Source organism: Salvelinus namaycush, chromosome 9 (genome assembly GCF_016432855.1).
Source record: "Salvelinus namaycush isolate Seneca chromosome 9, SaNama_1.0, whole genome shotgun sequence".
In the NCBI taxonomy this organism is placed as follows: Eukaryota; Metazoa; Chordata; class Actinopteri; order Salmoniformes; family Salmonidae; genus Salvelinus; species Salvelinus namaycush.
This window is the reverse complement of record NC_052315.1, coordinates 29,238,801-29,310,889: the sequence shown is the minus strand read 5'-3', so window position 1 is coordinate 29,310,889 and position 72,089 is coordinate 29,238,801. Positions and strand designations below refer to the sequence as shown.

General features: G+C 41.3%; 2 protein-coding genes across 6 annotated transcripts; one reads left to right on the top strand and one right to left on the bottom strand.

The window, feature by feature from the left end:
* Window positions 1-13,471: 13,471 nt before the first annotated feature.
* Window positions 13,472-46,122, top strand: chd2 (chromodomain helicase DNA binding protein 2). 5 transcript variants are annotated; one of them, XM_039001254.1, is made up of 42 exons: window positions 13,472-13,653; window positions 15,181-15,244; window positions 15,411-15,470; window positions 16,775-16,835; window positions 19,757-21,534; window positions 21,858-21,969; window positions 25,966-26,191; window positions 26,747-26,833; window positions 27,085-27,146; window positions 27,833-27,952; window positions 29,960-30,142; window positions 30,228-30,361; window positions 30,792-31,017; window positions 31,117-31,217; window positions 31,418-31,459; window positions 32,721-32,902; window positions 33,063-33,187; window positions 33,373-33,589; window positions 35,264-35,353; window positions 35,549-35,739; window positions 35,874-36,062; window positions 36,194-36,353; window positions 36,594-36,746; window positions 37,245-37,316; window positions 38,080-38,229; window positions 38,464-38,612; window positions 38,721-38,817; window positions 38,958-39,050; window positions 39,180-39,353; window positions 39,948-40,117; window positions 40,207-40,388; window positions 40,517-40,655; window positions 40,833-40,983; window positions 41,100-41,216; window positions 41,340-41,456; window positions 41,645-41,785; window positions 42,053-42,166; window positions 42,407-42,585; window positions 43,114-43,213; window positions 43,336-43,540; window positions 43,667-43,928; window positions 44,072-46,122. In XM_039001254.1, the coding sequence occupies exons 6-42, from the start codon at window positions 21,908-21,910 to the stop codon at window positions 44,370-44,372; spliced, it is 5,463 nt and encodes a 1,820-aa protein (XP_038857182.1). In that variant the 5' UTR covers window positions 13,472-13,653; window positions 15,181-15,244; window positions 15,411-15,470; window positions 16,775-16,835; window positions 19,757-21,534; window positions 21,858-21,907; the 3' UTR covers window positions 44,373-46,122. The 5 variants fall into 5 exon arrangements, with proteins under 5 accessions (XP_038857182.1, XP_038857181.1, XP_038857179.1 ...); XM_039001253.1 differs by having other exon boundaries at window positions 13,474-13,649; window positions 41,340-41,462; XM_039001251.1 differs by having other exon boundaries at window positions 13,474-13,653; window positions 41,340-41,462.
* Window positions 46,123-50,543: 4,421 nt separating this feature from the next.
* Window positions 50,544-63,885, bottom strand: rgma (repulsive guidance molecule BMP co-receptor a). Its single transcript, XM_039001250.1, has 3 exons — window positions 63,581-63,885; window positions 55,300-55,811; window positions 50,544-52,817 (listed from the first exon to the last, which is right to left on the bottom strand). The coding sequence occupies exons 1-3, from the start codon at window positions 63,663-63,665 to the stop codon at window positions 52,107-52,109; spliced, it is 1,308 nt and encodes a 435-aa protein (XP_038857178.1). The 5' UTR covers window positions 63,666-63,885; the 3' UTR covers window positions 50,544-52,106.
* Between the last annotated feature and the right edge of the window lie 8,204 nt (window positions 63,886-72,089).

Sequence of the window (72,089 nt, the reverse complement as noted above, 5' to 3'; positions counted from 1 at the left end):
TTTGATTACCTGTTCAGGAGTCTTGTGGCTTGTGGGTAAAAACTGTTGAGAAGCCTTTTTGTCCTAGACTTGGCACTCCAGAACCGCTTGCCATGCGGTAGGAGAGACAACAGTCTATGACTGGGGTGGCTGGGGTCTTTGACAATTTTTAGGGCCTTCTGACACCGTCTGGTGTAGAGGTCCTAGATGGCAGGCAGCTTAGCCCCAGTGATGTACTGAGCCGTACGCACTACCCTCTGTAGTGCCTTGCGGTCAGAGGCTGAGCAATTGCCGTACCAGGCAGTGATGCAACCAGTCAGGATGCTCTCGATGTTGCAGCTGTAGAACCTGTTGAGGATCTCAGGACCCATGACAAATCTTTTTAGTTTCCTGAGGGGGAATAGGCTTTGTCATGCCCTCTTCACGACTGTCTTGGTGTGTTTGGACCATTCTAGTTTGTTGTTGATGTGGACACCAAGGAACTTGAAGCTCTCAACCTGCTCCACTACAGCCCCGTCGATGAGAATGGGGTCGTGCTCAGTCCTCCTTTTACTGTAGTCCACAATCATCTCCTTTGTCTTGGTTATGTTGAGGGATAGGTTGTTATTCTGGCACCACCCAGCCAGGTCTCTGATCTCCCTATAGGCTGTCTCGTCGTTGTCGGTGAGCAGGCCTACCACTGTTTTGTCGTCTGCAAACTTAATGATGGTGTTGGAGTCGTGCCTGGCCATGCAGTCATGGGTGAACAGGGATTACAGGAGATCTGTATAATTACCATGATCATCTTGTTTACGTGTTGCTGTGCATTTTGTTGCCAACCTTACTTTGCTACCTGACAACTTTACGGTTTTTACTTTTTAATTACCGTTTATATTTTTTGTTTTTCCCTCACAACTTTTTTTAAAATTCAACCTTTTCACTCCGGACGCTTTATCTGGATATGGTTCATCAGGACCTCCACCATCCGAAGCTAAGTAGTAACATTAACATGATGCCTTCTAATTGCAGTCGCTGTACTCATAATATACAGGAGAACGATCGCCTTACGGCGAGGATAGCTGTGCTGCAAGCCCAGCTTCAGACGCAATTGTTAGGCAAGGGTAATTTCAGTGTAGGAAAGGATGAAACAGCGTCTATGCCACCAGTAAGTACAGATAGTAGTATAAATCCCCTCGCACAGTCCCCGCAGCCGGACAACTTTCTCATGGCTTCTGGAGGGAAATGCTGTAGGAATGCTCATTCAGCCGACAGAAACTTTCAACCGGTTTTCCCCATTAAGCAGCGAGTCGGAGTCTGAGGCCGAGCCTTCTCTAGTCTCTACTCCTCCCGTTACGGGGTTTGAGCCGCCGACGCTTCCCACCATTAGCTCTGACAAATTGAAAACCCTAGTCATTGGCGACTCCATTACCCGCAGTATTAGACTTAAAACGAATCATCCAGCGATCATACACTGTTTACCAGGGGGCAGGTCTACTGACTAAGGCTAATCTGAAGATGGTGCTGGCTAAAGCTAAAACTGGCGAGTGTAGAGAGTATAGGGATATTGTTATCCATGTCGGCACCAACAATGTTAGGATGAAACAGTCAGAGGTCACCAAGCGCAACATAGCTTCAGCGTGTAAATCAGCTAGAAAGATGTGTCGGCATCGAGTAATTGTCTCTGGCCCCCTCCCAGTTAGCGGGAGTGATGAGCTCTACAGCAGAGTCTCACAACTCAATCGTAGATAATTGGCCCTCTTTCTGGGACTCACCCACAAACAGGACCAAGCCTGGCCTGCTGAGGAGTGACGGACTCCATCATAGCTGGAGGGGTGCTCTCATCTTATCTACCAACATAGACAGGGCTCTAACTCCTCTAGCTCCACAATGAAATAGGGTGCAGGCCAGGCAGCAGGCTGATAGCCAGCCTGCCAGCTTAGTGGAGTCTGCCACTAGCACAGTCAGTGTAGTCAGCTCAGCTATCCCCATTGAGACCGTGTCTGTGCCTCGACCTAGGTTGGGCAAAACTAAACATGGCGGTGTTCGCCTTAGCAATCTCACTAGGATAAAGACCTCCTCCATTCCTGCCATTATTGAAAGAGATCGTGATACCTCACATCTCAAAATAGGGCTACTTAATGTTAGATCCCTCACTTCAAAGGCAGTTATAGTCAATGAACTAATCACTGATCATAATCTTGATGTGATTGGCCTGACTGAAACATGGCTTAAACCTGATGAATTTACTGTGTTAAATGAGGCCTCACCTCCTGGTTACACTAGTGACCATATCCCCCGTGCATCCCGCAAAGTCGGAGGTGTTGCTCACATTTACGATAGCAAATTTCAATTTACAAAAAAAAAAGACGTTTTCGTCTTTTGAGCTTCTAGTCATGAAATCTATGTAGTCTACTCAATCACTTTTTATAGCTACTGTGTACAGGCCTCCTGGGCCATATACAGCGTTCCTCACTGAGTTCCCTGAATTCCTATCGGACCTTGTAGTCATAGCAGATAATATTCTAATTTTTGGTGATTTTAATATTCACATGGAAAAGTCCACAGACCCACTCCAAAAGGCTTTCGGAGCCATCATCAACTCAGTGGGTTTTGTCCAACATGTCTCTGGACCTACTCACTGCCACAGTCATACTCTGGACCTAGTTTTGTCCCATGGAATAAATGTTGTAGATCTTAATGTTTTTCCTCATAATCCTGGACTATCGGACCACCATTTTATTACGTTTGCAATCGCAACAAATAATCTGCTCAGACCCCAACCAAGGAGCATCAAAAGTCGTGCTATAAATTCTCAGACAACACAAAATTTCCTTGATGCCCTTCCAGACTCCCTCTGCCTACCCAAGGACGTCAGAGGACAAAAATCAGTTAACCACCTAACTGAGGAACTCAATTTAACCTTGCGCAATACCCTAGATGCATTTGCACCCCTAAAAACGAAAAACATTTTTCATAAGAAACTAGCTCCCTGGTATACAGAAAATACCCGAGCTCTGAAGCAAGCTTCCAGAAAATTGGAACGGAAATGGCGCCACACCAAACTGGAAGTCTTCCAACTAGCTTGGAAAGACAGTACCATGCAGTATCGAAGAGCCCTCACTGCTGCTCGATTATCCTATTTTTCCGAAATGTATATTTGATACTGTCACAAAGCTAATTAAAAAGCAGCATTCCCCAAGTGACGATGGCTTTCACTTCAGCAGTAATAAATTCATGAACTTCTTTGAGGAAAAGATCATGATCATTAGAAAGCAAATTACGGACTCTTCTTTAAATCTGCGTATTCCTCCAAAGCTCAGCTGCCAGGACCTAGGATCAAGAGAGACACTTAAGTGTTTTAGTATACTATATCTCTTGACACAATGATGAAAATAATCATGGCCTCTAAACCTTCAAGCTGCATACTGGACCCTATTCCAACTAAACTACTGAAAGAGCTGCTTCCTGTGCTCGGCCCTCCTATGTTGAACATAATAAACGGCTCTCTACCCACCGGATTTGTACCAAACTCACTAAAAGTGGCAGTAATAAAGCCTCTCTTGAAAAAGCCAAACCTTGACCCAGAAAATATAAAAAACTATCGGCCTATATCGAATCTTCCATTCCTCTCAATTTTTTTTGAAAAAGCTGTTGCACAGCAACTCACTGCCTTCCTGAAGACAAACAATGTATACGAAATGCTTCAGTCTGGTTTTAGACCCCATCATAGCACTGAGACTGCACTTGTGAAGGTGGTAAATTACCTTTTAATGGCATCAGACCGAGGCTCTGCATCTGTCCTCGTGCTCCTAGACCTTAGTGCTGCCTTTGATACCATCGATCACCACATTCTTTTGGAGAGATTGGAAACCCAAATTGGTCTACACGGACAAGTTCTGGCCTGGTTTAGATCTTATCTTCTACTTGGTCACAATCCCGGATCCGGGAGCACCCTCATCAGTAAAAAAGCTGACTAGCATAGCCTAGCATAGCGCCACAAGTAAATACTAGCATCTAAATATCATTAAATCACAAGTCCAAGACACCAGATGAAAGATACACATCTTGTGAATCCAGCCATCATTTCTGATTTTTAAAATGTTTTACAGGGAAGACACAATATGTATTTCTATTAGCTAACCACGATAGCAAAAGACACAACTTTTTTTTCCCACCATTTTTTTCCTGCATAGGTAGCTATCACAATTTCGACCAAATAAAGATATAAATAGTCACTAACCAAGAAACAACTTCATCAGATGACAGTCTGATAACATATTTATTGTATAGCATATGTTTTGTTAGAAAAATGTGCATATTTCAGGTATAAATCATAGTTTTACATTGCAGCCACCATCACAACTCTCACCAAAGCAACTAGAATAACTACAGAGACCAACGTGAATTACCTAAATACTCATCATAAAACATTTATGAAAAATACACAGCGTACAGCAAATGAAAGACAAAGATCTTGTGAATCCAGCCAATATTTCAGATTTTTTAAGTGTTTTACAGCGAAAACACAATATAGCATTATATTAGCTTACTACAATAGCCAACCACACAACAGCATTGATTCAAGCCAACAATAGCGATAACGAATAAACCAGCAAAAGATATTAATTTTTTCACTAACCTTCTCAAACTTCTTCAGATGACAGTCCTATAACATCATATTACACAATACATATAGAGTTTGTTCGAAAATGTGCATATTTAGCGGCACAAATCGTGGTTATACAATGAGAATAGTAGCCAAGCTGCCAACAAAATGTCGGGAGAAATCTTGGGAGAGGCACCTAATCTAATCAGTAACTAATCATAAACTTGACTAAAAAATACAGGTTGGACAGCAAATGAAAGATACATTAGTTCTTAATGCAACCGCTGTGTTAGATTTTTAAAATTAACGTTACTACGACATACAGCGTGCGTTAAAGCGAGACCGCACCGAAATTAATGGCGGAATAGTAGTTTCACATTTTTCAACAGAACAACGAATTAACATCATAAATAGTTCTTACTTTTTGATGAGCTTCCATCAGAATCTTGGGCAAGTTGTCCTTTGTCCAGAAGAATCGTTGCTCGGTTGTAGATTGTCGCCTTCAACTTTGGAATTAGCAGTAAACATTAGCCATGTGGCGAAGACGTGCCCAACTCACTATAACGCAGCACTAAGAAAATTCCGAAAATCGCAATATACTGATATAAAATGATATAACTCGGTTTAAAATAACTACATTATGACGTTTTTAACACCTATATCGAATAAAATCAGAGCCGGATATATCTAAGGCCTATAACGGGAGCTTTCCAGAACGCCATCCTGAGGTCTGTCTTGCGTCATGGCGAATGTTGAAAAGAGTGTACCCCACGTACCCAGACCCTTTATATGGCCTCAGATCTGCCTAGCAACTCCATTCCAATTCTCACTACTTGCTGACATCTAGGGGAAGGCGTATGCAGTGCATGTCGACCAATAGAATACATGCAAATTAATAAACTGACCCTAGAACAGACTGCCTGATTTCAGATTTCTCACTTCCTGACAGGAAGTTTGCTCCAACTTGAGTTCTGTTTTACTCACAGATATAATTCAAACGGTTTTAGAAACTAGAGAGTGTTTTCTATCCAATAGTAATAATAATATGCATATTGTACGAGCAAGAATTGAGTACGAGGCAGTTTAATTTGGGAACGAAATTTTTACAAAGTGAAAACAGCACCCCCTATTGAGAAAAGGTTAACTGTCGGAAAGATATCAGTTTGTCTCTGTGAATGGTTTGTCCTCTGACAAATCAACTGTACATTTCGGTGTTCCTCAAGGTTCCGTTTTGGGACCACTATTGTTTTCACTATATATTTTACCTCTTGGGGATGTCATTCGAAAACATAATGTTAACTTTCACTGCTATGCGGATGACACACAGCTGTACATTTCAATGAAACATGGTGAAGCCCCAAAATTGCCCTGGCTAGAAGCCTGTGTTTCAGACATAAGGAAGTGGATGGCTGCAAACTTTCTACTTTTAAACTCGGACAAAACAGAGATGCTTGATCTATGTCCCAAGAAACAAAGAGATCTTCTGTTGAATCTGACAATTAATCTTGATGGTTGTACAGTCGTCTCAAATAAAACTGTGACCATGATCTCTCTTTTGACGAACATATCAAGACTGTTTCAAGGACAGCTTTTTCCATCTACGCAAAAATCTGAAACTTTCTGTCCAAAAATGATGCAGAAAAATTAATCCATGCTTTTTTAATCCACTGCAATGTTCTACTTTCCGGCTACCCGGATAAAACACTAAATAAACTCCAGTTAGTGCTAAATACGGCTGCTAGAATCATGACTAGAACCAAAACATTTGATCATATTACTCCAGTGCTAGCCTCCCTACACTGGCTTCCTGTTAAGGCAAGGGCTGATTTCAAGGTTTTACTGCTAACCTACAAAGCATTACATGGGCTTGCTCCTATCTATCTTTCCGATTTGGTCCTGCCGTACATACCTACACGTATGCTACGGTCACAAGACGCAGGCCTCCTAATTGTCCCTAGAATTTCTAAGCAAACAGCTGGAGGCAGGGCTTTCTCCTATAGAGCTCCATTTTTATGGAATGGTCGCCTACCCATGTGAGAGACGCAGACTCAGTTTCAACTTTTAAGTCTTTACTGAAGACTCATCTCTTCAGTGGGTCATATGATTGAGTGTAGTCTGGCCCAGGAGTGTGAAGGTGAACGGAAAGGCTCTGGAGCAACGAACCGCCCTTGCTGTCTGCCTGGCCGGTTCCCCTCTCTCCACTGGGATTCTCTGCCTCTAACCCTATTACAGAGGCTGAGTCACTGGCTTACTGGTGCTCTTTCATGCCGTCCCTAGGAGGGGAGTGGGTTGAATCACTGACGTCACTGACGTGATCTTCCTGTCTGGGTTGGCGCCCCCCCTTGGGTTGTGCCGTGGCGGAGATCTTTGTGGGCTATACTCGGCCTTGTCTCAGGATGGTAAGTTGGTGGTTGAGGATATCCCTCTAGTGGTGTGGGGGCTGTGCTTTGGCAAAGTGGGTGGGGTTATATCCTTCCTGTTTGGCCCTGTCCGGGGGTATCATCGGATGGGGCCACAGTGTCTCATGACGCCTCCTGTCTCAGCCTCCAGTATTTATGCTGCAGTAGTTTATGTGTCGGGGGGCTAGGGTCAGTTTGTTATATCTGGAGTACTTCTCCTGTCTTGTCCTGTGTGAATTTAAGTATGCTCTCTCTAATTCTCTCTTTCTCTCTTTCTTTCTCTCTCTCGGAGGACCTGAGCCCTAGGATCATGCCTCAGGACTACCTGGCATGATGACTCCTTGCTGTCCCCAGTCCACCTGGCCGTGCTGCTGCTCCAGTTTCAACTGTTCTGCCTGCGGCTATGGAACCCTGACCTGTTCACCGGACGTGCTACCTGTCCCAGACCTGCTGTTTTCAACTCTCTAGAGACAGCAGGAGCGGTAGAGATACTCTTAATGATCGGCTATGAAAAGCCAACTGACATTTACTCCTGAGGTGCTGACTTGCTGCACCCTCGACAACTACTGTGATTATTATTATTTGACCATGCTGGTAATTTATGAACATTTCAACTTCTTGGCCATGTTCTGTTATCTCCACCTGGCACAGCCAGAAGAGGACTGGCCACCCCTCATAGCCTGGTTCCTCTCTAGGTTTCTTCCTAGGTTTTGGCCTTTCTAGGGAGTTTTTCCTAGCCACCGTGCTTCTACACCTGCATTGCTTGCTGTTTGGGGTTTTAGGCTGGGTTTCTGTACAGCACTTTGAGATATCAGCTGATGTAAGAAGGGTTATATAAATAAATTTGATTTGATTTGATCTCAGTGAGTAAGTTGTACACCTGAGCCCAATATTGTTTCTTCCCCTTTTCCCAGAGTACACTCTTAAAATCAAATTGTATTGGTCACATGCACATGGATAACAGATGCTGTTACGAGTGTAGCGAAATGCTTGTGCTTCTAGTTCCGACAGTGCAGCAATATCTAACAAGTAATATCTAACAATTCCACAACAAAAACCTAATACACACACATCTAAGTAAAGGAATAAGAATGTGTATAAATGTATGGACGAGTAATGTCAGAGCGGCATAGGCGAAGATGCAATAGATAGTATAGAATACATTTATACATATGTGATGAGTAATGCAAGATGTGTAAACATTGTTTAAAGCGACATTATTAAAGTGACTAGTTTTCAATTTATTAAAGTGGCCAATGATTTCAAGTCTGCATATAGGCAGCAGCCTCTCTGTGCTAGTGATGGCTTTTTAACAGTCTGATGGCCTTGCGATAGAAGCTGTTTTACAGTCTCTCGGTCCCAGCTTTGATGCACCTGTACTGACCACGCCTTCTGGATGGTAGCGGGGTGAACGGGCAGTGGCTCGGGTGGTTGTTGATCTTTTTGGCTTTCCTGTGACATCGGGTACTGTAGGTGTCTTGGAGGGCAGGTAGTTTGCCCCCTGATGATGCAATGTGCAGACCGCACCACCCTCTGGAGAGTCCTGCGGTTGTGGGCGGTGCATTTGCCATACCAGGATGTGATACAGCCCGACAGCATGCTCTCAATTGTGCATCTGTAAAAGGATGTGAACGTTTTCGGTGACAAGACAAATTTCTTCAGCCTCCTGAGGTTGAAGAGGTGCTGTTTCGCCTTCTTCACCACGCTGTCTGTGTGGGTGGACCATTTCGGTTTGTCTGTGATGTGTACGCCGAGGAACTTAAAACTTTCCACCTTCTCCACTGCTGTCCCGTTGATGTGGATAGGGGGGTGCTCCCTCTGCTGTTTCCTGAAGTCCATGATCATCTCCTTTGTTTTTGACGTTGAGTGAGAGGTTATTTTCCTGACACCACACTCCGAGAGCCCTCACCTCCCTGTAGGCTGTTTCGTTGTTGTTGGTGATCAAGCCTACTACAGTTGTCGTCTGCAAACTTGATGATTGAGTTAGAGGCTTGCATGGCCACGCTGTCATGGGTGAACAGTGAGTACAGGAGGGGGCTGAGCACGCACCCATGTGGGGCCCCAGTGTTAAGGATCAGCGAAGTGGAGATGTTGTTTCCTACCTTCACCATCTGGGGGTGGCCCGTCAGAACGTCCAAGACCCAATTGCACAGGGCGGGGTTGAGACGCAGGGCCTAAAGCTTAATGATGAGCTTGGAGGGTACTATGGCGTTGAATGCTGAGCTGTAGTCGATGAACAGCATTCTTACATAGGTATTCCTCTTGTCCAGATGGGATAGGGCAGTGTGATGATGATTGCATCGTCTGTGGACCTATTGGGGCGGTCAGCAAATTTAAGTGGGTCTAGGGTGACCGGTAAGGTGGAGGTGATATGATCCTTGACTAGTCTCTCAAAGTACTTCATGATGACAGAAGTAGTCATTTAGTTCAGTTACCTTTGCATTCTTGGGTACAGGAACAATGGTGGCCATCTTGAAACATGTGGGGACAGCAGACTGGGATAGGGAGAGATTGAATATGTCCGTAAACACACCAGCTAGCTGGTCTGGGCGTGCTCTGTGGACGTGGCTAGGGATGCTGTCTGGGCCGGCAGCCTTGCGAGGGTTAACACGTTTAAAAGTCTTACTCAAGTCTGCCACGGAGAAGGAGAGCCCACAGTCCTTGGTAGCTGGCCGCGTTGGTGGCACGGTGTTATCCTAAAAGTGGACAAAGATCGTGTTTAGCTTGTCTGGCAGCAAGACGTCGGTGTCCCCGACGTGGCTAGTTTGCCTTTTGTAGTCCATGATTGTCTGTAAACCCTGCCACATACGTCTTGTGTCTGAGCTGTTGAATTGTGATTCCACTTTGTCTCGATATTGACGTTTTGCCTGTTTGATTGCCTTGCTGAGGGAAAGACTGCTCTGTTTGTATTCTGCCATATTCCCCGTCACTTTGCCATGGTTAACATATTCCAGTCTGTGCTAGCAAAATAGTCCTGTAGTTTAGCATCTGCTTCATCTGACCACTTTTTTTATAGACCGAGTCACTGGTGCTTCCTGCTTTAATTTTTGCTTGTAAGCAGGAATCAGCAGGATAGATTTATGGTCAGATTTGCCAAATGGAGGGCGAGCGAGAGCTTTGTAAACGTCTTTGTGTGAGGAGGAAAGGTGGTCTAGAATTTGTTTCCCTCTGGTTGCACGTTTAACATGCTGATAGAAATTAGGTAAAACTAATTTAAGTTTCCCTGCATTTAAGTCCAACTAGGAGCGCCGCCTCTGGATGAGCGTTTTCCTGTTTGGTTATGGCGGAATACAGCTCATTGAGTGTGGTTTTAGTGCCAGCTTCGGTCTCTGGTGGTATGTAGACAGCTACGGAAAATACAGATAAACTCTCTAGGTAGATAGTGTGGTCTACAGCTTATCATGAGATACTCTACCTCAGGTGAGCAAAACCCTGACACTTCCTTAGATATCGTGCACCAGCTATTGTTAACAAATATGCATAGGCCCCCGCCCTGTCTCTTACCAGAGGCTGGTATTCTGTCCTGCCGATAGTGTATAACCTGCCAACTGTATGTTCTTAATGTCGTTGTTCAGCCACAACTTGGTGAAACAAGATATTACAGTTTTAAATGTCCTGTTGGTAGGATATACGTGCTTTCAGTTCGTTCAATTTATTTTCCAGCGATTGAACGTTAGCAAGCAGAACGGATGGCAAGGGCAGATTAGCTACTCGTCGCCTGATCCTCACAAGGCATCCTGATCTCTTTCCGCGAAACCTACGTTTCCTTTTCCAGTGAATCACGGGGATCTGGGCCTGGTCGGGTGTCCGTAGTATATCCCTCGCGTCCGACTCATTGAAGAAGAACTCCTCGTCCAACTTGAAGTAAGTAATCCTAGTAGTGGAGGCTCCTAGGTTTTGTATTGAAGTCAATGTACCAAGAGGACGGAAGCTATCTGTACTCGGGCTACACCATGGTGCTACCCTACAGAATGCTGTTGAAGCTACTTTAGACCTTCATTGCAAAACAGTGTGTTTTAATCAATTATTTGGTGACAAATATATTTTGTATAGTTTTATCTTAAAAGGATAACTTTTTCTGTTTTACAAAAAAAAAGAAAAATGAAATTCACTGAGGAGGATGGTCCTCCCCTTGCTCCTCTGAGGAGCCGCCACTGTTGTAAACAAGCTGATGCATTGTTTTCTACAAAAATATGAAGGTTATTGACCACACATAATTAAATGAGAGCATCTACAACCAATTGCGCTCTAATATACACTAGATGGCGGCATTTAATCACCATGACACTGGGATCAGCATAGCCCTTTGTTTCCCGACTGTTCGTAAGCAGGGTTAGGGTTCCCACACTGCCATATTTCCACGTTACAGCGCTTGTTTACGGAAAACAGACGGAAGACCGAGTGGACTACCTGTGCTAATTAGCTATCTGCGTCTCCGAACACCTGTGTGTAAACGGCAGACAGACGCCACAAAGGTGTTGTCACTGAAAAATACTGTCTGCTGAAACTGTTAAAACAGTGTACGGTAGTGGAGGCTTGTTGATGAGCTATAGGAGGACGGGCTCATTGTAATGGATGGAGTCAAACATGTGGTTTCCTTATATTTGATGTGTTTGATATCGTTCAATTTATTCCATTCCAGCCATTGCAATGAGCCTGACCTCCTGTTGCTCCTCCACCCAGCCTCCTCTGTTGTACAGTGTGTGTATTTTGCATTTGTGAAATTAGTTTTATGTTATATGAAAGTAGAGGGATTTATGTTTCTAGAACCTTACTGCAATTGAGAATCGATTCATGTTTAGCTGCAGTATTTGGCAGCTTTGGCTTCCAGAGCCAAATCACCCTTTAAACAGACGTGTAAGGTCCTTGGACTAAGGAGTAACGTTAGCCCAATATTGGACTAAAGGAGCCTAACTATTGAGTATGAGCTGTCAAATGCTGCTTTTTAATGTATTCATTTTACAACAACAATTACTCTTTGTCTGACACACTACTGGTTTTATCAAAATAATACAACTCTATATTTGTTTAAAAAAAATCAGATCTGTTGTCTGTTCGGCAGGAATTGTAAGTCGGACGCCAACACAGAAAATTAGTAGATCTGGTTACTGTTGCTTGGATACCTGTTATTCAAACCAGTGAATAAGGGCTACAGCAAAATTCTACTGACAGGAAACGGTGGTCTACTCTTTCAGTCTAATACAATACAAACGTTGCAGTTAAAATGACCATGAACTTCATAAATGGGCATATCAACTGGCACTACTTTAGTTCTAGAGCATGTGTAAGCAAGCACGTGTAACCAATTACAACCTTTATGATTTTATGGGCTGTTAAAAAAAGAAAAGCAATATTTAGTCATGTTCAACAATGACAACAAGTTTGATCAATGTTGCATTAATATATCCTCTTTTCGCCCATCACAAATCACAATGTGTCTTTCTGTATTTTAGCAGGAGGTGGAACTTGCCCCTAACTACTGATACAGGATAAGATATTCCCCCCCCCAGTTTGGGTAGGGTAATCTGATCCCAGGTCTATAGTGAAGGGTAACTTCTAGTTCAACTGGCACCATTTTGTTTTTCCTGTGCAAATAAGTTTCTGTGATCTGTCCAATGAGGGAACGAAGGGTGCCGTTTTTCATGGGAATGGGGGTTTACAACTCTTGTTGCTAGGCTGTGGATATTTTTCCAGGAAATCTTCCACTGCAAAACAGCCAAAGCTGTTCCGCTCACATCTTATTGGTCGGTGATGGGGTGGAGTACTGAGAACTGAACAGTACATTCAAAATGGCGTATGTGTTTTTGCTGCTTCCCACAAAGCAACGCCATTATGGTCTCTCACTGACATTCTTCAATTGTATCTGTATACAATTGGTTCTTACATGGTCAATGCATATTATTTGTAATATTAAGACAAATTATTATCAATTCAAGCAATTACATCAACATATTATAGGCAAACAATTACAAATGTGGTAGTCTATATTAGTTTGACCCTGGTAGATTTTGACATATCTACTGTGTTCTATAACTATTTAATTGAATAGCCTTTATCTATGCAACACGTGATGAAATAAGTGTACTGAAATTTAATGAAATACAGGACAGGAGGTAGTAAAACACAACTTCAGCATTGTTTAATGTTCAAAACTAAACTATTTCACCAATGAAGTTGGTTTATACATCTTGCCTCATGAACACAAAACATTTCTTAAGAAGGACAAACATTAAATGCAAAACAGACAGTAAACCTTTGAGCATAGATCTTTGGACAATACAAGGGAAATGTTGCCGCAATGTATCTCCTGGTTTTAACATTTGATACATTTCAGAAAAGTGTATAAAATAAATGTAGAGCCACAATGTTGCATATTTTCCTCAATAAATCGCTTTATAGTAATTATCTAAACCATTAGAGTAGAGGCTCTGCTTGCTACCCAGGATGCTGGTGTGTTTCAGAGGAAGTTGTGTGCGCTTACGTTGAAAAAGAGGGGGCAGAGCTATTGAATAGGATAACAGTTCTTGCAGACCCAGTGAGAAGGACAGACGGAAGAGACCAGCATCCAGCACAGAATGGCAGAGACGCACAACTGTCAGGGTGAAGATCCCGATAAAATGACGAAAATCTGCAAGAAATGCGGCGGTCGCGCGGGTAGAAGACGGGGGATAGCGCCCTTCTCACATGTGGGTAAGAAACTAAAAAACAGAAACAGTTTTCCCCTATAAATGCGCGTTTAGAAGATGTGGCAATATGGTGGAAAGAGCGAGGGTTCTACTGTCTGTTGTAAAAATGGCCATGGTGTGTTCCCGGTTAAGAATTATACAAATAAAATATTCGGACCTAATGTTCGTGTGGTTGAAATTCTAATTCGTGGGATGAATAGGAGAAAGAAAAAATGTGTTGCGTTAATTTAAGTCAAATACAAAGTAACATTATTATTCGGTACACTTTCGAGTTCTAGAACCTACGCATTTAAAATGTGCTTTGTCCTTGAAAGGGCAAATGCCCTTGTCTGAAATTGACAGATAATTAACTAAATTGAGTAACGTTACACCTTAACAATAAATGTTGATTCAAGTGGGTTGAGAGTAAGATGAAAGTATGAAGCTTTATATTGTGATTTCAAGGGATGTTCTATTATATACTGCATTTCGATGTTTTTCCATACAAATAAATATATCTGTTAGAAAAGGCTTTATTGCCAGGTTTAGGTGTTACATGCTGGAAAACATTCCAGACAGGTATAGTTATGGCTAACTTAATATTTCAGCTCATTTTAACAGTAGTTAAAATTATTAAGATTAAATTTGAAGTTAAACAATATGTTCGATAATGTTGCTCTTTCTATACACATAACACAAGTTTTATGTTTAAATTTAACTGCAACGTCTTGAGCATATATAAGCTATTTTTCAAAAAAATGTAAATAGGGTGTTGGCTTTTAACTCTTTGTGTTACAGAATGGAAATAAAAGTCTCTGAAATTATTCCATAAATATTTTTGGGGTTATTATTTTAGTAGTTATGGGAGTAGGTTTTTCACACTTCACAAATAGAGAACGATTCACTTGATCACATTTCATAGAGGAATTATTAAGAAATACACCCTTTTCCAAGACACAAAAGCTACTTAATGCTATCCTGACCAGGTTATTGAAATATGTCCATACAGTGAGGATGAGATTTGTTTCATGGATATTTAATGTAATCAAGTTGATGCTCTGTTATCATCTTTATTAAAGCTTAATATAAAGGTCCCTGATGCTGAGATATTGATTCAGGCAAGTCTCAAGATTTCCATGTTTAGGGACACTATATTTAAATAAGGTATCATTGATCAGCTGCTATATTGTGGTCATAAATTGGTTGCCGGTTTAATCTTTGTGTTCCATGAACAATTCTTACTCATTTTGATACAAAAATCGTTGGATAAATGGCCACAACGCATATTTCAAGTTGAAAGTATAGTATTTTAGGACAAGCATGTATTCGTAAAATGTAAATGGTTATAAGTTGCCTTCTGCAAATGAGTTTAGATCACAAATGAATTATTAGTTGCTCGAGTATATGGTTGCCTCTGTAGTATTTGTAGTAACATTTAGAATATGAAATTCTGTACAGATGTATAGAATCTCTTGTATCAGACAATGTATGGCATTCTGCCAGATTTTGTGACATAATCATTGTAATCTAACATGTATATTTCTTTTTTCAGGAAACATTGAAGTTTGAAAAATGGGGGTTAAGAAGAATACCGAAGTCTTGATACTCGAAAAATGGTAGGTTTGTGTAATAAACTGAGCTTGTGATGGCATTTTATGACTATTAATTATTAACAGTGCGTATGTTTAATTTAGCAAGTACGTTTCTCCTGACTGCTATATTAGACTAACCAATAGGTTGTGCTGTTGGCCTGTTTTCACTTTTGTATTTGTACTTTTGAAGGTTTGTCATCCGGATGGCCCACCAAATCGATGACTAGGGGGATCGGAATGATCAAGACTTGTAAGTATAAAGTGTTCGCTTTTAATTAAAGACTGAGAAGAAGATATAACCTGAAAACAACACATTTCGAATAACATCTCTTCCATGTAAAATATTATATGGGTGTGTTATAGTGTATCCTAACACTACATTGTAACATTTGCATTTTGTACTCACTTGGCATTTATTTAGTCTGTGCCCATTCAATACTTGAAAAGAAGAGGAAATAGGAAAATTTCTTAAAATGGATAAATACGTTAAAAAAATCGCTGAACACACTTGTGAGCAGTGTTATGATTGTTAAGACCACAAGAGGGCAATATTATTCACTATAAAAGTTAGCTCTTATTGCTACCATGACGCTGCTTCAAATCTTCGCAGATGTTACGTTCACATTTTGTGCTTTGACTTATTTTTGGAATTTGATTCTCTGCTAAGGTCTCTGTTAAGTGCTTGTAAAAAATGCTATTTATCCTTTTTGGGAGAACTAACTGACATTCATACATCAGTACGAAAAAAATGGCTAGCTAGCCAATGGGTAAGTAAAGAAATGATCTCAGACAAGTAAAGAACATCGGGAATTAAAGGGCTTTTAATAATATGCCTATTAATTTGGCTCAACTCAATCTAGCCTAGGCCTAAAATGTATGATCGTTATCCTAAAAGTAGTATTATCCTTGTGTTCAAGTGCTCCTTGGAAGCTAGTATTTACCAGTTAAATTGCTATATGGCTTAAGTCTGTTCAGGTTCTTTATCAGTTAGAAGGTTTCTGGTTGAATGAGATGAGTTAATGTAGTAAGTAATACTAATAAGCTAACTAAAGTTGTTATTAAGTTAGCTAGCTAGCTTGCTAAATTGGTCAAATTGGCAATATTACCAATCAAGAAGATGCCATGTTGTATTCTGTTAATATGAAGCATGGTTATCATAATAATTGATAATACACACACATGTTTGATGAAAATCTGTAAATGATTTGTTTGGTTGAAAAGGTGAAAGGTGTAATATAATGTCCCAACTCGTAGACTAGGGTCGCAAAATTTTGTAATGGCATCTTGGGGGGTCATAGATTTTTTTTAAAGTCAGGAACCCATATTTTTTTATAATTCTGCACTACTTGAACTGAGAATAATGCATAGTACTAGGAAACCTGATCACATTTCGGGGAATTTGTATTTTGGTTTGCAAAAATGGTATTCAAGTAAAAGCCTAGATGAGGAACTCCACATTTTCTAATATTTGGTCAGTATGAATGAGTATTCATGAAACAACTCGTGGTCTGGTGTATTTGATGGTCACCTAATTTCTCATCTTATCCCTTACAGAATCAAGACATAGACTGACTGCCTGTTCCATTCCCTCCCCATGAAGTAAGAAGACAGCTATGTAAGTCTAGTCTGTGTTGTGTGCTGTAACAAATGGAATGTTTCTTCAAATGTCTGCCGTATATGTAATGTCAATACTCTGTACTAAATCGATTTCTTAGAAAAACATTAAGTTATGTTTAATAACATTGAAGTAACAACTTTTACATAAAATTCCAAATCCAGGCATGTCATGTTTGCCCAAAACACAGGGCCTTAAACATAGCACTTGATCTTTAACATCCATAACAATCCAAAGCTAGGCCTATTTATTGGTAATGGGGAGTAGGATTCCCAGTGATGTGGTATAATTTGGAAAATTGATTTTAACCAATTGAGATCAACAGAGATCTACCACCATGACATTCTACCTCTTCTTGCAGTGTTATTAAAATATGTATATTCCAGTGAAAGTTTACCCCTTTGTTGTTGTTTTTTGCTGCATGGCGAAAGCTATAATTGTATCACTCATTGTTACATGCCACTGAACAGACACTTCAAATTAAGCTGAATCAGTTTAAAGTTACTAATCTCTTAATTTGGTATATGAAGCCCTGTTACAAGGGCATCCTATTTTATCACAATGATTTAAAGGGATACTGCGAGATTCTGTTTTTCTACTTACCCAGCGTCCAATGAACTTGTGGATACCATTTTTATGTCTCTGTATGAAGGAAGTTGGAGCTAGTTTCGCCAGCCAATGCTAACAAAAGTAAGCTCAATGACGAAGTCTTCAGGTACGCTAGCGTATGATGCGTAAAGGACTCGCCCTTTAAATATTTACTTCAAATATGCTCATACTTCCCCTAGAAGCTGGAGGTTGCCATACATTGTTGATAGCTCCTGATGCTTAAAGAAGCTTTCTTCCAACTTTCAAATATTCCCTGACTCTTCTCTTGCCTGTGGCCTATGCCAGGTCAACATGTACTATAATTATTCACAACTGCCCAAATTTATCCTCCAGTATTTTTTGTTTGTTTGTTTTTTCATTATCAGCTTTAATTTTAAACGTAATAGATTTAAGCTCCTTTTTTCACTTGGTCAGTGTATTCTGACATGATACATAGACTACTGCATTATGCTATTCTACCTATTTCCTATCTGGGATAATAAAGTAACCTACCTACTACTACCATTATGATTCAGTATTTTCTGACTTATTCGGGAGGAATTTCACTTTTCTAAACGTCAAATGATCACACTTAGGCCATGCTGTCTTTTTTTCTTCAGTAAAAAGGTGAGATGTGAAATAATCCTGTATTAATTAGACCCAACCCACCTCTACTAATGGATTTCTTTGCATGTCCACAAAATTAGAACTTCAAACTAAAGGTCCGATGGATATTTCCTTGTACTTTGAATATGAGATGGTTTCTCGTAATAATTCAGTTGTTTTCTTGGCAAGATCCTCCAAAAATCCTCACTTTATTTTCACTTGTTGGTCATGAACTGACATCTTGGGTCGGAACCTGCCTCTATTTTTTCTTGGCTCATGTGAATGCGTAATAGATTGAGAACTCTTTATTATTCTCGTTCTTATTAAAATTATTATTCTCATTTTTGTGATTTCCTCTCTTCCTTGGTGAATCTCTGCTGGTCATGTGTGGAAGTTTGCGGCAGGGTGCATGCAGAGGAAGCACATTTAGCATATTTTGTGCAGTTTAACTCCATGCATGATTACTATTGTTGGAGTTTTGTGTTTCGTTACAAATAAAGCAGCAGTAGTTTAGATACAACTCTAATAGTTCATCAATGTCAATTGGCCAAAAGTGGATTATGAGATTAACTCATGCCAGCGTGTGCTCAATTTGATTCCTGTGAACCCCCTAGTGGGCAGTTTAAGTAGTTTCGCCTAGCTTGACAGTAAAATAATAATAAATCCTATCAAATTAATGTCACCACCTTATTGTATATCTATTCTAATGAACATAGTGTAATCTCAAAAGTAGATCACAAGCCATGGGTTGTATGAACGATTTTAATTTGTCAGATATAAATAACTACTTTACGTTATCCATGCTAAAATTATAAGTTATACTGATCTGTAATATGTTTTGGTTAACAGACATCTTGTAACATTCCATTTGCTTAGCTTTCACCTGTATTTCCTGTTTTTGTCTTGTTTTCAAATTATTCAGCTGTAAAATTTGTTGAATGCTTGCTATTAAATTGCATAATGCTGCGTTCGTGTGCTCTCGGAATCATCGGAAATTTGGGACTGGGATACCTCTGGAAAGCTCCCAGAATTTACGTAATTGCGAGTTTCCGACATCCAAAACCAATCATAACGAGCACCCAAGTATGAAATAGTCGTTCTACTCCTAATGTTTCCCCGTTCGGGTAGTTTTGAGTTTCCTACTTCCTGGGAACAGGTGAACAAAGCATAATAATATTTGACTTTTAGATTTATTGTTAAAACACTCGTGAGAATCATAGATTTCCAAAGGTTTTAAATGATTGCTTTTGTGGAAATTTGAACTGCTGACTTGCATTACTTTTAGTATTCCATCCCCCCCCCCAAAATATTCACTTAATTGTTTAACGTTCATATTTGAAAATCATGGGCACAAGGTCATTTGGGGCGAATAGGGCTGAATCTTCAAATTCACATTTTGTCCAATCTGTCTGCATATTACACATTTGTATGGGTAGTAAGGATTCAGCCCTTAATGCTCTTAGATAAACATTCTGGATTTTGGGGGATTTATTTGAATTGCGATATTTGTCACTGCATACTGCTATGATACAGACATTTTAACTTTGGGTTTTATTACCAACTCGACTTTCAGCTAGCTATTGAGCATTGGAATCGGAATCTTTTGTGGTGGTGTTGAAGCTATTTTCGCAGGCAAATTCCAACTGATGGGTTAGGACAAAAGTGAAGTATTAATTAAATGTAATTGGGGTTTTCGACTCATTTCCTTTTTCTTAATTCCATTAAAGACCCCGTTCTACTGGACATTGAAGTGGAGACAACTGCTTTGTCATCAAGATGGCGGCGTTGATTTGGGAGCTAATTGGATTTTTGAAAAGCTGACTGGATTTTTCAGGATTTTATTTTACTGGATAAGATGCCTCATTTGGAATAACTTTGAAAACTTTGACATGGACTCTTGTGCTTTGGATGGATGTGCTGGCAATTCTTTGGAATCAATTGTTTGAATATTGTAATGGTTTCCTTTACTGAATTCAGTTACACTATTTTTCTACTTCTGTGATTTCCTAATAGGATGTTATTTATGTTAAATAAAACATTGCAATTTTCTCAATTCTGACTTTCTTTCATTGATCAATATGCTACCCAAGAATGTTACAAGACTACTGTCTTTTCGCTAAATGTGAAAATTCTCTCCAACTGAAATCAATTTTACTCAAACGTAATCACGTTTCTGGTATTTTCTGGGGCTTCCGATTTACTCCTGTTTCCTGGAAGGTATGATACGTTTGCCTTGTACATTTGCCTTGTACAATCTAAATGGACATTTAATAGTGCTAGCTAAATTAGGCCTCCTAACTTTAAATAAGATTGGGGGAATTGGAGGGTAAACGCAAATAATAGTTTACACAACTTTTTATTTTGGACTTTTACACCTATTACGCAAAAGTTTTTTTTGCTCAAGCATTTACGCTACTTGTCTCCATTACGAGCAATACTTAACAATGTAGCAATTTTTTTTTTACCATTTATATCCCTGGTTAATTTATTTGACCAGTTTTATTACTTCCTACACTTTTTGTAGGACTGTTCTGTGTTCACAATCCGACTCGTAATTGGCAAACATTATTTTTTTGTAAAATACTTAAGTCAAATGAAAGGGTATGGCTGCTAGTGATCAACACATTCCATTGAGAAGGGGCTGGCTAATCCATACAGTAATACTCTGCATTTCTACATAGCTCTACATAATACACAGTTAAAACAGAGCTTTTGGCAAGAACTGAAATGGTGGCCAAGGCTCTGCCTCTAAAATGGCTCCTGAAGTCATACTTCCTGTCTGAGCAGGAAGTGATGGGTCTTTAGTGTTTAATTATTTTTGTACAAATGTAACTCTTATTGATAAAAATAAATAAATATGGATATGACTTTGGCAAAGGCTATCCTCTTGAAGTGAAGCAACCTTTTATGAAATAAAAATGTAATATAGGTTTGCCGTTTTTATACAAAATAAAGGGGGTGGGACTTTGGGACATCACCTGAGTGTGGGGTAAATGGAAATAACGTCAATCAAAGGCAAAGCTTTCAGAGCTAGGAAGGAGCTCTAGATGGCGGATGAGCCTTGGGAAGGGGAACAATTCATTGGGCTTTCGTCAGCCCTTTTCATGAAATCAAGCTGGAATATGCCGCTCTATTAATATTTTAATTTAAAATAACTAGTACTATAGTGAACAGTAGATTAGGTTTACTGCTTTTATTCGTTTTTCGTCGTGTATATCGGTTTTACTGAGTGTATGCGCGAGTCGTTGTCTTCTCTGCCTCGGTCTGGCAGCCATGGCGCGCCTCCATTTTTCGTGTGCTCTGTGAAGAGCTCTAGCCTTTCGTCTCACGATCACTTGTGTTGAAGCTTCAATATCCTATTAATGTTTTTTCCCCCCTAATGTTTATTTTCATTCAACTTTTTTTTTTAATACCTTTTTTTTGGGTCATGAGTATTATATAGTCTATAGCCTACTTTGCGGATGTGAATCTAATACTTCATTATACCTTACTGTACATGGAATAGGTATGTTTACATTTTTATAATGCCTACAATCGATTGAATTTTTATTTATCACATTTTGGTCGTCCTTTGTCTGATGACGCAGTTAGAATTAGTGCATGTGGCTCGGTCGGTGGATCTAATTGTAATTCTCAACACTTGGGTTTTTAATTACAGGATGTCATCAGTTGTCATTTATCCATCGATAATTTATATATTAATATATATCCAATTTAAACGCCTAACACAACGTTGTCTTATTTCGTAACGTCAAGGATTTTACTGTCTGAGAAAAACTATCTTATGGGACTTTTATGATAGTTCATCACTCTTCTAACTTTTGACAGCAAATACCAGCACATAAGATCATCAAATCCAACGTTTTCAAGATAAAACGATGATGAAGAATAAGAATAAAAAGCAAGAAGATGAAGGTTCGACTCAAAGCAATGCATCAAGGTACGATCATCTATTTAACTTTTTTGACATCTATTTTCATTGTTTACCTTGACAAGCATGGTTGATCGCCTGTGGACACATTTGCTACATAGTTTTAACGATTTGTACCAGTTTCAAACAAATGACCTTGGTCTTGTTTAATAGCCACACCCTAATTTTGCTAGCATTTTGTTACACTAAAGACTGAACTTTCAGGCCCATGTTATTGCATCTTTACCCACATGTATACAACCTAGAATAAGTTTAATTGGCTTTTTCCCCAAGAACAAATGCATGATTTCAATGTTTGTTCCATCGTTACAATGTTATATGACCTTGTCATATTAGTCGATACTGCATTGCACCATTTGAACATGCAACGCGTATTCTTTTTTAAAACGTTTTAGAACTGTAATTTACTCATGTTAACAGCATGTGTGGCTGAAGGGAAGTATTCAAATAAATATCCAGTAGGCGCTATTCAACTTTTTTTTCTGCATTGGCAACAATGTAGTTAAGTTTAAAGACGCATTTGTCATCGTTTGAAACAGTTGACAACATTGGTTTTAGTAAGCTTAAATGTGGGTAGCCTAAATTATAAAGTGTTCTCATTATTTGATTGAGAACTTAAATGTATACTAGGCCATAGTCAATCACGACTGAATGTTCACTAGATTTTAGTTTCTATTTAGGCTGTTGTAGATCTATTTACCTCCTGGATATTTTGTCTCCAGTTACAACTTCATTTGTTACAGGCTTCTGTCCATAAGAAAGGGAGCCTCTATTATTGTATGCCTATTTGAAAACGGCTTCACTGATAGTCAGTCCTCTTGTAAATGTATTTAACTTTTACATGTTTTATGGATAGCCATTTGAAATAGTTATTAGGTAAGGTGTGTGTATATACTGAAAAAGTATGCATTCCGATGTCATTCAGAGAACAATTTCAGAGGGGTTATTGGCATTGATGTGGCTCTTTCTGAAGTGCTCTTCACTGGTACACAAATCAGACTAACCATTGGCATACTACATTTTGCACAGATTTGGTGTTCACTCAAAAGTTTTAGATTAGGCTTTTCTATTAGGCTACATTTTCAGATTTGATAGGACAGCTGATTCAATTGAGTGATGTCCTCAATGCACAGTAGCCCTTTATTCAGCTGTGCCTGTATTTGTGACTAAGAGGGGCTTATATTCTGATACCATGGAATAGGCTAATAGCTAAGTGCCAGGATGGTAAATGTCATGTATTGCAGATGTTTTCATGGTCTCAACAACTTTAGTGATTTAGATTATACTTTTATTTGTAAAATAATACAAAAGTTGGGATTCAAATGATTGAAATGTATTATCTGTTTGTGTTGGAACACGAAACAATGTAATTTATTATAATCAATAAAAAGTTATACATGTGCTCAGGTTATTTTGAGGCATACTTATGTCAAATAACCATTCTTGCTTGCAAAATCATGGTAATCTTGAGTGGAACATAATATCTTCTTATCCATCATAGTGAAATCATTTCATTCTATGGGGGGTGGTAAGTGCACATTGCTTACACCTCTTACATCTCTGATAGTTTTAGAATTCAGTCATGGAAGTAACTGTCTTATGTCGGCCTATGTATAATTGGTGACTGGATATCGTAATTAAAGCCTGATGGGGCCAACATGTTGTCACCTATTACATGGCTTACATTTCTTACCATAGGCCTACATGACTACTACAACTGCAGGCCTGTTTGGGTTTCTCTTCAAGAGAGAAGTATTGCATTGGTTTTAGATTGTTAAACCATGCAAATGTTTCAGCTTAACTGCCCATAGCCCTTAATTAAATTGATAATGGGTCACATACATGACATGAAGACATTGTCACACAATTAAAGGCTGTGTAGTGCATTTGCTATCCTATTGGCAGCCATTTTAATAACCATGCACATTTTATCCAAAGTCTGTCCCTCAAAATATTAATCCTCTACCACACTTTTGACTGCTCGTCCTGATAGGGGACTACTTTTCAAGCACATGTAAGCAAAAGACACAGAGAGCAGATCACTCTAATAAATATTCTTTTGAAATACAGGACATGAAGTGGAGTCCACTTTTAATTCACAAAATGGCTCTTGTTTTGTACTTTCTGTATTAAAAGTGTGCTCAGAACTACAGGAAAGGGGAACAGGAAGTGTTTCAAAGGTCATAGGCTTTTATTTTGAGCTGGGATTGGCTCATTCCTCACCCAGCAACCCACCAGCCTGTAATCATTGACTTCAGTTTTTTGTCCCGCCTATGTCTAACCTCACACTCAATGAAGGGAGTCACTTGCTCATGGGGGTTTGAGCATTTGTCACTGGGTGTGACTGACTTGTCAATAAATTACAATAACTTTATCACAATTCATTAGCTTTTGATATCACAATAAGAAATATATCTTAATTTTTCTTAACTGAATAGTTATATAAACATTTAATCAGTTAGATTTTCTATTTTATTTGAAAATATACATCTATGTACTAATAGAATAGCTGTAGTTATATGCATAAATACTGTCATCAGTGACTACACATAGGTAATAAAGCATGGCTACAAATGAAGGATTGTTTTTGTTCTATTGTAGCAGCCTGCTCCATGTTTTAACCATTTTAAGGTAGGCTGACTGTGGATATGATCTATTTTGAAAATGGAATAATGCTGATGTGGGTACCCCCTGTAGTCTGTTCAAGGTATTGCACATTCCATGTTAGTATGGGGCATAGACAGGTTTACACTCTAATTTGCTGGGTTTATTATGTAAGAATTACAGTTTAATAAATAAATGTTAGTGATTTAATGTGTTCTGGTTTCATTAAATAAAGACATTACATTTAAATTGAATAATGTTGACATTTCTTCTAATCTTTTTTTAGTTGCATGTAACATTTTCACGGTAAAGTACAGTATGAATATGGCATTTTTTGTTCGTTTTTTCTGTCATGATTTACATACATTAGTTAAATGTAGCCTAATGTTTGCATTGACAAAAATATATGATGTGCTCTTGGGGTGAATATTACTTCAGGTCTAGATGTTATAATTGGTTGTTGGATAGAATCTCAGTAGGAGCTTCATGTTTGGTGGAGTCACTGTTGGCCCTATGTATGTACTGATGTGGCACTGGCAACCATAGGACTTATTTGGCGCCCTCTATTGTTTTAAAACAGTGATGGTTATTTGTGAAAGTTTGTAGGCTATGTTAGGAATTGAATGAATGCAAAGATATTTTTAGTGTGGGCAACTTTTTAAATACTGTGAAAAGATTTTTCAACATGACAATAATAGTATGGACATTAAACACATCCCAGATTGAGAAGCACTTGTGTGGCTTTCAGCAATTTCTCCTGCATGTTGTTATGGAAGTATTTTTAAAGATCTGTTTTAAGAGGATTGGATTGGCATGGAGAGTGGTCTTGTTATGACAAAGTTAATCTGAGCACACTATGGGGATGTAATGATGTTTCCTTTCCACCTAAAGGCATTAGCATTTTGTGTGTAGTCTTTTCAGCACTACGGGAACTCCATTCACTTAGAAAACATGTTACACATTCTCCAACTTTTTGTACTTTGTGAAATAAGCCTCTTAAAACTTCCTACACACAAATCCTAGATGACATTGGCTGCTATTGTGCCCTTGAGCAAGGTGTTTAACACCCCACAACAACGGCTCCATGGGTGCCCAGTGTGGCAGCCCCCTGCTCCAACCTGTATGTGTGTCTTTTAGAGGTGTTAGGATAAAGCGGAAGTCAAATTTCCTTTGGCCTTTGTGTACAATTTTGAATAATAAAATGATCTTAATTTGTTGAGCCAAATCAGTGTTTGACAACAGTAGGTGGGAGATTGGAGAAACCGTTCATAAAATGGGCTTGTTATTGAAAAGGGACATCTTTGCATAGCTTACCAAATGAAAGTACAGCACTATAAAAGGATGATATTAAGTAAATGTGGTAATGTTTTAGACTGAAATTCCAAATTTTTGATGCTATAGCAATTCGGCCTCAGAAGAATCGAACCACTCTGGGTTGGAGTCTGGGAGTCAGTCGGAGAGTGAGCAGGGCAGGGAGAGGAGAAGATTGCACCACTCAGGAGAGTCCAACAGCTCTTCTGAATCTGGGAGCCAGTCCGGGTCTGAGAGTGAATCCCAGCAGGCCTCGGCAGAGGTCAAGGACAGACAACCAGTTAAAAAGAAAGACAATCTGTCAGATGTGAAGAAGGTAAACAAGCAAGGCCTGTACTGCAAACTAGTTTGCTTGAGTTATATTATGTAGGTCTGAAAGGCCGTTGCAGCGTTGGAAATAAATTGAAGCCCAATGCCAAGTCTGTGGTCTATGCAAATATATATATATAAGCACCATTTAAGTTGAATGCATATAGTTGAACCACTGACTTGGTATCCTACTTTCCCCATATTTGGTTATACCATTATTTACCTGATGATTATTTGCCTGATGGTTTCTAGATTGTAAATCAGATTTTCTATACCAGGCCAGAAGAAGACATGTATTGTATTTACATTTTAGTCATTTAGCAGACACTTATTCAGAGCGTCTTCATATTCCGTTCAGATTCAGGAGCAATTAGGGTTAAGTGCCCACAAGGGCACATCAACAGATTTTTCACCATGTCGGCTCTGGGATATATCGCGCCATCAGTTACACAACAGCTTTTATGCATGGACACTGCAAATTTAGAAAGGGAGTCCTGTCTCAATTGTGTTGGAGACTGAAAATGGAAAGGATGCAATGATCCAATTTGGTATTTGATTCCAGATGTGGGAAGAGCATCCAGATGTCTATGGGGTCAGGCGATCAAATCGCAGTAGACAAGAACCTGCTCGTCTCAATATTGGAGCTGGGGTAAGAAGTGCAACATGAAATCTACTGAAATACTGCTGAATGGAAATGCCAAAAAAAAAAGACTTCCACGTACTGAAAGTCCGACCCCACTGAAAATGTCAATTTTCCCCAAAGGGGTTTTCATATGCAGAATCTTCACCATCTAGTGTATGTCATGTGGATTTATTGGTGTCTCGGTCAATTTAGCTGCAACCCCTTATGGCAAAGCCTAAACTCTCATTGAGATGTAATCAATTTCAACACACTTGCAGGGTAGCAGTGACTCCGAAGGTGAAAGTCCTAAAAGAAAAGCACCAAGACAGAAGAAGAAAGAGTGAGTATTGAGATTATTAGATTTGTACTTTTCAGTTTTATTTTCTTCTTGATTTTGATTTATTCTTATCCACTTAAATCTATCATGTCATGGGATGAATTTACTATGTTGTGCCAAGTTTTGCTCAAAGTTAGGCTATTTGTAGAATAATTTGAATCATGACTTAGGTCTACTTGTCAAATCAATTGTAAATGGGTTAGTAAAACAGACAAATGCCATAGATGACGTTCGTTATCTGTAGCACATGTTTGCATTACTGGCAATCCATGTTGTTTTTTTGCTTCCAAAATGCACTTTCTGCCATCCAATTAGACTCTCTTCCATAACCTTGGATCACATTCTTGCTTGATATCTTGAACATATAGCCATAGTATCCCATGACAATCTGGATCTAAGTGCAAGACATATATTTGGTTTGATCTTTCAATTCAGTGGCGTTTGTATTTGTCATTATTCTTTCCAATAATTTTCTGGATTCTGTCCTTGCCATTTTCATGCATATGTGGATGTTTGTGCTTGTCTAAAGTGGCTCATTAGGAGATTCAGACAGCAAGACTGAGGTGGTCTTCAGAACTTTACTTTATGTTTAGTTATCTGATCAAATCTGGCTAACCAGAGCACCCTAAGCCCGGTGTAGAGCATTAATAAACCCAAAGGGTGAACTTGTGGTATTTCTGTGTTGTAAGAAATACCTGGAAAAGTGATGAATCGGATGATGATGATGATGATGATGAGGAGGATGCCAGCAGTGCAGACAGTGAGCAGGAAGAGAGAAAAGTTAGATCCAGACGACTTCCTGCTAGAAGGTAAGGGTGTAGTGAAGCCTGGCCTTCAGACAGCTAATCTGTCCACTTTCATGTCCATTGTGTGTGATCAGAAACTGGCTATTGTAGTGCTTTTTTGGCTTTGAAAGTGCTGTATGACCGGGTTTCTTTTTAGCCTTCAGTCACATACAAAATATGAAATCTGTCAATTCCAATCTGATAATTGTTCAAAATGTTCTTCTGTGTATTATTTATTATTGTGCATTTAATGTTGTATCAACTATGATATGCATTGTACTATTCTATATTGTTATATTGCAGTGAATATTTGCATTTAGACTCAGAAGGATGACCAAAAAAAGAACAGTTAAAAATCCTAAAGTCAACCAAAATGACGTTCTGATGAAGGCTCGCTAACATTATCAGCTACAGTGCCTTCGGAAAGTATTCAGACCCCTTTACTTTTTACACATTTTGTTATGCTACTGCTTTATTCTAAAATTGATTAAATAAAACATTTTTCTCAGCAATCTACACACAATACCTAACAATGACAAAGCAAAAACAGGTTTTTAGAAATGTATTAAAAATACATTTAGACCCTTTGCTATGAAACTCGAAATTGAGCTCAGGTGCATCCTGTTCCCATTGATCCATCCTTGAGATGTTTGTACCTGTGGTAAATTCAATTGATTGGACATGATTTGGAAAGGCACACACCTGTCTATATAAGGTCCCACAGTTGACAGTGCATATCAGAGCAAAAACAAAGCCATGAGTTCGAAGGAATTGTCCCTTGAACTCCAAGACAGAACAGTGGCCTCCATCATTCTTAAATGGAAGATGTTTGGAACCACCAAGAGCTGGCCTCCCGGCCAAACTGTGCAATCGGTGGCGAAGGGCCTTGGTCAGGGAGATTACCAGGACCCCGATGGTCACTCTGACAGAGCTCCAGAGTTCCTCTGTGGAGATGGGAGACCCTTCCAGAAGGACAACCATCTCAGCAGCACTCTACCAGTCAGGCCTTTAGTGGCCAGACGGAAGCCCCTCTTCAGTAAAAGGCACATGACAGCTCGCTTGGAGTTTGCCAAAAGGCACCAAAAAACTCTAAGACCATGAGAAACAATATTTTTTGGTCTGATGAAACCAAGATTGAACTCTTTGGCCTGAATGCCAAGCGTCACGTCTAGAGGAAACCTGCCACCATACCTACGACAAAGCATGGTGGTAGCAGTATCATGGTGTGGGGATATTTTTCAGCGGCAGGGACTGGAAGACTAGTCAAGATCGAGGCAAAGATGAACGGAGCAAAGTACAGAGAGATCCTTGATGAAACCCTGCTCCAGAGTGCTCACAACCTCAGACTGGGGTTCGAAGAGAGACTTGAAGATAGATTTGATGCAACGCTCCCCATCCAACCTGATAGAGCTTGAGAGTATCTGCAGAGAAGAAGGGTAGAAACTCCACAAATACATGTGGGCCAAGCTTGTAGTGTCATACCCAAGAAGACTCGATGCTGTAATCGCTGCCAAATGTGCTTCAACAAAGTACTGACTAAAGGGTCTGAATACTTATGTAAATGTAATACATTTGCAAAAATGTCTAAATTTGTTTTTGCTTTGTCACTGAGGTATTGTGTGTAGATTGATTAAATTGTTTTTTCGCCTCAATTTTAGAATAAGGCTGTAACGTAATAAAATGTGGAAAAAGTTGAGGGATCTGACTTTCCGAATGCACTGTACATTAAATATTTTTGTAGTGTCTTGTTTTTTTTTCTTTTGTGGGTTGGCTTTAGGATTCTCCCCCCCATTGATCACTTGGTATTCTAAAGACATTTAATTAAGAAATTCACCTGTAAGCCTATCAACAATAAATTATTAATATTGCTGAGGTCGGAGGGTTGAAAGCTGTCTCAAGGCCATTGGTGTGAGTCAGATTGTTAGGAGTGATTATAGTCAGCTAGAGCTGTTAGCCTACTTACTAGTTTTCCTCTGTCTTGCAGAGAGGTTAGAAGTGGTATATGTGTGTATTTGACTCAATATTTTACAGACCACAGAACAAATCATCTACAGTCAAAAAACAGCAGCCTCCAAAGGGAAGGAAAACCAGGAAACAAGAGTCATCTGTGGAGGAAGATGATGATGAGGAGGAGGAGGAGGATGATGATGATGATGATGATGATGAAGATACCCCAAAGAGACAAACCCGGCGAAGGGTGTCTGCTAAAGTCAGGTATGTCAATGTTTCACTTGTTCAATATAAAATATGAAGGAAATTGTTTACCGTGCATGACATGCATTGTGTTGGTTTGTTCCAGTTACAAGGAGGACCAAAATGACTTTGAGACAGACTCTGACGACCTGATAGAGATGGAGGGAGCTGAGGTGGAGCCGGAAGATGACAGCGAGACCATTGAGAAGATCATGGATACCAGGACAGGCAAAAAAGGAGGTGATGCATCCTCACTTAGTATCTCACCTGTATTGTGTTAACCCATCTAGATAGACATTGCCAGCAGTAGGGTTTACTACAAAGCAGGATCAAGGAGTTAGCCAGATAACTTGACTAAATATTCTGATAGGCTTGAAATGGGCATGGTCTAATTGATTCAACAAATGAAAACTCCTATCTAAGTTTCTCTTTTTTAATAAACCAGAATATACATTTTTTGTGTTTTTTTATCAAAGTTAGCTGGATAACTAATTGATCCTGCTTTATAGTACCCTCTGGTGTTGAAAGAGACAGTAACCGAGGTGCTCATATTACCATGCTAGACAAGGCATCTGTTTATTAGCGGCTGCCTCCTGGTTAGGAATCTAAACTGAATAATATTCAGATATTGAAAATATTAATATCCGAATTTTGTGTGTATCCATTTTAGCCTGTGGGGCTTCCACTACCCAGTATGCTGTGGAGGAAAATGGGGACCCAGGAGCCGACTTTGACCCAGAGAAGGATGAGGGAGAGACCCATTACCTGATCAAGTGGAAAGGCTGGTCCTACATCCACAACACCTGGGAGAGCATCGACTCCCTCACTCAACAGAAGGTCAAGGGACTCAAGAAACTAGACAACTTCAAGAAGAAGAACGATGAGCTCAATGCTTGGTGAGGGCTTGTTTTGTACACATGTAAAGTAGCTACAATTGAAGTTTTACCTTTCAGTGTTGTGTTCTTTTACTTATTGACACTGATTATCTTCCATAGGTTGAGCAAAGCATCCCCTGAGGATTCAGAATATTACAACTGCCAGCAAGAGCTAACCACTGATTTAAATAAGCAGTTCCATATTCTGGAGAGAGTCATTGGTAAGAAACTAAACTCCTTTGAAATGTGCCTTCATTGACTAGCAGCAATGGTTCATCGATGAAAATATATTTGACAAAATTGTGATTATTACAACAGACTTACCTTCTTTCTTCACACTTTATAATATGTTTACAGAATTAGTGTAATCAACAATCATGGCTATTTGGGGAATGTAATTTGAGATGTTTTGTTTTTTCAGCGACTAAAACCGGAAAGACACAGGGACTCTCGGATTTCCCCTGTAAGTCCCTCATGTCATCACCAACATTATCATACACTATATATACTATATGTACTATACATACTATATGTATGTGGACACCCGTTAAAATGAGTGGATTCTGCTATTTCAGCCACACCCATTGCTGACAGGTGTATACATTCGAGCACACAGCTATGCAATCTCCATAGACAAACATTGGCAGTAGAATGGCCTTACTGAAGAGCTCGGTGACTTTCAATGTGGCACCGTCAAAGGAGGCCTCCTTTCCAACAAGTTAATTCATCAAATTTCTGCCCTGCTAGAGCTGTCCCGGTCAATTGTAAGTGCTGTTATTGTGAAGTGGAAACGTCTAGGAGCAACAACGGCTCAGCCGCGAAGTGGTAGGCCACTCAAGTTCACAGAACGGAGGTGCTGAAGCGCATAGCGTGTAAAAATCATCTGTCCTCGGTTGCAACACTCACTACCAAGTTCCAAACTGCCTCTGGAAGCAACGTCAGCACAAGAACTGTTCGTCTGGACCTTCATGAAATGGGTTTCCATGGCCGGGCAGCCGCACACAAGCCTAAGATCACAATGCGCAATGCCAAACGTTGGCTGGAGTGGTGTAAAGCTCACCGCCATTGGACTCTGGAGCAGTGGAAACGCATTCTCTGGAGTGATGAATCACGCTTCACCATCTGTTAGACCGACGGACGAATCTGGGTTTGGCGGATGCCAGGAGAATGCTACGTGCCCGACTGCATAGTGCCAATTTAACGCTACAGCATACAATGACATTCTAGACGATTCTGTGACTCCAACTTTGTGGCAACAGTTTGGGGAAGGCCCTTTCCTGTTTAAGCATGACAATGCCCCTGTCTGTGCACAAAGTGAGGTCCAGAAATGGTTTGTTGAGATCCGACTGGCTAGCACAGAGCCCTGAGCTCAACCCCATTGAACACCTTTGGGATGAATTGGAACGCTGACTGCGAGCCAGGCATAATTGCCCAACATCAGTGCCCGACCTCACTAATGCTCTTGTGGTTGAATGGAAGCAAGTCCCCACAGCAATGTTCCAACATCTAGTGGAAAGCCTTCCCAGAAGAGTGGAGGCTGTTATAGCAACAAAGATGGCGCCAACTCCATATTAATGCCCATGATTTTGGAATGAGATGTTTGACGAGCAGGTGTCCACATACGTTTGGTCATGTAGTGCATCTTCATTATCATACTAAGCACATTTTGATTAAATCGTTCTGAAAATGTTTCCGCTGAAGATGTTGTTTTCACTGTACACCAGCTCACAGCCACAAGAATGGTGCTTCTTCCAATGAGCCAGAGTACCTGTGTAAGTGGATGGGCCTGCCTTATTCAGAGTGCAGCTGGGAGGATGGATCTCTGCTGGGGAAGAAGTTCCAGCACTGTATAGACAGCTTCACCAACAGGAACTCCAGTAAAACAGTCCCCTCCAAAGACTGCAAAGTGAGTGAGGAAAGTGTCCCGACTAGATAGATTGCACATCAATACTCATCACAATTGTTTTATTTAAATGTTTACTAATATCAGCTAGAACACAAAAATGTACAATATATAGCTATGGTAATTTCAGAACAGTGCAGTGATTTTCTATCTCTAATTTCAGGTGTTGAAACAGAGGCCCAGATTTGTTGCACTAAAGAACCAGCCATCGTACATTGGGGATGAGAACCTGCAGCTGAGAGATTACCAGTTAGATGGACTGAACTGGCTGGCTCACTCCTGGTGCAGGTACACATCAAGTCACGAGGGACACTAGAGAAACAGTAGAGATTATTAAGGTTTAAATCATTGTATTTACTGGATGTACTGATACTGTACTGAGGTGTACTGTTAATTACCTGGAATTAGATAGTTAGTAGGTCATTTTAGCATCAATGTAACCCTAATAAGACTCCATGTTCTGTGTTTTTCAGGTGCAATAGTGTGATCCTGGCTGATGAGATGGGTCTGGGGAAAACCATCCAGACCATCTCGTTCCTGTCCTACATGTTCCACCAGCACCAGCTGTATGGGCCCTCCCTGGTGGTGGTACCCCTATCCACCCTCACCTCCTGGCAGAGAGAGTTTGACACCTGGGCCCCCGATATGAACGTGGTGGTCTACTTGGGAGACGTGATGAGCAGGAAATCGGTACGGAAATCCCCTCTTTACAAAACTCGAAAGAAGCGTTGTAGTCTTGTTGCCAACCAAAAATGAATATCCCCCTCTTTAATTTTTTATTTAACCTTTATTTAACTAGGCAAGTCAGTTAACTCTGAACCACCCATCCCGGATCCGGGATCATTGTCATCAGAAACGCTGACTAGCCTAGCATAGCGCCACAGGTAAATAATATAATATCATGAAATCACAAGTCCAATACAGCAAATGAAAGATAAACATCTTGTGAATCCAGCCAACATGTCCGATTTTTAAAATGTTTTACAGCGAAAACACAACATATATTTATGTTAGATCACCACCATATCCAAAAAACACAGCCATTTTTTCACTGCAAAGATAGCTTTCACAAAACCCACAAATAGAGATAAAATTAATCACTAACCTTTGAACATCTTCATCAGATGACAGTCATATGACATCATGTTATACAATACATTTATGTTTTTTTTCCGATAATGTGCATATTTATAGCCACAAATCGTGGTTTTACATTGGCGCCATGTTCAGAAATGGCTCCAAAATAGCCAGAATAATTACAGAGAGCAACGTGAAATACAGAAATACTCATCATAAAACTTTGATGAAAGATACATGTTTTACATATAATTAAAGATACACTGGTTCTTAATGCAACCGCTGTGTTAGATTTAAAAAATAACTTTAGTAAAAAGCATCCCATGCAATAATCTGAGACGGCGCTCAGCCATTCTCCGCCATGTTGGAGTCAACAGAAATACGAAATTACATCATAAATATTCCCTTACCTTTGAACTTTCATCAGAATGCAGTGCCAGGAATCCTAGTTCCACAATAAATCGTTGTTTTGTTTTATAATGTCCATTACTTCTGTCGAATTAGCAACTTTGGCTAGCATGTGTAGTTCACGTGTCCATACAAATTTACGCTAATGAACGAAAACTTCAAAAAGTGATTTTACAAATCGAATAAACTGGTCAAACTCAGTTGAGAATCAATCTTCAGGATGTTTTTCTCATATATATCCAATAACGTCCCAAACTGAGCATTTCTTCATGTCTATATAACCCATGGCAGAGAAGGACATCACATGCCCAGTGTGCGTGACCAAGAACTGGCAATCTGCCTGACCAGTCACTCCAATGGCTCTCATCCGGTCCCACATCAAGCTAGACGCTTCATTCCACGTTCTACTGCCTGTTGACATCTAGTGGAAGGTGTATGAAGTGCATACAGATCCATAAATATAGGAGAATTGAATAGGCGATGACTTTCACAGCGACCCATTTCAGAATTTTCACTTCCTGTTTGGAAGTTTGCCTGCCATATGAGTTCTGTTTTACTCAGATATAATTCAAACCGTTTTAGAAACTTCAGAGTGTTTTCTATCCAATAGTAATAATAATATGCATATCATATGATCTAGGACAGAGTACGAGGCCGTTCAATTTGGGCACCAATTCATCCAAAAGTGAAAATGTCGCCCCCTCTCCTAGAGAAGTTAAAAACAATTATTTGTGGGTTAAGTGCCTTGTTCAGGGGCAGAATGATAGATTTTTACCTTGTCAGCTCGGGGATTCGATCTAGCTACCTTTCGGTTACTGGCCCAACGCTCTAACTACTAGGCTACCTGCCGCCCCTCTGCTTTGCTTTTGTGTTGTACAGATCCGTGACTATGAGTGGGTATGCCATCAGACGAAGAGAATAAAGTTCAATGCACTTATAACCACGTATGAAATTCTACTGAAAGACAAGGTAAGGCATCTGTATTTCTTGGAAGTATTTTCAGACGGATGTATTTCGATAAACTGAATTGGCTTCGATTTGTACTGGCCAAAATAGTACACATTTAGTTGATTATTAAAAAAAAAAAAAAAAAGACAAAGGAAACATTAATTGTTTGATTGAATACAACTCTCCACTCACTCAATGTGTGTGGTCTGTCCATAGGGGGTGTTGGGGAACATAAACTGGGCTTTCTTGGGTGTGGACGAAGCTCACAGGCTAAAGAATGACGACTCCCTGTTGTACAAAACCCTGATCGAGTTCCGGTCCAACCACAGACTTCTTATCACAGGGACACCACTGCAGAACTCTCTCAAAGAGCTGTGGTCCCTTCTGCACTTCCTCATGCCTGACAAGTATGTACTTCTCCTCTCTATAAAATACATCATGTATATTTTGGCAAATGTGGACTTTGAGAAGAGCAACCTGTGCATTTGTATTCATTTACAGTGTTCTTATCCCGATGCAATTGTACTTTCCCCCTCTGAAGGTTTGAAAATTGGGAAGATTTTGAAAGTGAGCATGGTAAAGGGACTGACAATGGCTACCAGAGCCTCCACAAAGTCCTTGAGCCCTTCCTCCTGAGGCGTGTAAAGAAGGATGTGGAGAAATCCCTGCCTGCCAAGGTAGAACAGATCCTCCGTGTGGACATGTCTGCTGTGCAGAAGCAGTACTACAAGTACGTTCCCTCATATGTAGCGCTTCTGTCTATCCATGTCTGCCTGTCTGGACAGATGATTTGAGCAGTATCTAAGGTCTTACTCCTTGTCCCTGAAGTTAACTGGTGGCGTGTTTTGGTGCTTGTTTCAGGTGGATTCTGACCAGGAACTTCAGAGCCCTGCAGAAAGGCACCCGAGGCAGCTCCTCTGGCTTCCTCAACATCGTCATGGAGCTGAAGAAGTGCACTAACCATGGTTTCCTCATCAAACAGCCTGAGGAAGAGTGTGACACTCCACAGGAGCACCTGCAGGTAGGACTAGCAAGAAGAGCTCAGCTCAGTGCATTATGGTAAAAGATGTGTTATGTCCATGTGATAATACAGTGGACTATCTCTACTTTTGCTGTTTTGAACATTTAGAAATACCCTCATTGGTTAAAATGGCAGCAGAGCATGATTACATGTAGCCACACTAATGTATCGGTTTGTTAGAGGGTGGAGAAGAGATGTTAATTTCCATATGTTTGACCGTTGACCTTTTGCGTATCTAAGGCGTTGGTGAGGGGCAGTGGGAAGCTGGTTCTTCTGGACAAGCTACTGACCAGACTTCGGGACAGGGGCAACAGAGTCCTCATCTTCTCCCAGATGGTGCGCATGTTGGACATCCTGGCTGAGTACCTGGCCCTGAAGCGCTACCCATTCCAGGTAGGGTATAACACAGCCCAGGGGATGGCAAGGCAGCAGGTCCAAACCTTCAGTAGTGTACCTGCTGTTCTTTTATTCTGCAAGACTTGTCCTTGTTCTCTTACATCTCCATTAAATGTTAATACATCTTTATTATGGTGACTTAGTGAGGGTGTTTTCAGTAGCTGTTGAGATATTGGAGCAGTGTTGGAGTCCACTCAGATATTAACCGACTCATGTGTCAGTGTTGCCGCAAACATGCTCTGGCATAGTTATTTTTATCCTCAAGTTATTTTTGATGGGGACTGGCCTGTCCCCAGAGCCAGAGTGACTACTGGGTCTTAGCACAGGTAAATAACTAGACATAGTTTTACTGCTGTAATTCTCTTTGACAATATGCTGCTTGCCTGATGGATCATATAATGCCATGTATAGCTGAGCATTCCCAAGTGGGATCTTAGGGGTTGGAGTTCAGGCAAGGTTCCAAGGCCTGAAAACTCTCCTTCCCTCTCTTCTCAGCGCCTGGATGGCTCCATAAAGGGAGAAATACGAAAACAAGCACTTGACCACTTTAATGCTGAAGGCTCTGAGGTATGTCATCTATACTATACTATGTTTTAGCTATTGCAGATGGCAGGTCTGGACATTCGAGGCGTTGATATTTGAAGTGTCTGTCAGCCCTGAATCTGCGTCGGAACTCAGTTGGTATGCATTTCACTTACTCAGCGAATGTTGATGTTTGTGCGTCAGGCGACGTATCTACCGTGAAGATAACCATAGTGATACCATACATTAACATGATTAACATGACAGCCAGTACATTGTTTCATCTAGTGTTAAGATTTATTTTCATCAGAAGTTATCATATTCTTTTGAGGTCAACTTAGCAAGACACATTTACTGATCTGTGATAGCGTAGCTCAACCAAGTAAAAACAAAATGGCCGTGACTGTTACCTGGTGTGTTTTACCACATCAGGTAACACTTTATTTGGATCGTCCCAAGTAGATGATTTGTAGATGTTAAATAACTGTCAACAACATTTCAACTAACCCTAGCTCAAATCTTAACCCTTATCCTAACACTTGTTCTAAACCTAACCCTTACTGTAACCTTAGCAAGCGGTTTCTTATCAATAGGTCGTTTGTTGATATATGACCATCTGTGGATCATCTATATGGGAATATCCAAATAAAGTGTGAACCCACAACATAAAAGCAAAAAGAACGGTTATCACACTTGACATGTTCTCTACTTCAGGCATTTCGTCCCTTCACCTGTGATGTTCAGCAGGTTTGGAATGGTGCACTATGTGATTTGTTTTGAGAATAATAATCTCCCCCTCTCTGTCCAGGACTTCTGTTTCCTGCTATCCACAAGAGCTGGAGGTTTGGGTATCAACCTTGCCTCTGCAGACACTGTGGTCATCTTTGACTCTGACTGGAACCCTCAGAATGACCTGCAGGCTCAGGCCAGGGCTCACAGGATTGGCCAGAAGAAGCAGGTATCTACAACTAGACCCACTGTCCTAAGTATTGAGGGAAGGTTTAGCTAAGCACACGATTGTTGGTCTTATTCTGGTGACTTGATCCTAATGAATAAAACCTGTGAGGTACAGTAGGAAGTTAGTAATCAGTTTGGCATACGTTTTCTTTGGCAGAGCCATCATGGAAAATGTTTGTCTTCCAACTTTGTAAGTGAGACGTTTAAATGTCTCCTTTCTTGTATTTCTGAACAGGTGAATATATATCGCTTGGTCACAAAGGGATCTGTGGAGGAGGACATTATTGAGAGAGCCAAGAAGAAGATGGTTTTGGACCATCTTGTAATTCAGAGAATGGACACCACTGGTCGAACTGTATTGGATAACAACTCCGGAAATTCAAAGTGAGGAAACTTCACCATGCGGTCTACTAGTCTTTGAGTGATATTTTGGTTTGACTTAAAACATGAGGTCCCTCAGGTTCTTAACTTAACATCAACATCTTTTCACAGCTCCAACCCATTCAATAAAGATGAGCTGACTGCCATTCTGAAGTTTGGAGCTGAAGATCTGTTCAAAGAGGCAGAAGGAGAGGAGACTGAACCTACGGTACACAGACACACATTTCTATTGATTATGTACTCTGTTGAAAGTTGTTGTATGAGTGATCGATTTTCAAACTTCCACATTTGCAGAATGTCTGTGTTCCTTGTAATTTACATTGTACCTTTCTCTATTCACCCTTGCAGGAGATGGATATTGATGAGATCTTGCGGTTGGCTGAAACCAGAGAAAGCGACCAGGGATCAAGTGCCACAGATGAGCTTCTCTCTCAGTTCAAGGTACCTAGAAGTTGATACAACTCTCAGCCTGCTTTTCACAATACTTCTCGGAATACCTTTAGCTACTATTCTAACTAAAGATAGAATAGTATTCCCAGTCTCACACAGTACATGTGTGTCTCCCTCCAGGTGGCCAACTTCTCCAACATGGAGGAGAGTGCTCCAGAGATGGTGGAGCGGATGGTGCCTGACTGGGACGACATCATCCCGGAGGACCAGCGGCGGAGGCTGGAGGAGGAGCAGAAGCAGAAGGAGATGGAGGACATCTACATGCTGCCTAGAAGCAGGAGCTCCAATAAGAGGGTATACAGGAGAGAACACACATCTCACGTTAGATCTCTGGAGCATGACAGAGATGTGACTACTCCATGGTGCAGCTCAGGTGGCTGTGTGTGAAGGGGCTCCCCCAGGGAGTGTGTGTGCTGCTGAACTGTTTACTTTCATCCTCTCCTGGTCTCTGTCGGGGGTCTGATGGGGTGGTAATGAGGTGTTTACTGCCTCACGGTGTAGGTGAATCCCTGGTGATTCCACTGCCTGTGTATGTGAATCTACTGCATGAGAAGCTTCCTTAATGAATCATTAGGGCTTATAGCAGCGTTGTCCCTTGTGATGCAGCAGTGGGTATTTATATCACACAGATAATATCCTATGCTGTTGAAGGTTATCTAAATTCATGAAATGCATGGAAGAGTCACCTCAAAATTATTCATTGGTGTGATTCAATTATAATTATTGATTAGATTTTCTCTTGATTTTACTTAATATTATAGTAGAGAAAACAAACATCCTTAAACATTTCAGTATTCATAACTCAAAAGGGCATTGGGCAATTACAATCAGTAGGAAATAGGTTTTGCTTGTTGTGTCTGAAGGTTGTATTGTGTCTATCAATTGCAGGCCCAAGCCAACGACAGTGACAGTGACGTTGGCTCCAAGCTGAAGCACCGCTCCTCGGGCTCTGAGAGCGAGACGGACGACAGCGGCGATGACAAGAAGCCAAAGAGGAGAGGCAGGCCCAGAGCCCGCAAGAACAACGTGGAGGGTTTTACTGATGCAGAGATCCGCAGGTTTGTAGGTCTCTTTGGCCATTTAGACTGAATAGTTTCTCAGTGTTTCATTAAACACTTAGTTCATGTTTTACTCTTTCCTTCACCAGGTTCATCAAGGCTTATAAGAAATTTGGAGCTCCGCTTGAAAGGCTGGAGGGCATTGCCCGGGACTCAGAGCTGGTGGACAAATCCCAGGCAGACCTGAAGAGACTGGGAGAGCTGATCCATAGCAGCTGTGTGACGGCTGTCCAAGAGCATGAAGAGCACCTCAGAGAGAATCCCAGTGAAGGTGAGTGTGTCTGACTGCTGCCGACGGCCTGCCTGTCTGTCTGACGGCCATCTGATTCAGATTTTTAGGAATCAGGGCTTAGAATGTGTGTTCTAATGTTTTGACTCCAGTATACCCGGTTTCTTTAGCCAAAGGTCCTGGGAAGCGCAGAGGTATTAACATCAAGATCTCAGGAGTGCAGGTCAATGCCAAGTCCATCATTCAGCACGAGGAGGAGTTTGAGCCACTGCACAAAGCTGTACCAGCCAATCCTGCTGAGAGAAACCAGTAAGTTACCATTGTAGATATATTTGAGGCCTGTGAAACATTTTATCAGATGACAATAAATATTACTATAACAGATGTGGGTCAAAGCGGTAACAACTGATGCAGACACCAGGGCATTGTCATGATGGGCTGCAGTAGCAGAGGGTTTGACCACCTCTCCTCCTCTTCCCGCCACAGGTTCCAACTGACCTGCAGAGTGAAGGTGCCTCACTTTGACGTGGACTGGGATCTGCAGGATGACACTCAACTGTTGCTGGGGGTCTATGAGCATGGCTACGGCAACTGGGATCTGATGAAGACCGACCCGGATCTCAAACTCGCAGACAAGGTAACCATCAGAATGTCAGAATAAAAAATGTTCTCAGAAAGCTGTGGAACTCGATGAAACTATAAAGCTGTGCGTTAGATTGGCTCCTGGTAACAAATTGTATTCTATATGCACAGATTCTCCCCGATGACCCAGAGAAGAAACCTCAAGGGAAGCAGTTGCAGGCCAGATCAGACTACCTTCTGAAGATGCTGAAGAAAGAAGCGGACTGTAAAGATGTTACTAAGGAGGAGGTTAGAAAAGACATGGCTGCTCTGTTTAACAGGACCTCTCTTAAATAATAAATGTACAGTTTGTCTGGTATTGGTTTCTGCACAGTATATACCCCCTTGGCTCATCATATCTCTCCCCCCCAGGCCAAAGTGAAGAAGAGGAAGCCTCGGGTGAAGAAAGAGAACAAGGCCCCTAAAGATGAACAGGGCAATGACATCTCCTCCCCCCACATGTCAGACAACCCCTCAGAGGAAGGGGAGGTGAGAGTAAGTCATCTCAAAACACCCAGCTCTACCTGCCTATCAACCACCAGTCTTTTCACAGGGGAGTTTCCTGTTGGTTACAGAATACCGGGATAGAGAAAACAAGGGAAATGTGATGCAGTCTTTGTTGGTAGTCCACCAGAACTAGTTTACTTATTACCGTTCTGTGTTCTTTATTTAACCAGGATGACGGGACTGAAAAAACTCCCACAAAGAAGAGGCAGAAGAAAAAGGATAACAAAGAGAACAAAGAAAAACACGGAACTCCTAAAAAAGAGAAGGACACGGACAAAGACAAAAAACGTCCGAAGCCAAAAAAAGAAAAGGTACTTTGGCAGTGGCAAACTTTATGCATTGTGCTGCGGTAGTTTGCAATTTCACACCCACTAACATTTTCTGTTTCCGAACAAATGGGGGAACATTTAGCTTTGTCTGTGTTGTTGGTGGTGGATGTAGGAGGAAGATGGGGTGTACAGATTAGGTTATAGGATTGCTCCTGGATCACTGGGGGGAATAGTGTCACTGTGCAGGTGTTTGTATGGAGATCTGTGTTAACCTGCTTGGTGGTGTGTCTGTTTGTTTGTCTGTGTCAGGCTAAAGGAGCTAAAGGGAAGAAGCCCCAGGGGCCGGTCCACATTACTGCTGGGAGTGACCCTGTTCCCATCGGAGAGGAGGACGATGAGCTGGACCAGGAGAACTTCAGCATAGTGAGTTATTGCACACTGTCACAACTAGAGCATGGCCATGCTAGTTACCCACCGGCATGGACAGGATAAGGAAACATATTAACTACATTGAAGACTAATGTAGGTGTTAATAAGGCATTTAATATGTCAAACATAATAGATGTTCTGTTACAGCTGAGGGTAATTGAAACATGGTTCATCTTTGGCTTGGCGCTCTCTTGTACTTAGCGGAGTAAACTGTGTCTGTGTGTGTCTGTCCAGTGTAAGGAGCGCATGAGGCCAGTGAAGAAGGCCCTAAAACAGCTGGATAAGCCTGACGAGGGCCTGTCTGTTCAGGAGCAGCTCCAACACACACGCACCTGCCTGCTGAAGATAGGAGACCGCATCACTGAGTGCCTTAAAGCCTACAGCGACCCAGAGCATGTCAAAACATGGCGTCGGTAAGCCCTCAGCCAACCATAAGTTATAAACTGAGTGTACAAAACATTAGGAACATCTTTCTAATATTGAGTTGCATCCTTTTTTGTATGGACTCTACAAGGTGTTGAAATCATTCCACAGGGATGTTGGCCCATGTTGACTTCAATGCTTCCCACAGTTGTCAAGTTGGCTTGATGTCATTTGGGTGGTGGACCATTCTTGATACACATGGGAAACAGTTGAGCGTTTTTTTAACCTTTCTCCTCCCTTTCATATACACTGATTTGAAGTGGATTTAACCAGGTGACATCAATAAGGGTTCATAGCTTTCACCTGGTCAGTCTGTCATGGAAAGAACAGGTGTTCCTAATGTTTTGTACACTGTATGCACTGAAGGTTTGATTATGAAACGAACTCCTTGGTCATTTAGGTCAATCTATGTTTTTAATTCTGATGCCATTGAGTTTCATTAAAATAGTTCTCCATATTAAGGGTAACTCTTGTCTGTCACTTAACATGACTTACCAAGATGTCTCTTTGTTTGGCAGGAACCTCTGGATTTTTGTGTCTAAGTTCACAGAATTTGGAGCGAGGAAGCTTCACAAGCTGTACAAGATGGCTCAGAAGAAGCGGTCTCGGGAGGAGGAGGTGAGCTGGTCTCTTCTCCTAGTATGAAAACTCACAGGCTTCTGTAACAAGTACAATCAGACAAACCTTAATATTGCTTGGCCCTCTGCTTAACCCTTCCATTGCCCTTTGCTAATTTTCAGAAGGAGCATAGAAAAAAGGGGGATGACCCGTCAGGCAGGAAGAAGTCTTTCCGAGCAGAGGCGTCTGGTTCCAGTCGAGACTCCACCGGCACCCAGCCATCGTCCAAGTCTCATCCAGGCATGCCCCACCCCTCTCCAACGTCCCCCCATGGTCCCCACAGAGAAAGCTACAACCAGTCCAACAAGCGACACTTTGGAAATGATGGTAAGAGTTGTTTATTTTGTATGAAGTATGCACAATTCTACAACTTTGCAGCACTTGTGTGGATTTCTATCAAATTTTTTATGAGCACGACACCTCATGGGACACTATTTTATCTCATTATAAAAGATCGAGGAGATTGGCAGAGAGATCGTAAATACAACTACCCTGGAAATAGCAACCAGCCCTGGCAAAACGAGCGGCATCATCCATATGACGCCCATCGGTATAAGGACCATCACTATGGCGACCGTCGTCCGCGTGAAGACTCCTACCGCAGCAGCTCTAGTAGTTACCGTAGTGGCGGCAGCAGCAGCTCCCCTCGGAAGAGGCCGTATGACCAGTATGACAGCGACAGAGAACACAGGGACCGTCGTGCCTATTACGACAGGTGAGAATTAGGCCTTTTCAAACACAATAATGTAGAGATTTGTATTTGTCAGTATTGGAATGTAATGCTAAAACCATATGAGTTGTGATAGCTTGTAGCTCTGTAGTAGTAAGCTCTGAAAGACATCATCCCTCTCGCTCCAGACATCCAGACTCAAAGCGGAGACGCGGCGATGACTTCCGTCCTCCCCAAGACTTCAGGGGGAGTGGAGGCCATCCCCAGGACTTCAGGGTGAGGATGCCAGAGCATAGGGGGCCCCCGGGGCCAGCAGGGCCAGAACACTTTACCCGGCCCTATCCAGACAACAAACCCCCCCCCCTGCTGGACCCACGCTCCCCACAGGCGCAGAAGTCCCCCCAGGACTCGCGCTCGCCAACTGTAGAGCGGACTGCAGAGCAGAAAGCAGCTGCGGCTGATTTAAACTGGAACAACAGGAAGACATGAGGACTGCCGCTGAAGGACAATATGAGTGTATTTTGTTCAGGTGATGAACACAGTGTGAACTCCACATGCTGCTGAAAGACAGGTCTGAGCTGGCTAGACTCACTGGTTTGCTTGGCCGGACACACACTCAGTCGCAAATACTCTATTTACTAGCAAACACCAAACTCCAAACCCCTCCTCCAGGTGTGACTGTGGTAGTGAACTGTCTGTGCCCATATTGAAATCTATTACAGATGTTTGTTTTTTTTTAGATGAAATGACAGGTGATCAGTCTGTGTTAGTGATGAGTCTGTAAAATGCCTGTGGATCACTAGTCCCATGGACTATTATCTGGGGAAAGCTTACAATGCCTAAAAGGTTGATGTTGACTGATCTTGGAACATAAAAGTGCCTACAGTATTTGGCCTTTTTGACTGTTAGAGGTATGGGATTATTCCCAAAGGAACCATGACTTTGATTTTCTTTTTTGTGTTTAGCTTTATGCCATTATGATGTCCATAGGAAATGTTTCTGTAAAAATGTCATATTTATCATGTCACCCTCACCTTCAAATGTTTATGACTCTTAATGTTGAGATGGTCGTACAACTATCATTTCATAAAGAGATGCACCTTCTTCCCCAAATCCAAATGGGAGTGCATCCTTATGTTTAAATTGAAGTGGAGAATAGTAAGTTAGTCAGCTTGCCAGTACCTAGTCCTCAGAATGACTATTTAAAAAGGTTTTAATGAGAATTTCTCATTACTGTTGATAATCATTCTTCTGTAAAGACATTCATCATTGCAAGTTTCTTTAAGTTGATAAAAACCACTTACTCGCTGATAAGTTGAGGACCTAATGAAAGGACAACTTTCTAAGCAGTATTTAAGGTAATTCCTTGTGCAAAGGTTCAGAAGAACACTATGACAATGTTTAAGCCTAATATCCCTAATAACATTTATTTGTAGATGTGCAAAGAATGAAGCTATTTCAACCATATTTCTGTGTCTTATGTATGAATGGTACTTTTGCATCTTACATTGCACTAGAAGTACTGCACTCTACTGCTTTATTCCACCCATAAAAGTATTGAACAATGTTTGAGAAGACTGGAAATCATTTTCTCTTTCTCTAAAGTTAAAAGATTGTTTGATTCCCAGCGACAGCAATGTAACTAACTTCTGGTAAATTTTCAAAGGGACATTTGAGTGTTTACGAATGTGGTTGATGACAAGCTGTTATTGGTCAATCTGGTTCAGTGCCAAACCAGAGACTGGCCCTGCTCTGGTTCTTATGATTTCTGGTGTTTTGGTGTGCTTCTCCCATTTGTGCCTTATTTTTGTGTATATTTTCATACTGTATATGGGTTCATGTACATTAGTGTACTCAACTACAGCAATGATGCAGTATTAAACAGTCATGTTTTGAGACTGTTCTCAATGGATGATTGTGGAACGCTTGTTAAGTGAAGACTGGAGGTGGGAACAAATTGTTTAGTTTGTCATCTTCTGTAACTCCCCACAAGTTATTGGGAAAAGGATAAACAGCATTACACAGGTGAATCTGTGTATTATGTCCTCTGTGGGTAGATCTGTTACAAGGAATAGTCAACCAACACCGCCTTCCTTCATTTTCTCCACGCTACAGTCCCTGGACCTGTCCTCTTGAAAACAAGCCGAAATAATTTATATTTGTGAAAGCCACTCTTCACATGAAATCTACTGTAAAAATGTTAATAGACATATGTATTAAACTTTCCTACATTATGAAATGCATCGTCACTTGTTTATTAATCTAGTAAAGTATAAGACCAACAATCAATCTGATTATGATAAAGGTTAATTGCTTTGTGAATACTATTAATGTCATTGGGAATCTTGACCCTTCCCACAACATTTACAGTGCATTCAGAAAGCATTCAGACCCCTTCACTTTTCCCACATTTTGTTCGGTTACAGCCTTATTCTAAAATGGATTAAATTGTTTTTTCCGTCAATCGACACACAATACCCCATAATAACAAAGCAAAAACTGTTTTTTAGAAATTTTAGCAAATGTATAATTTTTTTACAAAAATGGCATTTACATAAGTATTCAGACCCTTTACTCAGTACTTTGTTGATGCACCTTTGGCTGCCTGGAGTCTTCTTGGGTATGACGCTACAAGCTTGGCACAACTGTATTTAGGGAATTTTTCCCCATTCTTCTCTGCAGATCCTCTCAAGCTCTGTCAGGTTGGATGGGGAGCGTCTCTCCAGAGATGTTCGATCGAGTTCAAGTCCGGGCTCTGGCTGGGCCACAAGTACATTGAGACTTGTCCTGAAGCCACTCCTGCATCGTCTTGGCTGTGTACTTAGGGTCGTTGTCCTGTTGGAAGGTGAACCTTTGCCCAAGTTTTAGGTCCTGATTGCTCTGGAGAGGTTTTCATCAAGGATCTCTGTACTTTTCTCCATCTTTCCCTCAATCCTGACTAGTCTCCCAGTCCCTACCGCTGAAAATCATCCCCACAGCATGATACTAACACCAGCATGCTTTACCGTAGGGATGGTATTGGCCAGGTGATGAGTGATGCCTGGTTTCCTCCAGACCTGATGCTTGGTATCCAGGCCAAATAGTTCAAATCAGACCAGAATCTACTTTCTCATGGTCTGAGAGCCCGCTTGGCACCTAAAGGACTGTCCTGCCTTTTACTGAGGAGAGGCTTCTGTCTGGCCACTCTACGATAAAGGCCTGACTGGTGGACCGCTGCTGAGACAGTTGTCATTCTGGAAGGGTCTCCATCTCCACAGAGGAACTGGAGCTCTGTCACAGTGACCATCAGGTTGTTGGTCACCTCCCTGACCAAGGCCTTTCTCCCCCTATTGCTCAGTTTGGCCCAGTGGTCAGCTCTAGGTAGAGTCTTGGTGGTTCCAAACTTCTTCCATTTAAGAATGGAAGTCACTGTGCTCTTGGGGACCTTCAATGCTGCAGAAATGTTTTGTTACCCGTCCCCAGATCTGTGCATCGACACAATCCTGTCTTAGAGCTCTACGGATAATTCCTTCGACCTCATGGTTAGGTTTTTGCACTGTCAACTGTGAAACATTATATAGACAGTTGTGTGCCTTTCCAAATCATGTCCAATCAATTGAATTTCCCTCAGGTGGACTCAAGTTATGGAAACAGGATGCACCTGAGCTCAATTTCGAGTCTCATAGCAAAGGTCTGAATAGTTATTCAGATAAGGTTTCTATTTTTAATACATTTGCAAATGTCTAAACCTGTTCTGTTTTTCATTATAGGGTATTGTGTGTAGATTGAGGAAATGTTTTATTTAATCAATTTTAGAACAAGGCTGTAACAAAGTGAAGGGGTCTGAATACTTCCAGAATGCACTGTATCTGCTAATATGAACATCCATGGCTAACACCTGGATTACTATCGAGATGCTTGTTTTGTATGATATGTCAGGACTCCCCGGAGCAGTTCAAATGTATTCATACCATTAAAACGCTTACACCAGGGGGCAGTGTAACTAAGCAAATCAAGGCACTGAATGCAACAGCACTGGGAATCAAGAATGTCATTATCACAATGAAACAAAAAGAGGTTAACTTTGGGTGCTGTCTCTTTTATTTAATAAATACTTTACAGTATAAACAGTTTGTGTGGCACCGCTTTTGTCCTACATACACAATTTGATCTTTCTGGCTTCTCCCAATCGGACATGGTTTTTTTTATTCCATATTTCTCTACCGTTACAAGTCTGACAACCTCTATTCACAATCAAGTTCAAACCAAGTAAGAGCCAAGTGAAAAAACATAAAGTGCTTTAAAATTAAAGACATGAACACCAAACAAACTTTCTTGTATTCCCTTTGTAGATATCTAGGTGGATGGAATCAAGGTTAACTTGTCTGCTCCTGAGCAGGTAAAGGAATGCTCTGAAACTATAGTAACCAGTATAGGATTCATGCCATTAATTGATAGCTGAAAACTAGGCCCTGACAACCCAACAGCTTTGTAATGTTCACGTTTTCACTAAATCCTTTTTAAATAAAAAAAGGTCACATTCAACAAACCTTTTCTCATATACAAAACTGTAGTGATAAATTCAACACAACAGATAATACAATATTTTAGCAATTCAACAACACAAACATATATACAATCACACATGTAGAACCATATATCAAACTCACAATACAAATTACATCTATAAACACAAGATTCAGTGTTACAATCATTTTTGTTTCTTTGATCATCTTTTTAGGCCAGACTAAGAACAAACTGCACATGCTCCCATAGCAGTAGTTAGGGCAAATACTTCAGTGTAAGGATATATTACCTTGTTAAGTTTTTTAATAGATGAGTGCTAAGGGACTAGGAAGGTAAAACCCCAAAATATTCAACCGAGATGAAATCGAAAAAAAACCCAAAGCAAATCGTCTGACAAGGTTTTATCCTTACTTGGGTATACAACAAATAATGCAAAATAAAGATCCAACCAGAATGAAAGGTTCAATGTCTTCTTCATATAACATGCCTTTGAAGTATTAGTACCTCAGCCTCAAGATTTACAACTTGATTAAATCTGTATCGTGGAAGTTCAGCGCTATAGCATGATTGACATTTAAAGGCAAGGTTCCTGGCTCGCGGAGACTGCATTCACGATAAACGCTGCATGTGTCGGCTCAATCAGAAATTACCTTTCAATTTCGCTGAACTTCCTCTGTACGAATTTAAACGAGCCCTTAGGCTTACTAGTGAATGAAATAATTACACAGACAATGCAATGGGGAAACTGCAACACATCAAAATGGTACTGTAGATCAGTGGAGGCTGGTGGGAGGAGCACGAGCTCATTGTAATGGCTGGAATGGAATCAGTGGTGGAAAAGTACTCAAATATCATACTTGAATAAAAGTAAAGATACCTTAATAGAAAATGACTCAAGTAAAAGTCCCCCAGTAAAATACTACTTGAGGAAAAGTCTAAACGTATGTGTTTAATATACTTAAGTATCAAAATTAAATGTAGTTGCTAAAATATACTTAAGTATCAAAAGTAAAAGTATGAATCATTTAAAATTCCTTATATTAAGCAAACCAGACGGATAGCCAGGGTCACACTCCAACATCTACAAACAAAGCATGTGTTTAGTGAGTCCGCCAGATCAGAGACAATAGGGATGACCAGGTGTGCGAATTTGACCATTCTCTGTCCTGCTAAGCATTCAAAATGTATCGAGTACTTTTGGGTGTCAGGGAAAATGTATGGAGTAAAAAGTACATACTTTTCTTCAGGAATGTAGTTAAGTAAAAGTTGTTAAAAATATAAATAGTAAAATACAGATACCCCAAAAATGACTTAAGTAAAACACTTTAAAGTACTACTTAAGTAATTTACTCCATTGAATGGAATAAATGGAAAGGCATTAAACAATAAACATATAGAAACCATGCGTTTGACTCATTTCCATTGATTCCATTCCAGCCGTTAAAATGAGCCAGTCCTCTTATAGCTCATCCCACCAGCCTCCACTGCTGTAGCTGCATGCATGTCACATATGACAGAAGATTAAATTCAAAATCAAGTAGTAGCACCAGCGTTCTACACAATCCAAATGGAAACTCTATCGCAAAAGTTCACAGAGAAAGAGAGAAGTGAAAATTCAGCTGTTGGGAAAATTGTTGGCACCAGGGCTTGTTCTTTGGCAAAGATTAAAGCCATCAATTAACAGGTCTACAGACAGATGCAAGTCGTACGTTCCCTATAGCGGAGCCATGTCAACACCCTCTTTTACATACAGTGCCTGCTCTCTACGTTTCCATCCACAGTTATGTGAGTAAAATCATACCGTATAAAACAAATCACGACAGTGGTGTTAGAAACAGGAGGTTTTGGTACAATTTTATAAATGCCGAGAAATAATTTGTTCATTCAACATGGTGGGATCTTTTTGTGTTGGTAAAAATTAATTATGCGAGAAATGGCAGTGGAAACCCCTTTGTGCACAAATATTAATAGAATAACCATCATATCGAAGAACTTGGGAGTCACGTGATGATATGGGTGTGTCCTCCGACTAGGGAAACAATGCTATTTATTAGACTACAGATGAAATAAATTAACTTCACAGGGTGGTGAAAGTGCACAGTGATGAGCTTGATGCTCCTTTCCAATAAATGTTGAGGGTCTTATTCTGGTGACATGATGATTGACTGCCATTTGACAAATATTCTTGCTCTTATCCATAACAATGTAGACTAGCCTACCTGCACTGTATCTGCCAGCTGTTGGCTAGAGCGCATGTGTCAAGACCAGAGTAGGTACATTTTCTACAATTTGTGACAAAACTATCGGTAGAGTTGAAAATACGATGGAAACACATTGAACTTAAAGTACATGTTGTGTGCACTACGTCATCACACTGATTTGTATCCGCAACAAGTCCATTTGGTGGAAACACACCTCGGGTGGGAAAACATTTTATTTTAACCTAGTGTGACTATACCTTTCTCAAACCCATCACATTGCCAATATACATACATCTGCGGGGAACTGTTGACTGCCTAGACAAGACAAATCATTCACAAATGATCTGTAGAAATTGAACATGAAAGTTGGTTGGTTGATGGGTTGAATGAAGAGAGATACTGTGTAAACGTGATCTGTGTTTCTGCATTGTGTGCCCTTGGTAAAGTTTGTTCCGGGCTTTTTCCTTATTAACATCTCCATTCCTAATTAGACCTGATACAAAAAATACATTTATCATACTTAACACTTTAAAAACGGCAATATTTGAACTAAGTCTTTTTGACACTGATTGACAAGTAAAAAGTTGTGAAAATATTTTTTTACTGTCTGCCAGTTCACTTAGAAGTAACCACTTGGCAGGCAGAGGCAGTTTCAACTGACTCTAGGCCACCATGACGGGTCTATATTGGAACCTGGGGTGCAATATAACAACATTAGGAAATATTTCTCCCAAGGAAAGATTTCTTGCACTTTTGAGTAACACTCACACACAACCGTTTCTGGAGCACACAATTAACCACAGAGGTGCGCACGCACGCACACACACAGACAAACAAACAGACAAACAAACACACAATGTTACAAAAGACCTGGCGTTATGACCTATTAATCTCCACAGCAGACAACTAGACTCGCTGCTCTGACATCCTTTTGGCTGAGAGCTTCCTCCAAAAAGCTACAGCTTTTCCAAAGCTGGAAGATCATCAAACAGGGAGCTACTTCTGGCCAGAGGTTAACAAAAGCCCCTGTCATGTCGTCTAGCCCACACCCATGAGCCACAGAGAGCTCCACTGGCTTGGAACCCGTGAGGAGATCAGCAAACTCTTCTTTCTGCAAGAGATAATCTCATCTCACTTCCCATAGGCACATGCAGTCCCAGTGGAAATGTGGGATTTAATCCCAGCTTGATATCCAAAGTACTGGGGCTCCTGGGCTCTTCTCACTCACCACCGCTCCCCTTCATCAAAGGACCAGTCCTTAAACCAGCAGAATGAATGTAATGATAGGTGGGAGCACATAGAGCTCACCTCACCACCAGATGGAAGTCAACACATGATGACAACAACAAAACAATGATGAAACCATGGCTGGGATGAGTTTGATTGCACATGGGCTGCTCTGTCCCCTCAGAGGCATGGAAGGGCTCGCTGACTCCACTGGCCACCAGCCACTGAGGACAGAGCAGTGGTGGTGAAGTATGACACGGTGAGAGCACTGTTTCACACCCACTGACAGCTAGCATAATGAGGATGATGTTGGCAGGGGACTATAGATGAACAACAACACAGCCAGAAAGTTGAGGAGGACTAGCGAGAACACATCTGATCCCCTTGGCGCCGCATTACTCCCAAATGCATCCTTTTCATAAATGTGGTATTTGTCCTTGTTGGAGTGGAGCATTTTCACATCCTCAAAGGCATAGTAGGCAGCCATGGTGAAGTTGACGTCCCCAGAGGAAAGCAGGTCGAACACACAGGACTGGAAGTACAGGTCCTCCACTGGGAGGCGCTCTTTACACTTAGCCATGGCAGCCTTGTAGGTAAACCCATGGGGAGGGCTGCCAGTCCTGCTCAGGCCGTGGCCCTCCACTGCACGGGCCCTGAATGTCCTGAAGTCGATGCGTTGGTTGGCGGGGCAGCCATGCAGGCAGAGGTACAGGTCCTGGTTGTCTCGGTCTTCTACAGAGTTCACTACTTCCTCTGGCATCCGCACAGCAAAGGTCAGGTATCGCCCCACCTGCCGGACCACAATGGTTGTACCGATGTAGCGTGCGTGGATCTCCACCTGCTGCCCAGGCACCTTCTCCACGATGCGTAGCGTGTTGGCCCCGTGGCGGTCTCCGCCGTTCTTGGCGCCATCGGCGAACGCTGCAGGCAGCTCGTCTGTCTCTGCATGATACATCTTCTGGTCCACACACTCCTGGAAGTTCTTGAAGATAATTGTCAACTGTAGCAAGAGAGAGAGAGGGGATTAGAAATAGCAGTGAGCACAACAATAGTTAGCTCATTCAATACGTTTCAGGTAATGATGGAGCCTTTTGAGGCTGAAAATAGAAAAGGTACATAGACATCAAATTAATGAAATCATTGAACACCAGTTGAATTTAAAAACTGTATGGAGGCTCTCTATTGTCAGGTTTATGTGGACAAGAGTTAGTGGTAGGGCTACACAAATGACTGAGGGGTATCTTTGTGCTTTGGCATTAAGAACACCAGTAGTTTGTGTAATGCACACCCCACCCCAGTGTCACATTTCAGCTCAGCCTCAACATAGGGGAGGCCAAAGTAAACGGCCTCAGAAAACATGGGTATAGGCCATGTTAAATCGGGCCTTAGTGTGCAGACACAAAGACGAGCCATTCATAGTGGTGAAAAACATGCCTGTGAACCCCAGAACTGTGCTCTGGGAAGTGGCACTGTACCAGTAGGGGAGAGCATGCTCTGCGGCTAATTAACTAAGGCTGGTCACTTCTCCGCTTGCATGGTTTCATTAGGACGCCAGTGAGCCGTTGTCACAGAAGTGACCCCGGTACAGCCGAGAGGCTCTGATCTCAGAGTGGAGGGGGCAGGGGAGCACCAAAATGCCTTACCCAGTGAAGTCATCTGCCCCCAGCACACAGCCCACCCCTCAATCTCCTGTTTTCAAAGGACAACTTTATCTAAGAACATGCAAAAACCTCTACAAAAACCCTGTGCATAAAGAAACAATTTACTTCATTAACCATCCCCCTTAATTAAGGTAGTCAGTGTTTCCCCTATATTCATTTGGCAGCGGTGGCCCATCGCTGCTAAATTGTCGCCACCGCTAAAACAATATCCTTTTTTATATATTTCTGCTGAGAAGAGCTTTTAAGTGGATAGTCATTGGCTCAATGACTGGAAGTCTAAGGGAACAGCTAGCATGTCACACTGGTAGAGTATACAACCGACAGTTCCCATACACTGCAGCAGGAGCCAATATTAAGCAGAGCTCCAGCAATGCCATGGTCTATCTATACCCAGGGAAGTCTTGTTTGTATAGGCTGTAGCATCGTTTTCCCTTTGTCCAGACTGAATAACTTAAAAAGCTGTCTAATTTGTTTCCAAGTACAGCTGTGTACAAATATAAATTACCTTAAGTGCACAGAAAAAAGCCTGAATGCTGAAAGTGCATCATTAGGTCTGATGATGGAAAATTGGTCTTTCTCTTTATGTGATTGAGGACAAAGTTTCAGTGTAAACCCTGATGTCAGGATACAGTGCACGGAGGCCTTTTGGTCACACAATCACGATTGCCAAAATTTCACCAAATGTGGACCGAATATTAAGTGAATTCACAGACTACAAATGCTCAGGGTTCTTTGTTTTCCCCTTAAGTTAGTGAAAGCCATTTCAGGGTAAACCCTCCAGGCCGTCCAATGTACCATAGAAGCAAAACAATGATAATTGATGAGGTATGAGGGCCAACTAATGTGGAGAAAATGTCTGCAGTTTCCTGCATGGCTTGAGCACTTAGTTAAAACAACAGTTTGTAATTCACATACACACAATGCTAGGGTATGGACTGCTACACATACAGTGGGCCTAACATTAGTCTTGGCTGTTAACAAAAAACAAAAGAAAGCGAGAGGGCTGGAGCCACCTGGTAACGTTTGATGTTTATACTGCTGTCATAATACTGGCATATCATTTGTAAACCTTATCAAGATCCCAACAATTGGTCTGTGTATTGCCTCTTGGTCTGCGATGGAACTGATCCAAACATTAACCAGAGTCCACACGGCTGTTCCTACTTCTCTACCCACATTAAAGAGGCCCAGAACCTTACATACGAAGGTCTTACTTACGATACTATTTCTTGATTTGAGAGCTCCTACAAACTAATCACTGCAGTACAATTTGTCTGTTTACTGATTCAAACAAGCAGGCCAACATATTTTTCCATTCCCTGAAAGGGCTTTCTTTAGTAAGAAAATGGCAGAATAGAGGAGTAACAGCCTTGGTCAGGACAGACAACAAAATGTTCCCTTTCCTAAAAACATCTACCTGGCATTTTAACACAGCTTTCCTTTATGGGCCCATATTGGAAGCTCAATTATGTAATAGTGGACATAGCTAGGTAACAAGCTATATTTTTTGCTATTTCTGAGTTCTTTACTTAGAACACTTGTACACTCCTCCGCAGCGATGAGAAGACAGGTGTTATCAGAAGTTTTTTTGCAAGGTCTGTTGGTATTTCTATGATGATAAGAGAAGTGGTGACATTTTACTTCAAGGGAGTAGTTTTGCACGGTTTCAGTCCTTGGCAAAGAATTAATCACAGAATACTTGATCAGTAGTTAGTGTCTGGGGATGCCTGACGTTGATAACTGTGCTGTGCCCACAATATAGTCAATATGTCATGGATTCAACATGTGAATTTGATAGAGAGATGTAGAGGCTCCTCTCACCTTGCTGGTGGCCGTAGCAGAGGAGCCAGGCACGACAGGTGTGTTGGTCACCTGAACAGACAGGTATTTGTTATGGATAAGTGGCCAGGCTCCCTCAACCTTGCAGGTCTGGAAGTCATCGCTGAAAGTACGGAGGTGCGGGTCTCCAAAGAAGCCACAGTGGGTGTAGTTGGGTGGTGAGGCTTGGCGATGAAGGCTGCGTTCGTAATGACACTGCTCCGGTCCATCGGAGCGCTCCTGGCTGTCAGGCTGGAGCTGTGGTGGTGGAGCGGGGGTCCGGGCTCGAGGCTGAGTTGTAGGCCCCTCCTTGGAGCAGTTGTTCTGGCTCATGAGATCCTCTATGCCATGTTGGGCTGAGTGGTAGGCTAAGTCGCCTCTGCAGGTGCGTGCGGTGCGGCGTACACAGTTGTTGTACGCCCGCAGTGCCGTACAGAACTCCTCCTCCGGGCCGGAGCTTGAGGTGGAGGCCCAAAACTCTGAGTTACACTTGAGGATCTTACACTGCAGACTCACTGTAGAGAGAAGAAAACATTAGGACCATAGTTCACACAACAATGGAAAAACCAATACTTACAAGCGACAGTTTTTTTATGTACTAAAAAATTTAAATAAAAGCAAGTGTTATACAGTCTTATCTGTGTGTTTGGAAACCTTATACAATAACCTACGTAAGGGCAATGCCTTCTATTTAGACTTCTATAATTCCAAAAAGCCCTGCAGCATCCTTTTAGTTTTCCCATGTTTTTTAAGTGTCTCAAGACAAATTGAGCATTTATTTCCATTAAATAACTCTGACCTCATGTGTAAAGAAACCCAAAATTCCACCACATGTGGATTCCAAGTGGCTGCAATTTGCCAAGTTCAAATCAATTCTGCTCTGAGATTTCATTACCCTCAATGAACACAACCGCATTCTTAAAGAACATACAGCACACAAAGTGAGATTCACAGTTTCCAAGAGATACAGTGGACATGCAAAAGTTAATGCATCACCAAAAAATACACTGCTCAAAAAAATAAAGGGAACACTTAAACAACACAATGTAACTCCAAGTCAATCACACTTCTGTGAAATCAAACTGTCCACTTAGGAAGCAACACTGATTGACAATAAATTTCACATGCTGTTGTGCAAATGGAATAGACAAAAGGTGGAAATTATAGGCAATTAGCAAGACACCCCCAAAAAAGGAGTGATTCTGCAGGTGGTGACCACAGACCACTTCTCAGTTCCTATGCTTCCTGGCTGATGTTTTGGTCACTTTTGAATGCTGGCGGTGCTCTCACTCTAGTGGTAGCATGAGACGGAGTCTACAACCCACACAAGTGGCTCAGGTAGTGCAGTTCATCCAGGATGGCACATCAATGCGAGCTGTGGCAAAAAGGTTTGCTGTGTCTGTCAGCGTAGTGTCCAGAGCATGGAGGCGCTACCAGGAGACAGGCCAGTACATCAGGAGACGTGGAGGAGGCCGTAGGAGGGCAACAACCCAGCAGCAGGACCGCTACCTCCGCCTTTGTGCAAGGAGGTGCACTGCCAGAGCCCTGCAAAATGATCTCCAGCAGGCCACAAATGTGCATGTGTCAGCATATGGTCTCACAAGGGGTCTGAGGATCTCATCTCGGTACCTATTGGCAGTCAGGCTACCTCTGGCGAGCACATGGAGGGCTGTGCGGCCCCACAAAGAAATGCCACCCCACACCATGACTGACCCATCGCCAAACCGGTCATGCTGGAGGATGTTGCAGGCAGCAGAACGTTCTCCACGGCGTCTCCAGACTCTGTCACGTCTGTCACATGTGCTCATGTGCTCAGTGTGAACCTGCTTTCATCTGTGAAGAGCACAGGGCGCCAGTGGCGAATTTGCCAATCTTGGTGTTCTCTGGCAAATGCCAAACGTCCTGCACGGTGTTGGGCTGTAAGCACAACCCCCACCTGTGGACGTCGGGCCCTCATACCACCCTCATGGAGTCTGTTTCTGACCGTTTGAGCAGACACATGCACATTTGTGGCCTGCTGGAGGTCATTTTGCAGGGCGCTGGCAGTGCACCTCCTTGCACAAAGGCGGAGGTAGCGGTCCTGCTGCTGGGTTGTTGCCCTCCTACGGCCTCCTCCACGTCTCCTGATGTACTGGCCTGTCTCCTGGTAGCGCCTCCATGCTCTGGACACTACGCTGACAGACACAGCAAACCTTTTTGCCACAGCTCGCATTGATGTGCCATCCCGGATGAACTGCACTACCTGAGCCACTTGTGTGGGTTGTAGACTCCGTCTCATGCTACCACTAGAGTGAGAGCACCGCCAGCATTCAAAAGTGACCAAAACATCAGCCAGGAAGCATAGGAACTGAGAAGTGGTCTGTGATCACCACCTGCAGAATCACTCCTTTTTTGGGGGTGTCTTGCTAATTGCCTATAATTTCCACCTTTTGTCTATTCCATTTGCACAACAGCATGTGAAATTTATTGTCAATCAGTGTTGCTTCCTAAGTGGACAGTTTGATTTCACAGAAGTGTGATTGACTTGGAGTTACATTGTGTTGTTTAAGTGTTCCCTTTATTTTTTTGAGCAGTGTATATTTTTGTGGAAGGTGTATTAATTTAACTTGTAAAAAAAATACCAACTTTATTTCAACAGGGACATATTATTAAAAACACCAACATACACCTCAGGCCACTCTTGTAATGGCACCGGAGGAGTTGACTGACGTTTTACGAGCTCCTAACCAATTGTGCTATTGTGTTGTCCTTTTTCGCGCTATTTGTAACTTATTTTGTTTCTGCCACCGTGTCTTATGACCGAAAAGAGCTTCTGGATATCAGGACAGCGATTACTCACCTCGTACTGGACGGACGCAAAGGATTTACTTCAGACAAGGCACAAATCCCCATAATTTTCATAAAGAGACAGAAATACCGGGGACGTAGGTCGGGGTGCCATGTAAGGATCCGACGGCAAATGGCTAATCCGCCGCTGCTATCAGTCCTATTAGCCAACGTGCAATCATTGGATGAAAAAATAGATGAGTGCCTAACCTAGACTAACCTACCAACGGGAGAATAAAAACTGCAATATCTTATGTTTATCCGAGTCGTGGCTGAACGACGACATGGATAACATACAGCTGGTGGAGTTGTCCGTGCATCGGCAAGATAGAACAGCTACCTCCGGTAAGACAAGGGGTGGTGATCTGTGTCTATTTGTAAATAACAGCTGGTGCACGAAATCTAATATTAAGGAAATCTCTAGGTTTTTCTCGCCTGAGGTAATGCATCTCATAATAAGCTGTAGACCACACTAGTTACCATTTTTCGTAGCTGTCTATTAACCCCCACAAACCGATGCTGACACTAAGACTGCACTCAACGAGCTGTATAAGGCCATAAGCAAACAAGAAAATACTCATCCAGGTAGCGCTCCTAGTGGCCGGGGATTTTAATGCAGGGAAACTTAAATCCATTTTACCTAATTTCTACCAGCATGTTACATGTGCAACCTGAGGAAAATAAACTCTAGACCACCTTTACTCCACACACAGAGACGCATACAAAGCACTCCCTCGCCCTCCATTTGGCAAATCTGACCATAACTCCATTCTCCTGATTCCTGCTTACAAGCAAAAACTAAAGCATGAAGTACCAGTGACTCGCTCAATACGGAAGTGGTCAGATGACGCAGATGCTAAGCTACAGGACTATTTTGCTAGCACAGAGTGGAATACATTCCGTGATTCTTCTGATGGAATTGAGGAGTACACCACAGTAGTCACTGGCTTCATCAATAAGTGCATCGATGACGTCGTCCCCAGAGTGACCGTACACACATACCCCAACCAGAAGCCAAGGATTACAGGCAACATCCGCACTGAGCTAAAGGGTAGAGGTGCCGCTTTCAAGGATCGGGACTCTAATCCGGATGCTTATATGAAATCCCGCTATGCCCTCCGACGAACCATCAAACAGGCAGTGTCAATATAAGACTAAGATTGAATCGTACTACACCAGCGTCAATGCTCGTCGGATGCGGCAGGGCTTAAAAAACTATTACGGACTACAAAGGGAAGCACAGCCGAGAGCTGCCCAGTGACGAGCCTACCAGACGAGCTAAATTACTTCTATGCTCGCTTCGAGGCAAGCAACACTGAAGCATGCATGAGAGCACCAGCTGTTCTGGACGTCTGTGTGATCACGCTCTCCGTAGCCAATGTGAGTAAGACCGTTAACCTCTCTGAGATATGTGGGACGGTAGCGTCTCACCTGGCCAACATCCAGTGAAAACGCAGAGCTCCAAATTCAAATAAATTACTATAAAAATGTAACTTTCATGAAACCACACATTCAATATACCAAATTAAAGCTACACTTGTTGTGAATCCAGCCAACATGTATATTTCAAAAATGCTTTACGGCGAAGGAAAACAATGCTATTATCTGATGATAACACCCCAGCAAACAATCACAGACCATCATATTTCAACCCTCCCGGCGCGACACAAAACGCATTAATAAAGATATAATTCATGCCTTACCTTTGACGAGCTTCTTCTGTTGGCACTCCAATATGTTCCATAAACATCACAAATGGTCCTTTTGTTCGATCAATTCCGTCGATATATATCCAAAATGTCCATTTATTTGGCGCGTTTGATCCAGAAAAACACCGGTTCCAACTTGCACAACGTGACTACAAAATATCTCAAAAGTTACCTGTAAGCTTTGTCCAAACATGTCAAACTACTTTTGTAATACAACTTTAGGTATTTTTTTACGTAAATAAATGGATCAAATTGAAGACGGGATGATCTGTGTTCAATACCGGAGGAAAACAATGTGTAGCATGGTTTCTGGTCACGCGCCTCTAAAAAACAGTACACTTCACTGGAGCCTCATTCTGAACATGGCTACTTCTTCATTTCTCAAAGGAAAAACCTCAACCAATTTCTAAAGACTGTTGACATCCAGTGGAAGCGATAGGAACTGCAGAAAGGTCCCTTATAAATCTGGATTCCCAATGAAAACCCATTGAAAAGAGAGTGACCTCAACAACAACAAAAAATCTGAATGTTTGTCCTCTGGGTTTTACCTGCCAAATAAGTTCTGTTATAGTCAGACATGATTCAAACAGTTTTAGAAACTTCAGAGCGTTTTCTATCCAATACTAATAATAATATGCATATATTAGCATCTGGGAATGAGGAGGAGGCAGTTTACTCTGGGCACGCTTTTCATCCAAATGTGAAAATGCTGCCCCCTATCCATAAGAAGTTAAAACAGGTCAACATTCACAAGGCCAGATGGATTACCAGGACGTGTACTCCGAGCATGCGCTGACCAACTGGCAAATGTCTTCACTGACATTCTCAACCTGTCCCTGACCGAGTCTGTAATACAAACATTTCAAGCAGACCACCATAGTCCCTGTGCCCAAGAACACTAAGGTAACCTGCCTAAATGACTACCGACTCGTAGCACTCACGTCTGTAGCCATGAAGTGCACCATTATCCCAGAAACTATAGACCCACTCCAATTTCCATACCGCCCCAACAGATCCACAGATGACGCAATCTCTATTGCACTCCACACTGCCCTTTCCCACCTGGACAAATGGAACACCTACATGAAAATGCTGTTCATTGACTACAGCTCAGCGTTCAACGCCAAAGTGCCCTCAAAGCTCATCACTAAGCTAAGGACCCTGGGTCTAAAAACCTCCCTCTGCAACTGGATCCTAGACTTCCTGACAGGATGCCCCAAGGTGGTAAAGATAGGTAACAACACATCTGCCACCCTGATCCTCAACACAGGGGACCCTCAGGGGTGTGTGCTCAGTCCCCTTCTGTACTCCCTGTTCACCCACGACTGCATGGCCAAGCACGACTCCAACACTATCATTTAGTTTGCCGATGACACCGAGGTCAGCCTGATCACCATCAACGATGAGACAACCTATAGGGAGGTGGTCAGAGACCTGGCAGTGTGGTGCTAGGATAACACACCTCCCTCAATGTGATCAAGACAAAGGAGATGATCGTGGACTAGAAAAGGTGGGCCGAGCACACCCCCATTCTCATCGACAGGGCTGTAGTGGAGCAGGTCGAGAGCTTTAAGATCCTTGTTATCGAAATCACCAACAAACTATCATGGTCAAAACACACCAAGACAGTCAGTCAGTAAGTGGGAACAACGCCTATACCCCCTCAGGAGACTGAAAATATTTGGAATGGGTCCTCAAACGGTTCTACAGCTGCACCATCAAGAGCATCCTGACAGGTTGCATCATTGACTCTGTACCGGTACCTCCTGTTATACTGTTATTTTATTGTTGCTCTTGAATTACATTTATTATTATTATTTTTTTTTTACTTCCGTTTATTTTAGTAAACACTTATTTTTCTTAAAACTGCAATGTTGGTTAAGGGCTTGTAAGTAAGCTGTAAGTTCTACACCTCTTGTATTCGGCGCATGTGACAAATACAATTTAATTTGAATTAGTCAAAACAAGCTACTCAGAAGTGTTAACTGCATAAATTCACCAGTTGGTATCCTACCCAGTGTTTCATTTATACTATATCCTCCTGTTGCATGGCTAAAAGCCAGAAATCAGTCTTAAAAAAAAACAACAAAAAAACACCAGGGGTGAGGAAAGACCTTCCCTTTTGAGAATCCAGCTCGTTGAAGTGAACCAGAGGGGGTATGAGTTTGTGTGAGGGGGTAGTCTTACAGCTCTGAATGAAGACAATGTAATTTGCCATTGAGAAGAGACCAGCAGAGTCATAAATTAGCCCTGTGTGAAGGGATTAGATTGAGTTTCATCAGCTATGGGTTGAGGCAATGGGGGGGGGGGGGGGGGGGGCTCCAGGACCAGAAGTTGGAACAGAAGAGAGGTCTCACCATTCCACAGAAGGCCATAATCAAAGAGTAACGCAATTTTCAACAGGCATTCCCTGGTACTTAAATTACATGACCTGAAATCTAAGTTGCTTTGGGAGGCATGAAATAAGGGGTGGGTATATAGGAAATAGATGTAATTAAAAGCAAATACCAATACAATTGGATCTCCTAGCTGTCGCCTAATAAACAAACTTCAGTTTAGGCCTTCATTTCCTCCACCAAACTTTCCCTCAGAACTGAGCAGCCCACCCCCCCCACCACCAAATGACACACCACTCCCGCCTCAGCAACAAAAGGCAGTTATCACCTCTCTGATAAATGGCAATGAACTAATACACTTTAAAAAAGAAACACTTGCATTTGTTAGTAAGTGATTTGAAAGAAACCGATAAAAATGGTAGGCCATCATTGTAAATAAGATTATGTTCTTAACCAATTTGCCAAGTTAAATAAAGGTAAAAAATAAATAAAAATAAAGGTTGTCAAATGGGCAAATTGAGTTCTATGGGGCATGGAGATATGGTATTTTTGTATCGCATAAACAGGAAAGTAAGACCATTATTAGCTGTGCTTGTTCAAGTTTTATCTCATGTTTACTTTTACTAAAACCATACAGGTCAAACAATGAATAACCTAAGCATGGTTATGAATTGCTCATGGGGAAATTCGATGTGCAGTTCAGGGTAACTTTACTTGTTTTGACCGACGCCAAAATAAAAAGTAAAATCAAGAAAGTAGGCTACTTTAGTAAAGAGGGATAGAATCCGTAAACCCTACCCCCATACCCCCAAACAAACAACCAGACGGGGGTGTAGCACTTGAGTAGCCTAGAACTGCATAAAACGGTTAAATTAAAATAATACGTTATTTCTATAACTAACAGAAAATTATTACGACTAGCATAGGCCTCAAACTCACAACATGGAGCAAAAGAAAGGCGAAATAATTGGCTGTTTTCACCGACAGTCGATTCCACAGGTCTCTGATATTTTATGCATTTTACCAGTTTTGACATGCAATTTATTAAGTAAGTCTTACATTTTTGTTGATACACTCAAATATTGTCTTTGTAATACTATGTGAGCTGCAAAACTTGCAAATGGATGCTACATTTGTAGAAAATGTGCTACTTTGGCACGACGGCAAACGCTTTTGCTAAATGTAACAATGCATAAATGTAGCCATTCTGTGAAGCTTGTTTCAATTTAACATTGTATCCGTGAATATTGCCTCAATGTAACAATGTGTCTTGTCCTTTTCATTGTGTGGATTTTGGGGCTAACCTTGCAAGACCTCAAGAGAGTATAACTAAACAAGGATTGTAATAACTACATAAATCATATTAACCCTGTTTGAGGCATGATTCAATTAGTAGTTCTAATATTATCTTACCAGAAGGAAACAGGCAAAGAAACACAACAAGGATCTTGCCGACTTCAAGCGCCGAAGGTCCTCCTGCTCCTTTCCCCATAACCATCCATCCAGCACGGGGTCGCACTTCTCTCCTCTCCCTGGTGGAATCAAATGAGAAGGTGGAAAAAAATTAATTAGGAGAAATTCGTATCGTCTATCTGGTTGAATAACCCAAATCAGAAGGCTACATGAGGTCTGGAGTTAAGGAATGCAGTCATGTCCTCGAACAAGAACTTGGTTCGAACTCTCGAAGTAACTTCGCCTTCTTTCTAGAAGCCTATTGACTGCACTCGAATTCCTCAGCAAACAGTGAAAGCTGGCAATCGATCTTCCATTTACGGAGTGAGGGGATTCGATTTTATCTTGCCCGGTTTTGCAAAGGCTGAAAAGTGATTGCGTTCGTTTGGTTGCTTCCTGGGCGTGAGCCGTCATGTCTAGATGGGATACAGCTTTTATCCCCCCAAAAATGTGGGGTGCATTATAGCTCACCCTAACCCCTTTGCTAACCTTAACCAAATCATCCTAAACTGCTACATTAATTATCCTAACCTGCTGTGTAAGTTCTTCTAAACCTGGTATGAAAACAACATTTTGACAAAAGCTGTATCCTAGACAAAACCTGCCTGAGTCAGATGCCAAACAACTGGCCTACGCTGGCTCAAAACAAATGGTTATGCACGTGGAGTAATGAGTATGATTTTATGTTTTCACATGCAAAAGTGATTGCTTTTGATTTATAAAAAAAATCTACCTTCCCAATGAAGACTAGTTTGAAAATTTGAACATATATTTTATGGAAAAGAGATGTATGTTTCTGAACGAAGACCAATGCTCCCTTGTTGACAACATAATGGAGCAGCGCAGATTACTGTTCGATTTGAGCAGGTTCTCCTCCCTCACCGTTTTTGCCCTGTCACGTCACGGGCCATAGACTGGTGCACCGCGAGTCAGTTTAATCGAACTTCCTCAGTGCCAAGAAGGTGCAGTTTAGGCAATTGCCTACTACTGACTGGGCCAATGAGGTGCGGTTGTTCCAGCTTTCGGTCCCTCCTAAGTGTCAAATTACACCTCAATGTGTAGATTTGTTCATTGTCGTCACTTTGGTTCTCTTGTCAATAGTTTAATGGGAACAGTGTTTTGCTTTGTTGCTAACAGCACATGCTAACCTAAATAATAGTATATGTCGAGTAAATATATGTTGGAGCAGGTAAACCTGTAACGTGGTGAATCGCACTTATCGTGTGCTTTGACCTGTAGTTTATATGAAACGTACTAACCATCCTTATTAACTACACTGAACAAAAATATAAACGCAACATGCAACAGTTACGGTTCATATAAGGAAATCAGTCAATATAAATACATTAATTAGTACCTAATCTATGGATTTCACGACTGGGCAGGGGCGCAGCCATGGGTGGGCCTCTGAGGGCATAGGCCTACCTACTTGGGAGTCAGGCCCAGCCAATCAGAATGACTTTTTCCCCACAAAAAGGCGTTATTACAGACAGAAAAACTCCTCAGCAGCCCCTCCCCCCTCAGACAATCCCGCAGGTGAAGAAGTCGGATGTGGAGGTCCTGGGGTGACGTTGTTACACGTGGTCTGCGGTTGTGAGGTCGGTTGGACGTACTGCCAAATTCTCTAAAACGGCATTGAAGGCGACTTATGGTAGAGAAATGAACATTCAATTCTCTGACAACATTCCTGCAGTAAGCATGCCAATTGCACACTCCCTCAAAACTTGAGACATCTGTGGCATTGTGTTCAGTGACAAAACTGCCCATTTTAGAGTAGCCTTTTATTGTCCCCAGCACAAGGTGCCCCTGTGTAATGATCATTAATCAGCTTCTTGATATGCCACACCGGTCAGGTGGATGGATTATCTTGGCAAAGGAGAAATGCTCACTAACAAGGATGTAAACAAATTTGTGCACAACATTTTAGAGAAATAAGCTTTTGGTGCATATGGAAAATGTCTGGGATCTTTTATTTCAGCTCATGAAACATGGGACCAACACTTTGCATGTTGCATTTATATCTTTGTTCAGTACTGTTCAGTTGGGGAACCCTGCTATAAGAGGTGCAGAAGCTCAAGCAGTAGAACATTTGAGGTGCCGCTACTCAGCTCAAATAAGCCCCTGCTCAAGTCAAGCACTGAATAGTAGTACAAAAGCTCTATCTATGACACCATGATGACTGACACCTGACAATGTCAAATATGTCAAATGATTACAGTGACATAGGCAACTTAAAACCATCATGTAGGGTACAAAAACAAATGAAATCTACACAGAATGATTCAGTTAAGTGATGATTAGATGCTATTTGTGACAATCTGTGTAGAATTGAAAATGGGTGAAAAATTATGGAGATAAAAAAACAGCAAAAAAGATAATAACCTTACTAATCAAAAAGAGGGTGAGAAATCCTGATATAAGTAAAAAATACTTAAGATACTTAAGCAAAACTTGTTCTTTAAGCTGTGTCAAATGATATGTTATGCTGGTTAGTACACTCTCAACAAGACCAGTAGAGATGTCACTAAAGCAAGTCATGTCCTTTGTATGGCATAAAATGTTTCTGACCATGTTGATCCATTCTTTTTATCCTTAAATATCAGGTGGCTGATGTAATAAGACATTGAACTTATTGCTGCACAATTGCACTTCAATGAGAAGATATTTAGAATAATATCCAGCTGAGAGGTTATGTAGGCTTACATACATACTGTGTAGGCTAATAAGATTAAACCATTGAGATAGAGTACTCATCATGGATATAACCCATTTTAAAATGGACATTGCCATTGAGGGTGTCCACCATTTTAAAGGAGTCAACTGGGTGGGGATTCCTATGAGTTGGGATAAATCAGCCAATGAAGAAGAAGAAAATGTACTACTTTAAAATGGAGATAGCCTCAGTGGCACTGCCCATTTTGTCACATGCGTTATTATGGCACAGATACAAAGATGGGTCTTCTATCTATCTCTATGGGTTATACTAGTCTATTGGGGTTGATGAAAAACCCTGGGGACATTAGCCTACTGGAGAACCACCAAACACCATCCAGACAAGCTATTTTTCTGGAAAGAGATAGAACATGGGCAATGGCTATAGATTAATATGACTCTAAATGATCAAACCAAATTAAACAGCATAGTTTGTTGAAACTACATGTGTTTTAGTGTTTGGTTGGGTCACTTGAGTGGTATTACAGTGATAGTAGGCTATATTTCTTAACATACTCACTTATGTTCTGTAAGGACTGGGAGGTGTTTTGCATTGCTTATGAATGTGTGGTAATTGACATGTAGCCTAGACTTGTAGAACATTTAATGACATCTCACTGTACATATGTAGGATCTTAACTTGAGCCAGTTTGCTACACCAGCAAAATACTCCTGCAGCAACAGGAAATGTGAATTATTATGTGGATTATAATGAATGGACATTTTGATAGGGGCTGCTAAATTTTTCTTACGTTAAAAATCTAGTATGAAATTTAAAAGTGGAAATTTCAAACTTCAGAAGCCTTTTTAAACCTCAAATACACTAAATTTTTACATTTTCTGCATTGCAGGAATGTTCTCCTGCAACAGGGTGATCAAATTAAGATCCTACATCTGTAGGCCTAATAGCGCATATCAAAGGCCCCCATGTAATGCCTCCTGTAATGCTAGATAAAACCACATTCAACCCAAACTTAATCAGTCCATGGAACAAATGGATGTTTTGATCTCATTTTGCCATCACTGACCTTGGAATATAAACGTAAGGCCTATCCGTACGCTTACAATACCAAGGCCTACATGTCGATTGAAATTCATAAACTTAGTCTACTACAATGTTCCAGTTGGTTTCATTAGGCTATATTTTGTGGAGATACACTAATAATGCATCTGGCCCATAGACACATATGGTCTGTCTTAGCCTATACTGTATGACACCGGGGCAGTTACTTCACACTTTCCAACAGATGACACCTTTATTAACTCTAGATATCAAACCTCTCATCATGGCAAACGCACATGGCATTATGAATGCAGACACATGGCATTATGAGTGCGGGGATACGTTTATATGTCATAAAATGTGTCTTTATGGCGTTTTAGCGCAATTATTAGGCTACAGTAGCCTACAACTGTCAATCAGTCATTGACATTGAATCGTGATACTTTCCCGTTTCCTTTCTATCACAGCGAATAATGAAGCCCATCTCTTTCTCTTTTTTATTTATTCAAAACACAAATATGATAGGCGCTTAATTGGAAGCATCCAATTGCATTTTTTTTCCTGAATAATGCGTGCGTAAAGTGTTTGATTTGAGCAATGTGAAAGAGGAGAAGCATATGATATTGTAGGCCCAATATCATCATATTGAGTACATATAAATATTCTTAACAATGGTGAACTTACAATTACACATAGGCCTATGAGGCTATACAGTTATTGATAAAGCAATGCCATATGTCAACACATTGCCATGCTTATAATAACATTCAAAACATGTTATTACAGTTGGACAACTTGCATTGCGAATTCTATTTTGTAGCCTGTACTGTGTATGCAATTGGTCTATTTTGCCCAAAAACATTTTACATAAAGAAAATATCTATAGCCTAGCACACAATACAGGGGCTAATTTATTAAAATAGTCATCAACACATGGATAATCATTACTCTTTACAATATAAATTGTCTCCTATAGTCCACTGACAAAAATAGGAAAGAACCCTTAGACAAAAATGACCCATTGACAGAAATATCACCAATCTCCATCGGCATTACGAGTTTAGATTTCAGACTTCAATTTCTCTCTGAAAATAGCCCAATTGTCACTATATTGAGAAACAGCCAATACCAACCTTCGCGACTGCATGGAGCTCTCCAAGTTTAGCTGCGGAACGCGAGGAAAGCGCAAATGCGCGAGCAAGAAGCCACTCCGAAATTCCACCCGAAATACCGGTAGCTAGGTGTTGTACAGCACGCTAATCCAAATGTAGCACGTATAACATTGTTTAAATTGGTGGGAAATGCCGCCTTCCATGCATGGTTTCCTTCGATGGTGTAACAGATAACGAGTGTGATTAAAGTAATTTTTTTCACACAATAATTCGCTGGTAGTTGAGATAGAGAACCTGGTCAATTAACTGATTCTCCTACACTTGGAGGCAATTCGTCTGCCTCATTCCTTTGACTAAACAGTCACCCGATATAACGAACATGTCTAATAAAATATGAATAGAATTGAACTCCAACAGTTGTTCTCATCTTTGCGCTTGTATTCCTGCACTCAGTTTAGTTGGTTCTCGTTGTTGTTGAGAGGAAGAGCCCTCGGGACACCGCTGCTGCTTCACATGGACTGCTGATATCTCTGGCCTGGCTCGATTCCTCGCCTCGCTGTTGTGAAATGGCTAGTTAGAAAGTGTGAGAGAGACAATGATCGTTTCTGCATGACGCCGCTGGGACCCCACTTCGGGACCCCACTTCAGTCCCCCGACACCTCACGCCGTTTCTGGCAATTGGCGAATGTGTAGAGTGAGTATGATTATTATCCAAACATTACGCACAAGCTGCTGCAACAAATGTTAATAAACCACAATAACTACGATTCATGCTCCTCCTCCACATTTCGTTCATCCCACTACTTTGTATTACAACTATAGCAACTATAACCACTGTTATCAAACGGTAATAATAGTAATGCAGACTCTGTTATAGTAGGCTACAAATCAAATTGTATTGGTCACATACACATATTTAGCAGATGTTATTGCGGGTGTAGCGAAATTCAGAAGTATCTAACAATTCATTAGACAGTAGGCCTAGTTCACATTTATGCTAAAATAGCCTACTATTTACCTAATTACCTAATTGAGTTTGAAAGAGAAACAGCAATGGATAGACAGTAGTACAGTGCAAGAATAGAGCTAGGGTACACATCCAACATGAGTATACATTAGAGATAAGAAAATAGCTTAGGATTTGGAGGGGAAGGTCAAAAATGGATCAGATTCAAAGACAGACGTGGAATAGGTGAATTACACTGCACCTGTGTTTTAGGATCAAAATCAAGAAGAGTTACCAGACCACTCCCTCGTTCTAGGGAGCCATTACAAGGCCAGCCTCCACCCCATCCCTCTGAGGAGAAGGCTCTCATTGCCCCAACCTCCCTGTGATTAGGAAAATCCATCAAACAAGTGATTGGAGTCAACAATATCACTGAGTCAGGGGATAGACATTCACTAAACTCCAATGGTGTATTATGCCTTCTTTCCAGCTCTAGTGGGACAGGAAAACATCCAGCATGGATTGGCACCAGAAATAGGTAGCCTATGTTTTTAAACATATTTCAGGACATGAACCACTACATACAGTTGACGTTGGAAGTTTACATACACCTTAGCCAAATACATTTAACTCAGTTTTTCACAATTCCTGACATTCAATCCTAGTAAAAATTCCCTGTCTTAGGTCAGTTGGGATCACCACTTCATTTTAAGAATGTGAAATGTCAGAATAATAGTAGAGAGAATGATTTATTTCAGCTTTTATTTCTTTCATCACATTCCCAGTGGGTCAGAAGTTTACATTCACTCAATTAGTATTTGGTAGCATTGCCTTTAAATTGTTTAACTTGGGTCAAACGTTTCGGGTAGCCTTCCACAAGCTTCCCACAATAAGTTGGATGAATTTTGGCCAATTCCTCCTGACAGAGCTGGTGTATCTGAGTCAGATTTGTAGGCCTCCTTCCTCACATACACTTTTTCTGTTCTGCCCACAAATAGAACTGTTTGGCCATAATGACCATTGTTATGTTTGGAGGACAAAGGGAGGGGCTTGCAAGCCGAAGAACACCATCCCAACCGTGAAGCACGGGGGTAGCAGCATCATGTTGTGGGGGTGCTTTTGCTGCAGGAGGGACTGGTGCACTTCAAAAAATAGATGGCATCATGAGGCTGGAAAATTATGTGGATATATTGAAGCAACATCTCAAGACATCAGTCAGGAAGTTAAATGGCTCTTCCAAATGAACAATGACCCCAAGCATACTTTCAAAGTTGTGGCAAAATGGCTTGAGGACAACAAAGTCAAGGTATTGGAGTGGCCATCACAAAGCCCTGAGCTCAATCCTATAGAAAATTTGTGGGCAGACCTGAAAAAGTGTGTGCGAGCAAGGAGGCCCACAAACCTGACTCAGTTACACCAGCTCTGTCAGGAGGAACTGGCCAAAATTCACCCAACTTATTTTGGGAAGCTTGTGGAAGGGTACACAAAACGTTTGACCCAAGTTAAACAATTTAAAGGCAATGCTACCAAATACTAATTTAGTGTATGTAAACTTCTGACCCACTGGGAATGTGATGAAAGAAATAAAAGCTGAAATAAATCATTCTCTCTACTATTATTCTGGCGTTTCACATTCTTAAAATGAAGTGGTGATCCTAACTGACCTAAGACAGGGAATCTTTACTAGGATTGAATGTCAGGAATTGTGAAAAACTGAGTTTAAATGTATTTGGCTAAGGTGTATGTAAACTTATGACTTCAACTGTAGCAATGTAGTCATTTGCAGTCACAGCTTAGGTCTGCCCATCATTGATAGCCATTGAGAAGCAGCATTTGAACATTGATGTAACAGCACACACATGAAAGGCTGCCACCCAAGTGTGAAAATAATGGCTTTAGAAGTGCCGGATGCTGGCCCGTCTCAAACACAGCTGGTGGAGCGGGTGCCTGCCTCGCTGCAGCAAGAGGCCTATGGTCAATTAATACAACTAGTCAGTTGACATCAGTAAGACAGACTGCAGTTTTGTAGAATGATTTACTGTGCTGACATAGTAGATAGAACCACTATCGAAGGCCCACTGTATTTTTTTGCGTTAAGATATAAAGATGTCAAGCTCATTGTATTTCATCTGTCATTGTCAGATGCAATCAGCCATATTATTACACAGAGTAAAAGAAAGGATCAATAAATCCTCCCTGTGACTCCATGTGATTTCCTTTAATTTGCTTTCACCACTGAATACTGACATGAGGAATCTCATTATGTTTCATTTAATCCATTATACCAAGTCTGTCAGGTCTACACCCACAGAAAACTCCAGCCAATGAAACAGAAACTGGAGGTGAAAATCGGATTTGGAAAGGGTCCAACTGTCAGCTCAGGATATTCCTTTTAATTATCATGAAAGGAGATCATGAGTCGCTGATACTAGCGAAACCATTTATTTTCCAATTTGTTCATGTAAAAAGGAGTAAGAAATCAAATGGTTTCGTACTACTTTATTTTATGTTTACTCAATTAATCTATGCATGACCCAAAAATACAAAAATAGCCATAATAAACAAACCATGTTATTTTTGCTCACTACGACTGAAAGTGTCTCTGACAATAAAGTCTAGATGTGGTTATTCAACTCAAGGGGGATTTTCCAAATGTCCTATACTGCATTAACTAGCCCATGCTATCTATTGTGCCAT

What these genes read in the sequence shown, in the direction of transcription:
- chd2 (XM_039001253.1), top strand. Translation starts at nt 21,908, where the DNA reads ATGATGAAGAATAAGAATAAAAAGCAAGAAGATGAAGGTTCGACTCAA. An exon ending in CCAAGACAGAAGAAGAAAGA is followed by an intron (nt 27,147 to 27,832) that starts GTGAGTATTGAG and finishes CTGTGTTGTAAG; the next exon opens with AAATACCTGGAAAAGTGATG. An exon ending in GCAGGAGCTCCAATAAGAGG is followed by an intron (nt 39,354 to 39,947) that starts GTATACAGGAGA and finishes TATCAATTGCAG; the next exon opens with GCCCAAGCCAACGACAGTGA.
- rgma (XM_039001250.1), bottom strand. Translation starts at nt 63,665, where the DNA reads ATGGTTATGGGGAAAGGAGCAGGAGGACCTTCGGCGCTTGAAGTCGGC. An exon ending in TCTTTGCCTGTTTCCTTCTG is followed by an intron (nt 55,812 to 63,580) that starts GTAAGATAATAT and finishes TTCTCTCTACAG; the next exon opens with TGAGTCTGCAGTGTAAGATC. An exon ending in CTGCTACGGCCACCAGCAAG is followed by an intron (nt 52,818 to 55,299) that starts GTGAGAGGAGCC and finishes CTCTTGCTACAG; the next exon opens with TTGACAATTATCTTCAAGAA.